Source organism: Cupressus sempervirens, chromosome 10, assembly GCF_028749045.1.
Source record: "Cupressus sempervirens isolate cs-2001-9-10 chromosome 10, ASM2874904v1, whole genome shotgun sequence".
Taxonomy (NCBI): Eukaryota; Viridiplantae; Streptophyta; class Pinopsida; order Cupressales; family Cupressaceae; genus Cupressus; species Cupressus sempervirens.
Window position 1 is genome coordinate 716,020,491 of NC_143127.1, and position 72,089 is coordinate 716,092,579.

At 34.1% G+C, this 72,089-nt stretch overlaps 2 protein-coding genes across 3 annotated transcripts; one reads left to right on the forward strand and one right to left on the reverse strand.

Moving 5' to 3' along the window:
- Positions 1-5,431: 5,431 nt before the first annotated feature.
- LOC149535834 (nuclear pore complex protein NUP58-like) lies at positions 5,432-30,685 on the forward strand. 2 transcript variants are annotated; one of them, XM_089803405.1, is made up of 7 exons: positions 5,432-5,935; positions 13,272-13,386; positions 16,524-16,991; positions 20,565-21,087; positions 23,102-23,194; positions 23,466-23,506; positions 29,986-30,685. In XM_089803405.1, exons 1-7 carry the CDS (start codon positions 5,724-5,726, stop codon positions 30,022-30,024), a joined length of 1,491 nt encoding a protein of 496 aa, XP_089659531.1. In that variant the 5' UTR covers positions 5,432-5,723; the 3' UTR covers positions 30,025-30,685. The 2 variants fall into 2 exon arrangements, with proteins under 2 accessions (XP_089659531.1, XP_089659532.1); XM_089803406.1 differs by lacking the exon at positions 23,102-23,194.
- LOC149535835 (uncharacterized) lies at positions 25,437-31,711 on the reverse strand. The gene is made up of 2 exons (XM_089803407.1): positions 31,563-31,711; positions 25,437-25,786 (listed from the first exon to the last, which is right to left on the reverse strand). The coding sequence occupies exons 1-2, from the start codon at positions 31,666-31,668 to the stop codon at positions 25,566-25,568; spliced, it is 327 nt and encodes a 108-aa protein (XP_089659533.1). The 5' UTR covers positions 31,669-31,711; the 3' UTR covers positions 25,437-25,565.
- Positions 31,712-72,089: the final 40,378 nt, after the last annotated feature.

Here is a 72,089-nt window from a genome sequence, read left to right on the forward strand (position 1 = left end):
CCTTGAGAAATAATATGCTCCAATGTATGACATAAATCCTCTATATGAATGTGTGCCTTAATGGTCTCATCCCAGGGTACTTGTGCCTCATCATTCTATCAAGTCAATATGGACATTTGAGATCTCAACCAACAAATATTTTACTATTATTGTGCCAATTGGGCCTACAAGGTCGCTATCTAAGAAAGAAGGCATCAACTTGTGACTATGACTTTGGAGGACCAACTAATTACCATGCACTCTATTATTGAAATAATTATGATTGTGTAACTTGTAATCTCCTTGCTTGAGGAATATTTTATTGTGATAATTCTCGTGCAATTCTATCTTGTGTAACCTGTACATCTCTACCTTGTATGGCTTGTGCACCTCTTCCATATGTAACCTGGCCAACTCTACCTCATGGATTTATAGGAGCTATAATTACTAGATCTTCCTCTCCTTGGTGTAGGATGAGAACCCCTACCAACCTCCATCTATACCTTCATCACCACTGTCATCCCTACCACCACCATCTCCTCGTTGCATTTGACATGTCTACTTCTCATCTAAGGGAGGATGAGGTTCATCAAGATCTATTGATAGAGGAAAGGGATGCTCTATAAACCACTATAGATATTACAAAGTCATCCCCACATCGATAATATCCTCTAGTAAAATCCATGGCTAGTGCTCATCATATGTGTTCTCAACAATGATCATTGAGTCCTAATGAAGTCTCTCCTTATCCACACACACATAAGTAGTTGCCCCTTGGGGTATACCCTACACTCTCTCATATGGTATAAGGACCCATGTAGAAATGTACCACTCTATGATGTATGTAGTCCTCCCTTTCAGATGTCTAGATATGAACACGAATGACATCTCTACCAAATCCTCTAGTCATGGCTCATAATCTAGGTATGTTTGCCATATTACTACATTCATATAATCAAGCGATCTCCTCTAATACTCAAGCTTACCCAACTTACATTGGATAGGCCTGATAAAATACATATGAACATGGGGAAAAGCCACTAGATGATGTCTCTTAATAATAGGAGGAAGGGTGATAGATATGTGCTCCCATGCCCAAATTTGTTGTAAATTAACTATTGACAACAAACTAGCTATGGTACGATTGTGTCAACATATAGGAACCCCAAACATAAACAATCTGATGTTTTAGCACGGTCTATAATACTCTGCCCCAACCCATCAAAAAACCTCATAGCCTACTATTTAGATTTAAGAAGTATCACAAGTCGATTATCACTAAAGGAAAAGGTTCATAAACATGTAATGTATCTACCTAAGCTACATTAGAAATAGTAATGATATCATCGTAAAAAACTTACCTCAAGGCATGGATCCCTGAATCTTGCTCAACCTCATACTACATAAACTCTCTCATCACAAGATTGTAATGATGCAATACACGTGCTCTGGTGTCACTATGCTCTCTCCAACCAAAAGATGAAAGGTGTCATACTCATTGTGCCATCGCTTAGCTAGAGGGGTGAGCAATCTTCAGGGGACCATATAGACTAGAAAATCAATTGGTGAAGATATCACAATCAACTTGGAATAATCTAGAAATCATAACAAATGCACTTGGGTACTCACCCCTCATTTGTAGCACATCTAAATCCTCTTATCAAAAGCATCAAAAGCCATTACATCAAACACAAGATTGCAACACACATCAAAGGTACATCAAACCAAGAACCAACCATTTGAAACAAATTGGTCTCATCATCTAATCAACTATGATTCTCATCTATCACGAGATCATGCATCTATGACATCAATCAAGAAGCATACATCTAACTATCAATCATTAGAATGTTTCAAACATCAGACCCACATCAATCAATACATCCAACATAACATTGAGTGAGCATCGCAAATAGACCTATCAACTAGCATCAAAAAATCAAAACACCATCATCAAAATGGGGCTTGATCAAGCTAACATAAAAAAACTAAAATAATCAAAGACAATGTTGATACCTTTATCCTAAGCGTTAATTTGTATTCGACACTAACAAAATTTACATAGGTGCTAAAAATAAATGAGCCCACACACTATTTGAGACTAAAGAATATCACTAAGTGCCACAAGTGGGTGTTAGCAGCACAAACACGAGCATTAGCCACCCTTGTTGGGCACTAAGCACCACCAAGCAAGCACAAGCCACCCTAATGTGGGTGCTAGCCATCTAAGCATGGGTGCTAGCCATCCATAACTAAGTGCTAACCACCTTATTGGAGGTGCTAAGAAAACTAAATGAACACTATAACACTAAAAAATTAAAAAATGCTAAAAACATGAAATGCTAAAGTCAAAGAATATGATTCATACCGAGGGAGTGTGTTCACAAGGTTGTTAGAATTGTTGGATGTACTCAATTTGATATGTGGTCACTAGATTAGACATTTTTAACACAAGAGCTAGAGATGACAATGATTTTATTGGAGTGAAGAATTAAAATGAGAGTTAAAAAAAAAACTTTTACCTATTTAAACACCCCATTTTTACCTATTTTACCTCTTTTAAACCTCTTCGAGGGGTAATTAATTTTCTGTCATGAATTATTTTTCCCATTATTTTTTCAAACTATTTAATCTAGAGACAAATCAATATTTTTTCGCAAGAAACCAATTTTTTCTTAAAAAACAATTCTATTGAAATATTATGGAAAAAAAAACTTAATTCATAAGAATCATCTAAATTTTCCATCGATTCATGTATAGAGGGGCAAACATCACATTCAATCTCACGTCATGCATCATAACACAAAATCATCAAAATCAAACATTTTTCAATGTCAAAGACATGAAACATTGAAAATCTATACTCATTGTCCATGCATCGAATTTAGTTAGAAATAAAAAATTAGGGTCTTAAATCAAAGTTTTTCACCAGTAGGGGCAACATACACATCAACATTCTTGATTACATGTAAATTCAAATATGGACAAAACGTACTAACGTACAATTTGACATATCAAATAAACATATTAAATATCCCTTTGAAGACATTCTTCTATTATATAGTCTTATTTAATTATCTGACTATATAGTTCACCCCTCCTAAATTATTCCTACATTGTAAATCATTCATGCATCTTTACTTTCCAAAATCAAATTTATTTCTTTTCACCCCATTCAACTCACTAACATCACAAGATATTTTGGGGCCTATGTGATCAACGACCACCAAGAATTTACTATTCTCCTTTTGGAAAAATATATAAATGGAAAGGCTTTTGGAGAAGAAAGAACCCGTCTTCTCACCATCAAGTTCATAATCTTGACTTTTTCATCCATTTTGACCTTCTTCTATGCATTATGGTTTACTATCTTTTGTCCATCTTTACGAAATTTTGTTGTTCTTGTATCCATGTTTGATGTTCCACTATATTTGGTCCATTGGTAAGCATTTTGGCTCCATATCTTTAGAATATGTTCTCATTCCTTGCTTTTTATGCATAATGAGCCCTTATTAATTGTATTTAGTTTTTATTTCATTATCATCTAGATCCTAACTTTCATTACCAACATCATCAACACATATTCTTCTTTATTAGTATATTTGTTAAGTGCATTGTATCATCCTCATCATCGTCATTTTATTCATTTCATGTGTGTTGCATCATCATCATTGTCATCATCATCATTTTACTCATTTCATGTATTTTAGCATAAAACACATCTCATTTTCAAGGTTGTCATCTTTGGTTTGATCTCATGTGCCAAAGTGAGAGCCTCCAATACATCAAAAGAAGATCCTTGGAGATAAAGATCACATGACACTCTTATTCAAATTAATTGTGTTTGATTGTATTTGATAAACTACAATCCTATGAATATGTGTAGAATTGTTTTTGTTTGTTTGTTTAGAATGACCCTATTTGTATTCAAACTAATTGATTTTGATTGATGAATTAGTATTTTACAAATGTGTAGATTTTGTTATTTCTCATTTAGAACACATATAATTACATTCTACTACATCAATTTGATTTGGTGAAATTTATGATATTGCTTTCATGTTTTAACTATGTAGTTTTTGAGTCAAATTCATTGACCCATGTTCACAAGTAGTGATTCACATGAATTCATCTTCCGTGAGAATAAATGGAATACTTAGCATTCATTGGATATAGGTGATGCTCACAAAGGTGAAGCATCGAGACTTCTTGAAATATCACCCATCCCAATACTACTTCAGCTTGAGTGTGCTTAACTGCAAAGTTTCCTCTATGGTCGAACCCAACCCCATTCTTAAAACCTTCACCAACTATTGTGCCTTATGAGCAATTCATTAGAAAGCCCCTGAAGCTCATCAATTGATAATTAGGAGATATTAAAATTCCTTCAATTTAATTCTTTACAGTTCAATTCAATTCAGTTCATAAATGTATTAGTTCCTTCCAAAAGACAGGATACTATTGCATCTGAGTTGATTTTAGTTGTTTATTAATTGTAGCCAATATGAGAGCTTTATTTTGTTCTAATGTTCTTTTCCCCCATGTTTCAAATTTATTCATATTTTCTTTTCTAGATAATAATTATTTATTCTCTAATTCTTATTGGTTCTTAACATCTATAGTAGGGATCCCAACCTATTTTCCCATATCAACAATAATGAGTTGTTATTTTCTTAGAACTTTACATGAGATTGCAAATTATTTGTTCTTAATTGTCACTTTACAACTCTTGTCAACAAAACACACTATTATTTAATTGTATCCACTTCAAGTTAAATAAGTATTAATTGTTAAAGTGTTTGAATAGTTGGCACAGTGTAAAACCATACAATTATTGCAAACCATACAATTATTGCTGGCTTCTTTGCTAAATACTTTCGAATCTTGGAAATAATGCTTACCATTTGTCTTTTCATTGAATGACTCTAACATTGTTGGTGACAAAATCTAAGCAAAATTATTTGAATACTATGAAGTGTTATGGTGGCAAATGACAAACAACTAACTACCTTCAATGCTCATCTTGAATTCCACTCATCAATAAAATACTGTGAAGTGTTATGGTGGACAATGAAAGACAACTATTTGTCGTAATACTCATCTTGAATTCTACTAATAAATAATTTTGCTTGTCATTTACAAAAAAAAAATACAAATACTAAATTTACACTTTTTCTTTCATTTACATTTCATATTTAGTGACTAAAACTTGCAAAAGTAAAGTAATTATTACAATTAAAAAAGAAAAGTAAATTTCATTAATTTATAATTCAAATGATTATAAAAATTGACCTCTAATGCATTTGAAAGACAAGAAGAAAATTCTATTGATATTATTACTTATAATATGTTAAAATTAATAAATAATAGAGACCAACTTATTGAATTTTCTCATTCAAAAATATATCTATGCTAAAATGATATATAAGAAAGTAGACTATAAGCCAAACTCAAATACAAATTCAATATCGAACTAGACGTCCTTGTTTATACCATGTGATACTCTTTAAAACACTATTTTTAATTTGTACAAGCAAAACAGGGGAAGTTAATAGAGTTGACGTGGAAAGACTGAGCTACGCCCTCAATCCTGAACTCATGTCCATCTGCTCTTATTCACGATCCAGGGAAGGAAAAATTGGACAGAGTTGAATGAATGATCAAATGACGACATAACATCCTCAAGGAAAAAGGTGGGGAATATCCAGATAAAGAAATAGTAAGAGGAAGAGGGCAAGAAAAGAATGGCGTTCGGGGCCTTGAAAGCCCCCGGCCCGACTTCCTCTGCATTTGGTGGCTTCGGTTCGAGTCCTGCGCCTTCTTTTCAGCAGCAACAGCCGAGCGTGCAAAGCCAGCAACATATTCATTTCTTCACCAATGAAAAAACACCTGTTACATATCAAACCAAGTGGGCCGACATTCATCCCGATTCGCAGAAACTTCTATTGCAAATCGAGTACCTTTTCATTTTCCCGCCTTTCTCTTTAATGTTTCATACTTTCAATTTCAGTGCTTTTGAATGTTTGTTGCGTATGCTGCTCTTGTTTTATGAACCTTTTAATTGATTGTGCCGCAGCAGATCACGAATTTTCCTGATTAAAAACCCAAATGTACTAGGGGGTTTTTGATTTTGGGAAGCTAAGTGATGGATGTAGTTTTTCAATGCTTCATCACAAAATGGAAGCGTCTATGTTATTCGTTACTCTTGAGATTTAAATGCAGGGGGATCTACGCCGAATGGCGGCAACTTATCAATAAATTTTGATAAGCTCGCGTTAATTCCTTTCATTTATGTTAATTTTATCCATAGTTACACCTCGTTCAGTCGTGACTAATATTTGAAACAACGAGGAGCTCAATGTAAATCAGTATAAATCAATTTTAACCTCAAATTCAATGCAAAATTAAAACCGCTATCGGATCTCACATTATCATTAAAACAACTATAGTAGTGGTAAGACATTCACACATGAACGCAACATGAAATAAAACAACTTTAAAACGTCACTTAGAATTCTCAACAGTGGAAAGATAGCCAGTAATATTCAGGAAACACAATTCAAACAACTTTAAAACGTCACTTATAATTCTCAACAGTAGAAAGATAGACAGTAATATTCAGGAAACAAAATTGAAGAACTCAAATTCAATTCTTCAGGTTCAACATTGTGCGTCTATTTTGCTCAGTTCGTAGTCTCTGAGAACCTTGATAAACAATATATAAATAACTATTTGATTGAGCACTTTCACATAAACGTGGCTACATACCAGCGACTGATAAATATAGAGATCTGATTTACAAATAGCTTGAATAATCATGCAATTTTAAAGATACGCAAGTTCATACTGGTGTTTACTGCCTGGCATTTGATACTGTTGGACTCGGTAAGCTGAAACCCGCATTGTCATTGTCAGTGATTAGCTCTAGAGTTGCAGACTCAACATTGACACCTTGAAAGGGCTGCTGGACCTCCGCCCAGCTCCTGCACTAATGGTCTACTTCTGATCGAACATGCAACTTATTGCTCTTGTATCTGCTATCTCTCAATGGCCACAGATTCTCGCTGGTGATGATGTATTCACACAGCAAGGTTGATGATCCTGTAAATGGACAGATTTCCCCAGTCTGTTGTTCAGACCTGTGAAGATTCAGCATAAATTCAATAGAGGGTATGGCGATAGGACTGAGTACAATGGTAGGGAGTTTTCCTACCCATGAATAGTCTCAGGATGGTGTCTGAGATCCTCCATGGGTTCATTTAATGCAAACAATGATAGACTTCTTCTGTATCTCTCTTCACCCAACATTCACTTATTTATAATGCTGTTTCCAAAACGCCACAGTGCTAACACCAGGTCAGCCCAATGGCGCCAACTCAAATATATAATAATATTTCCCTATATAATACAAGTTGGCCTAGAAAGCAAATTATTAATAATATTGTACATTTATTTATACTTTTCATTTATTATTTATTTACTATTTGCTAGCCGATCCAGCCACATGAATCAGGGATATTGCACAGGAACAGCACATTTACATGAAAACATTGAATGAAAAAACTACAATGAGAAAATCTGCTTGGATCTACTACCCAAATCCAGCCTCACAAAGATAATAAAGATCTTACAATGTTTTGCAGGCACCAATCTACAAGGGACACCAATGCCCTAATCCAAAGAGCTGAGCTCCAACCCAGATTTGAGGCATCAACCTCAATTCAATTAAGATATGGAAAATAAGAAAGATATCATTCCAAACTCAATTTTCATCATCTATCTGATCTGTTCTGCTTCAGAATTTCACTCTGTGTATGATATATGCATTGTAATTCGTACACATCACAACATGTACTTGTTGCTATTGACTACAACTTGTGCAACTTTTGCCACTTCCACTTCCACAGCAACCTGAACCACCACATATTGGAACAAAACAGATTGGTATTATACATGCATTTCAATGTTAATTACATCTTTATGTCGGCTTAGAGCATATTTACAATATCCACAAGTACATTTGTCAAACCAGATGTGTAGTCAGCTCCATCCTAAAGCCAATCCATTACACCAAGAGTAATATAAACCTATGCATCATTCAACATTAGCTGAACTGGTTACAAACTACCTTCACACACTTCCTCCAGTTGGTGCACACTATTTCCTTCTGGCCCACCCAACAGAAACATCTGCAAAGTCAACAAGCCAACATAGTGTCTGACAAATCTAACTTTCTTCCACTTAATCTTCTGAAACTTGTATATAACATGCTTCATGTGTAACTTTACTTAGCTTCCAAACAGCAAGTCATAAATACCAACTCTGGTAGAATGTGGTTCTAAAAACCATGACAATGCAGCCTAGTGCACATGCTATCACGGAGCAACATACCTCAAAAACCTACTGCAAACGCTTCCAAAATGTAACAGACAAACTAGATCAATTGAGACAAACTAGATCAATTGATACTGGAACATAATGACAACATTAAGATTTGGCAAGAGAGGTAACTGATAGTACTAGACTTTGACACGCATTGTTATCAAATACTCTGACAATCGCAATCACCTTGATATCAATGATAATGCCTTTTGACATCATTGGCAACACTGTTCAACTTTTGTCACCTTGTAAATGCATTTCATAGGCCACTTGATCCATTCTATATTCGTTTTCTATTTCAATGCCACATATAGGGAGCAAGTCTAGAGTATTATGATTAATCATTAAGGGAGGATATTACAATAATAGATAGTTTCTATTATTGTAATAGGCCAAATAGACTAAAATTTTATAATACTTTATAAATATAAAAATGTTAATATTAATAACAATTTGTTAACTATTAATAATATTAATAATATTTATAAATATCAAATCTATTAAAAAAAGTGGATTTGTTATTACTAGCCATAGATATCTGGTTTTGATTGTTTGAAAGGTGACATTCCCTGTGTACAAGATTTGGTTTGTTGCATTCATAATGGAATGTTCCAAAGTGGTGGCCAATAGCCTCTATAGTGTAGTGCCTCTCGTGTCTGCAGTCTGTACCTTGTTTATTTTGGTTCGAGAGATACTTGTACTCTTGTTTTGGTTCGGCATTTGAGATGACCTAAGGGTTGAATGTTATACTTTGATTTCAGTATCATAGATGCTATACTACTATGCTGTTCAGTTTATCATATTTGCATGTTGATGCCATTTTGAGATGACAGTATGTTTTAATGATGATATCTAGTTATCTGGTATTTGGACATGTCTTTGATTATGTTATATATGTGGATTTATGGTTATGGTTATTTATTTCATTCTTGCTTCATTAGGTTTTATGCGAACATGAGTGATGTAAATGGATTGTTTCAGTATAATTGAATAAATGGTTAAATTAGGTGATTTAATGCATTTATTGCTTCGACTATGTTATTATATGCAATTGCACTTGATCATGTGTTTTAGTGTGTAGGATTTATATCCCTGGCAGTGGCACCTGGAGTTAGTGATTTAGCTGTTCATTATTACCAATGTCGTTCCTGTATGGTCAAGATATCTCATTTAATTGTTTAATTAAACCTTCCGTTGATTTGATTAAATCCGGAATCATTTGCATTATGTGACTAGACCCGTGAGTGTGTTTTTGCATTTAGAGATTCACATTGTCGCGAAAGTTAAGGAAATTTCTGTGATTTTGGCCTTTAAATTTTATTGAATTTAATTTCTGGTAGCTTTGCCATAGATGAATTCCTATTACTAGGAATAACTTGTTTTTGTTTGGGTTGATTCGGGGTTTAACTAGGTTGGCTAGTTATTTACCCTAATCAATTATTCACTCGAAAAGTGAATAAGTATTGAAAGAGGAAATTAATTCCTCACTTCTCACTTTTGGAAATTGAGAATTTGAGAGCTTTTTCCAAAATCCTCTTCTAGAGGATTACGTTTTTGTTCGTTGTGAGAGTTGCGAGCATGAGATCTTCGCAAGGTCAGTCTTGTTGGATCCAGCTCGGGGAGACCTTGCTGTGCCGTGATTTCCGACAGCTTCTGTGGGTTATTTATTTTATTGTGCTATTTTCTGTTTCAACCCCTTTTGCTATCAGGTAGAGCTCTTCCGTTTTCATGTTTTAGCTCAGTTTCTGGGTATGTTTTTGGTAGTTGTTTGTTAGGAGGCTCAGAACTAGTGTTCCCCTTCGTTTCTGTTTGTTGGTTCTGCCCGGTTGGTCGGGTATGAACATTTTCCCTATTTTCAGGATGAGGGTTTGGGATTTTGCGTCGTTATGTTGGCTGTTTTCACATACAGTGTCCAAACCTTGATTTTATTGGATTTTCGTGGCTTTTGTGCCCAAATACCTTGGGGTTTATTTTTGATGTTTTCGAGTTTAGGGGTTTTTACCTCAATTTGTGTGCCACCTAGTTTTCTCGAATTTTCTTGGCATGTTATTGATCGTGGACTTGGATCATCTGTAGGATGTCAGTTAGATCATTGTTGCACTTTATGTTGCATTGGGATGCATGCTGCATCCGTCCTCCCGAGCTTGTTTTCGGTTGAGTGTTATTTCAGCCCTTGTGTTTGATCTTTGTGATGGTGTTGCGCCACACACGAGTACGTGTGTGTGCATTTGTCGAGTGACTTGCGAGGCCCAATCTCCCGATTGTATTTTGATGGAGTTATGCTCATTTGGGGTTAGGTTGGGAATATGCATTGCTTATGGGCGCTCATCATGTGATGAGTATGGGTATGCAGGGTAAGGTCGGTGGGCGGGCTTCTCCTGCAACTGTGGTGTCTTAGAACAGGTTGGCGTTAAGGGGTTTCTAATAAGTGATAACTTAATTAATTGATAGAAAATTAGATAAGAAATGTAAAGTCAGCCTCTCAAGGGCAGTGCCGAGGGGAATGATCAATGATTTTTAGTCCTTGTGGTTTAGCTAGGGACACAACATGTCAGCTTCCTAAGGGAGTACCGAGGGAAAAGGTTTGTTAGCATGGTCACCAACTCTCCACTAGAGTCCCTACATAGTTACCCATAGAGTGTTTGACCAAGACCTGTTGTACTTCCATTGTTGCATGATCTTGGTTTTAGTCTTCATTATTGTCTGGCGTGAGTGATAGCCATGGATGTTTGCTTTATGCGTGTTTGTGGTTGGATCATTATCTCCATCAACACGGCAGGAGTGGACTTGTGGGTTCCACGTGGTTGGGAGGCGTAGCTACATTCACCATTGCTGGGGACCAATGTACAAAGACAGTTTATTGTTCCAGTGCGATTGTTGCTTGATGTTTTCACTTGTTACTTCGGGTTCCAGAGTATGCTTTCTTGTGATTTATGCTTTCATTAGAATGCTTGGATATCATGTTTAGATAATGTTAGTTTATTTGACGCATTCCCTTATTATGATGTTTAGGATATGATTAGATGATGAGTTTGATTAGTTGGAATATCTAATGCTTTACTTTTTAGCATGTTAGATTTCGTTATTTTTATGATATAGTACATTTTAGTAGTGATGTCCTCATAAGACAACTCCAACGATTTGGTTAGTAGTTTTGGGATGTTACGCGTGAGGGATGGCTAGGACCTTCGAGGTCTCATGATGCTATTATGTTGGGAGGAACCATGCATGAGTTTTGTTATTCTTGTACATTGCGATGTTGCTTCTGTACACTACGATGTTTCTTTCAGTACATTCTTTTACTGCTATTTTTCAAATGGTTAGATGTAGTTTTTGTCTTGCAGTTATAGTGTTCGAGTGTCTATGCATCAATTTGTGGATCCGGTACTCCCCGATGTGGAGGAAATTCATTTCCTAGCTTTTTACCTTAATGTTTTCTAGCTTGCTGATTTGTTTCCTCTTTCGAAATTGTACTTTCTTGGGCGAGAGTGCAAATGTTCACGTGGTGTGCTGAGTTTCTTTGTGTGGCTAATAGTGTTTCCTTGCACGAAACTCCACACCAGTTTTGGGTGTTTTGGCTGCTGGCCAAGCATTTCCTCGCGCCGTATGGTGCAATTGCTTGTGTGAAAGGCAGATCCTAGCGTGGTGTGTTGTACTTCCTCGCGTGAAACTGTCATTTGTGTTTCCTCGCATGGAAAACATGGGGTATCTCCACTGGTTTTCCGAGAATGCAATTTGGTGCTTTAAGTACCCCTTGGGTTGGCTTAATTTTCCATGCTTCGACAGATTTGAGATTCTTCGCTTTGTTGTTGTCTTTGGTCTTCGTTTCTTTGTTTGAGTGTGTCAGTTTGGTAGTGGCATTTGGAGATTCGTTGGTTGCCGGGATTGTGGTTAAGTCTTCCATTGCGATCTTTGTGATCCTCGTATGTTGACTGTCGTGTACATTCATACTTGTTAAATTTTTTTTTTTTTATCTTGGCTTGTATTAAATCCTTGTTCCAAGGATCTCCGAGCGGGGCATTACATAGTCTATATCATGATTTTGACTTAAGCACTTTATGCAAATTAGACTGATTCTATTACTGCTGAAGCTCAATGTGGAAACCAAAAACTTTGAACCTGTGCTGATTTAGTCAAAAAATTATTATTTTACAAGGTTTTAAACAAGCTTTTTGTTGGGATAAGGTCTAAAGCCAAATTTAAGTGCATTGTTTTCTGTTGGCAACTGGTTGTTGTTTCTGTATGACTAGTTTTGACTAGTTTTTTTACCTATTGAAGATAAAATTGATTAAAAATGGTAAAAATAACATTTTCTTAATGATTTTTGGATGAAAAAATGCAGTTTTTTCAAGGGTAAAAATCATGAAATCTGACTATTCACAATTTTATGATTAAAAGTGACTTCTGCGACCATGGTCAAACATTCGTAGATTGGCATTGCAAACACATGATATTACATCCATGCCACTACTTAATAGAAAAGGGTCGTAAAGTAGTAGCCAAAACTTTAACATATGAAAACATAGCAAATAAAAGGATGAACTTAGTAGATGCTATCTTAAACTCTTCATTTTATTTATATTCCCTAAAGTGTGTTATCATAGTATTTACATGAGTAATATATGCATAAATATATATTAGACCTCACTCCACTCAATCTTTCCCCTTGCATAAACAATTTGCTTTTACTTATGGCTGAAACTGATGCATTTATGCTTGGACTGAATCTATGTTATTGAAGATTGCAATAATTAGCCTTTTATCGCATATCTTGTTAATTACAGCTTGCTTTGGTGTATATGCACGATAGTACAATTGCTTCAAGGGAAGAATAAATTGATGTTCCAAGCAGATTTGACATTCTTAGGTTCTTAAGTTGCTTTTGACTTGAACAATATTGCTGAATGCAGGGAAAGAATTTTGGAGTATAGGCATGAGAGTCAGATGCTTGATCAATGTGGCCGGTTGTATGACGTTTCAGCATTGAATGAGGATTTTGAGCATGATGCTGCTCATATATTGCAGGTTTTGCACACTAATCTGAGAGGCTTTACATTGATTCACCAAAATTTTCTAGGCATCATTAATTTGTATGTGAGAAGTGCACTATTTGTGAAGTATAGATCAATACATTGACAATTGACAAAATTCATCTACCTAGAAGTTAGACACATAGGGCTAGTGTGCGTGGGTGAGAAGAGGGGGTTTGTTGCATTGCGGGCTTGCTTTTTGGGCCAATTTCCTTCATGTTTTGCTTGCTGAGTGTTCTGCTTAGTGGGCTGGTGAATCTGTCTGTCGTGCTTATCCTTTTTCTCTCTTGTTCTAGATTTTTGATCCTATTATTTCGTCCTTTTGTTACAATTTTTTATTATTCATAAATGAGTAATTACAAATGGAGGTGTAGTCTCTAAACGAAACTATCGGTAACTAAGACCGAAAATTGAAATGAAGTAATAAATTAAAGAGTAATGAAGATGACTATTAAAGAAACATTACAATATTCTAATACCCCCCTTAATGATCATCATCTAACTATTCTGCAGAAGATTATACATGTCTTGTGGTCATTATTTTTTCAGAACATTGTGCTGCTGCTAAGATACTTCGAGGATCTGCAAAATGTTAATGACCAAGACTAGCCAAAATTTGTTTAGAAAAAAATAGAGAAGGCTGTCCCTTTCTTTAGAATGCTCAAGAGCCTGCTACTGACTCTGTCACTAAGTTGAGTCTGTTACTAACCCTCCTAGAATCTACAAAACTTTTGACTAGAAATCATCACAAAAATTCCAACCTAATGTTGGATAATGGTGCTATTTCTCCTTGTAGTTAGAGAAGCAACGAGAATACTTGCTTTGATTTTGAGGAAGAAATCGGCAAACCCTATAAACTTCTGTAGATGAGCATGATAACCTAGAACAAACTGCTGAAGGCCACCTTTTTTTAAGGAAAACATCACCAAACCCAAAATCACAAATCATCTTTTTGGGAAAAGAGTAAAAACCCTAAAGCATGAAGACCAGACAAATCCCATTCAAAGAAGCAACTTAAGGTATTACAGAATCCAAAAACGATTTTTTAGGACAAAATCAAAAAACCTAGAATAATTTTTTAGTAGACACAAAATTATAAAACCCCCAGATTTTTTTGAGGGAAAAAATTATGGGAACCCAACAATTTTTTGTAAGGAGAAAAAATTATTAAAAACTGGAGCACTAATTATTTTTGGACAAAAATTAGAAACCCCATCAATAATTTAAGAGACAAAACTATAACCCAACCAAATAATTTTTATAAGGGAAACAAAAATTATAAAACCCCTTGTAGAAATTCTTACACAGCAAAATTCCATACTTCCAATAGTAAAACTGCTTATGCAAGCAACACATAACTCACAAAATGCATATGTAAGCAATATGCAACTCACTAAATGCACATGCAAGCAACATGCATGTACATGCAAGCAACATGCATGTACATGCAACTCACCAAGTTTGTAGACTTATGCTCAAACTAGGAAATTGTAGGACCAAAACCCTCAACAAGACTCACGATTTTCAGCAAAAAATCTGCTAATCCACCAATGACTTTGCATAGTTGTTTTTTCTTAAAAAATGATTGAAAATTTTCTGGAATAAATTCCAACAAAAGGGGCTGCAAATTTTTCTTTTTAAAAATTTCACAAAATCTTAAAGAAGCCCATTGATCCTCTCTGCAACTATGTTACAATATTTCATTGTTCATAACAAGTAATTACAAATGGAGATGCAGTGTCCTTGTATAGATTTACAAAGATGAACTTTCTCAATGAAACAATGGATAACTAAGACAGAAAATGGAAATTAACTAATAAACTAAAGACTAACTAAGCTGACCATTAAAGAAACATTACAATATTCTAATACCTCTAGCACAAGGTGACGATATGGCAACTGATATTTCTAGAGGACTAGGATAGAGTGAGCTGTTGAGCAAGAGCACAAGAATAGTCATAGAGGCTCACTGGAGGGTAAGGATCTTGTTTTTTAATTGAAGGTCCATTGTAACTTTGGTTTTTGCAACACGATTCATGCTTTTTATTGTGTAATCTTAATGATCTTCGCTTCATCTACTTTTCTGGATTAGCCTATTTCTGTTATTTTTTGTCAATTTTTCTTTCATTATGTGGAGTTTGGGGACTCAATGCATTCTGGTTGAGCTTACTTTGGTTTTTGCAACACAATTCATGCTTTGTATCCTGCAATCTTAATGATCTTCGCATTATCTGCTTTTCCGGATTAGATTATTTCTGTTATCTGTCGTCAATTTTTCTTTCATTATGTGGGGTTTGGGGCCTCAATGCACTTTGGATGAGCTTACATTGATAGATACTACACGTTGGTTAATGATAGGCCAGTCCATTGAGTGTCGGAGATGGCAATGTAGTCAAAAATATTTATAAAGTAAAATAAAATATGTACACTACAAATTAATAAAAATATTAAAAATAATGAACTTTATTTGGAATCATTTTTCGTAGCTGGAAACAGTTGGCTAGTTTTTCTAGCCTACCAGAGATGTTTTCAGCATGTTGGAAATATTGAAAGCAGAGAACACTGTTTCCGGTAGCATTTCCTGGCCATTTTGTCATTATGCTACTGATTTATTTCCTCATTACCTGCCTTGTCAAATTGAAACTGACATATTTCTTTTTGACTGAGATATGTGTTCTGTGTAGTTCTATGCCATTTGATTATTTGAAAGAAAATTTCAGTATCAAAGCTGAGTAAGCTGCAGAAAATGTTTCTAGTTGTTTTGCTTTCTAAACCCATATTAATAACCTTGTTAAAAAGTTTGAAATGTGCTGGTTCTTGATGAGTTTTAAAATGATAATTTGCCAGTAAGTTGGAGAGACATTTCGTGAATTGTTGTTTTAGATTAGCATTTTCATTTTTTATATATCCTGTGGAACAATCGCACAATATATTTTGGTTGAATGTTTATTTAATGTTATATTACTGCACCTACTGGCAATCCTGATTTATACATGATCTGCGAGAGTAATTAGGCTAGAATGAATATTGGTTATGGCCATAGGTTAGCTCATGCCTTGTTCAGATTGTCAATAGTTTTTGTTTATGTTATATCACCTTTCTTGTGTACTGAAATGCATTCTGTTTTAATAGGAACTTCGAGGAAATAGCACTGTTGTAGAAAGAGAGAAGGTGCTACTCCAGGAGCTAATGAATGTTGTGAATGGTATGGTGAGGAATGCTGAGGTTGCAGTTCGATCTTTTATGATTATACGGCCCAGGTTCATTCGTCCAGAGGCTTCACATAGTACTCAGCCTGCAATAACCGCAGCATTATCGACCAATTTTCCAAATTCTACAGCCTCGCACATGTCTACTACTACATCTATGATGGATTTTTATAGTGGATTACCAAAAAAACCCTCTCCATTTTTACAACAGACAGTTGCCAGGTTTGAGAGGCAACTTGCAGAGTGCAAACAGTGGATTGAAGAGTTAGAGCGCTTGCTTCTTCCCACAAATGATGAAACTGGGAGCTCAAGTTCTGATCTGACACTCTTGCAGTCTTTGCCATCAGTAATATCTAACATACATGATTTCTTCATATATGTTGCTGCTGAGGTAATTACATGACTAGGATCTTGATGTTTTTTTTCTTATATTGTAACCCACTGCTAGTAGCTATCAATAGTAATGTAACTCATGTTTGTTAGTGCCAAGATATTCACAAAAGTTGCACCTATATGGAAAGTTTATCTTTGTAAACCTCTATCCTCGATATGTCTACTAACTGAACTGCCCCAAAGTGAAGTAATTTCATTGTTGAATTATACTCTTAGATAAAAATAGTCTCAAGGCCTTGACATTTAGAGCAGACAAGCTTCCACCTAGGTTTGAGACAATTCTTTATCAAATTCAATGAGCTATCGGCCTCTGTTATAGTTAAAGAGCTTTCCTGTATTATCTTGCTTTTAAAATAAAATTTGTGCTGGAGGGATATGGATGAGAAAAAGTACAAGTAGATGAGCATTCAGAACACAAATTTCAATTTTTTTGTGTCTTAATACTATATATTTATTGTCAATTATGGGATATATTTGTGCGATCAATTTGTTGAGTATGAATGAAAAGAAATATACTCAGATATTGAAGATTTGTTAGTGTGACTAAAGGAATTAATTGTGGCTTTAATACCTGTAATTCTTGATACTAAGATAAAATAGCCAGATGCTTGGTATGAGGCAGTCAGTTTGGAATCTTTTGATACTTAAGAGAAACATGCCTTTATAGTATAAGAGGGTCCACTTTCAATGTTGCGGGCAAATAATATCTTTTCTTTACCATAGAAGATGATTGGTTGACAACTGCATTAAGAGGTAAATGTAAGAGGGCCTATCATTACCATGGATATTTTACATGCCTCATAATTTTTATTGGTATGATGGGTATGTCACAATACATATGGTAATGAGGATACTCTAGTCCTCTTCTGCAAGCTGACAGAATTATCTAGAGTTCTCTGCTGTCCTGAGGAGAGCTAGATATCCCAACAGAATTCCCAGACTTCTTGATGTTCTAGAAATGGCTGTGGGGATGATGATGGAGGTTCAGTGGGGAGATGTGTCCCTGTACAACATACTGTTTTCCTCTGCATGCCTTTAAGTTGAAATGCATTATTTGTGGTGATTATAGAAAATCCCTGGATGAGGTGTACCGTACATGGGGGACAACTAAACATTCTGTTACTTGAAGTTTCTAGCATTTGTCATATTTATTGGCGGATAGGCTTTTACTAAGTGGGCACTGCTATTGGGATTGTCTCACGCATCCGGCCTGGAAGTGGAATCGGAATTGGAACATTGGTTTCAGCTGCTTGCCTCAGCTACTGAAAACTGCTCATTTAACATTGAGAAAGGGAAAAATCGCTAGATTTAGAGGTTTTGTGAGTCATCTTCGCACCACTTGTGAAGCTTTGGAAATGAAATATCTATAGTAATATGGGGATGTGTCCCCCCACCCACCCCCCCCTTGCTCCATGCACGGGGTGCTTGGGAACTCCGTTCCCCTGTCCCCAGTGGTGCCACCAGATCTGACCACCTCCGCCGAGGATGGGAGGACGTCCCGGCTTTAACTATTTGTTGATTTGACTATTTATGTTCAATGTTTGATGATCCAATTCAATACAATGTTCAAGTATTTACTCTTTTACATCTTTATATCTTATATTGCCATAAATCTTTTCATAACTAGCATTTTAAGTACCATATGTATAATATATACAACACCTTCGGTCCCCCTGCCGCTGTCCCCAAATTTAGGCCCCTTTGTCCCTCTGTCCCAGAAACTTGTCCACCTATTCCCCCTGCTCTGCCCCCACACCATCCCCTAGGGTGGTGTAACTATAGAAATGTCCCTATTTGTAAGAAGGCCACACCTGATTTTGAAAGGATTGTGGATCTGGAGCTGTTGGATTACTTTGGAGCAGGACACCCTAATCTCCTTGTTTGTTCATCTCCTCATTTGTGTCAGTATCATAGTTTTCCAATGTTCTGCATACAAATGTGAAATTTTACCCTCATATGTATCTCTTTTGGGCTCTAAAGATTCCTCATCTAAGTCTGTTATTGTACTGGTTGAATCTCCAAACAATAATTACCACCAAGAATGCTAATATTCAACCATTAATGCCTAGAGTTCTGCTGCAATGCCAGAAATTTAAGAAGTTAGATGTGAAATGCCCGAGGTTGATGAAACAGACACCTCTGTAAAGTTTTGATAGTTTTTAAAAGAGTAGTCAGAAGAGATGTTGACTGGTAAAATCAAAGCTGCCAAATCCCTTTAGAAAACAAACTGCAAAACACAGCAATAGTAAAACTGGGAGCTTGTTTTGCATCCAATTATTAGGAGACCTGTAGTCAAAATATGTGAATTTATATGAGCGAATTGTTTGAATAATATAGTCTACCTTTTCCTGATAATCTTTGTGCCTTCCATTCATGCACAAATACAGACAGCTCCATAAAGAAAATAGGGTATAGAAAACTGCTAGAGAAATGCAAAAAGTAAGAATGTCCTTGAAGCTAAAGCCCAGCTGAGTCTTACCTTGGGTCTTCTTCTGAAGGGATAAATGGCATTCCTTGTTATCAAGCCAAACTATCTAGTTCCTTAGACAAATGGCAATAAGCAAAATGAAGTGAAACAAAATGACAATTCCATGACAGAAGGGCATGGTCCATTAGATCTCCCAAAAGCAGGACTCTGGATGAACACATTCACAAGCTCCTTACATCTCCCAAATGCAGGAATCTGGATTGATTAAGGATACTCTCATGGCACTATGCAGAACGTAGGACACCTATATTGGCTGACTGCTACAATGGGGAAAAGGTTGATCAGGTCATGGTGGATTCATGACACCACTGTACTGCAAAAATTTTTACTTTTGTAAACACATACAAAGGGTAATTCAGGCTGCATAAATGTGGCATACAATAGAGGATTGGTGACATAATAAATAAAGCATTGAAGGCACGTATAGAGGATTCTGTCCTAACAATTTACCATAATTATATTGGAAAGTGTTGATATGAAACTACATGTGTACTGCTACCCATCAATTACAAGAGATAACCTTTAAAATTATAGAAACAGATTATGATTAAGAACAAATTAATGTCTACTTTTACAAATTCAGTATGATAAGAGAGAATAATCTAATACCCTTCGTGAGTTCACCTCTATTGTCCTCAAGTTTTTCATTCAATTGCATGTTGGCAATGAGTTTGTCAATGGCAAAACAATCATGCTTTTGCCCATGCTAATGCAAGAAACATCTTTGTTTTCAATTGATGGTAAGTTGATTTTCCATATATATAAACATGATCACGCTTGATGTGATTGTGTATTTGTTAATTGTATTATGTATGTAATATAGAGTTGGACAATGGATAACAAATAATTTATGTATGTAAAATAGTTCAATGAATGTGTCTATCCACTTTCGTTGCACTTAAAATACAAATAGTCGAATTATACATCATTCTCGGCATTTCCATTGCACCTCATCTGTTGAAGTGCTAGTCATACAAATTGTTTCTCATTTTCTATTGTACTCATGGGGTATGGGTTTTGGGAAGTACTTGTGATCACAAATGTACTTATTTTCTGATGCCAAATTTTTTATGCAATTTGCAGGTTGAGACTATCCACCAGCAAATAGAATCAATGCGTGCTGCTTATCTTGCTGATCAACGTCGCAGGGGAGATGTGAGTGATCCTTTCCTTGAGGCTGATAGACGGGAACTAGCAATGCAAGAAGCAGCAGCGAAGAGAGTTCATCCAGCATTGCATGTTTCATCTTTTTCACGGTCTTCTACCCAGGTTACTCGATTATTCACAAGTTCAGTTGCACCTGCAACTGAACTTGCTGGCCCATCTCCTTCCACACAATCAAGTCAGGGGGCCCTTTCATCTTCTGGAGGGGGGTTTTCTATGTTTAACACTCCGGCATCCTCCTCCTCAAGCCCATCCTTTCTTTTATCTGCGCCAACACCCTCTTCAACTGGTGCTTTTGGTTCTGCCATCTTACAGACACAAACAATGTTTGGGTCTTCACAAACATCCTCATTAATCGGGGCAAATACTTCTTCCTCTTTTCCATCAGCCACAGCAACTGCAAACACTTCATCAGTGTTTTCTACACCAGCTTTTGGCACAGGTATGCATTCTTTGGAGAAAATTCCAGGCAGGTTAGCTGCAAGTAAAGAAAATAAACAGGCCACCTTCTAAAAAAAAATGTTTTAAGATGTTCAATTCTGAACTATCAATTTGTTGACAAACAAATGTTCATAGAATATCAAAGATAAAACTATTATAAATTATAATAATCTGAAGCATGGGTTTTTAAGGAATTAATCCTAAAACAGCTACAATATCTTGAGTCTTGACTTGATTGAACGTTATACGTTTTTCATGAGTTTGCAATATCTTTCAGATAAAATCACGACTCTCTGACTGTTGTTTCTTTGTTAGACACCTAAATATTTTTGTTGAATTGTGAGGTTGTTCACTGGCATAGGCTAGTTCAATGTTTACAAGTGATATGAAGTAAATAAGCAATGTTTTAACAAAAATGCTCTTCCCAGATTGCATAGAATTATGTGATGATTTTCCACATTTCAGCTTTAAGTTTTTAAGAGTCAATCTGTATCAATCACATTTCATGTGTAGTGGTTCACAAAATCCTTTCTTTCATGAGCATGAATGATAAGTCCACTTGCACTCATTGCGCTAATGTTCCACTCAGCATTTCAGTTCTGTGAAATTCCCTAGATGCAACAAGTGCTAAATGGATTGACCATCCAATTACGTAAGCTACTACTCATGAAATATGGTAAAATATATATAATAGATTAACTCAAAACAATGCATCTGAATCTTGAAAAATCAGTTAATCATCAGATCATAAGATGAATGTTAAAAAATCATTTTGCTGCCTCATCCTGGGCTATCCCTTGGAATTCATTTGGCGGCTTCTTATTCTTCTATGCCTTTACTGAATATTTATAAATGCAACAGCTTTCTAAAGTGCGTTAGGTTTGTATAAGAAGCCTTTTTATGCAACACAGTTATGAAGTATGCCTGTTATTTCAAATTTCAGAAAGACCTCAAGTTTTAAAGAGTCAGAATCAAACTTGGTAGTATCATAGAAACTTACCTGCCACACTTTACAACAAGAAGGAATACTAATAGGTTAGGAGGGATGCTTTATTGGCAAAGATAAATACTGGCATAAGTGAGCACCAGAATGAAATAGTAAACAAGGAAAAGTGCAGCTATGTTTTGGCATGTGCTGAGAGTATGGGAAAAGATGGAACCACTTAATAATGCCAAAACACAAATTCATCAAAACAAAGAAATATGGATCTACTATTATATGGAAAATGGCCCCACGAGGAAGATACAGATTAAACTTTGACTGGGCTGCACATCTATCTCCCAAATACTCAGGATGTGGATTCATTATTAGAGTCCATTTGGGTTATGCAACAATCAAAATCCCTGATGGGACAAACAACGAAGCGGAGTTCAATGCACTATATGCAGAACTTAATTGTTGTCTGGACAATCACATTACCACTATATATATATATATATTGAGGGGGATTCAAAAATTATCTTCAATGCAGCTTTGAGTAATCAGGCTCCAAGCTGGTATTCCTAGTGCGGATTTGTCTAATCAGGAATCTCCTGGCAAATTTTAGACATTACTTGATTATGCATTTTAATCATAAGGCCAACGTGGTGGCAGATTTCTTGTTAAAGTCAACTCTCAATGCAGAGGTTAGTATGCTAGGCTTGCTGAAAGCCCATCAGCTTGGGACGGATTGATAGATTATATTCAGAATGATATCCTCTGGGGGCAGTAGTCATGGCAATCTAACGAGGCATTGATTGATCAATCAGATTGATGAGATGGAATATTGGTACTGTCTGGTGCACATTATGTAAAAAATCATGTATTCTCTGTTTTTTTATTAATATAATGGGTGGTATCCCCTACAATAGCAATTACCCCTTAACCCCCCCGCCCCAAAAAAAGTAATACTAATAAGGTTATCAGAAGAAAGATCATGTCTTTTTAAAAGAATATGTGTCAGACAATTACTTTCTCAATTTAGTAAATTTTAGCTCAGAAATCTCTCACAATGGTGATGTTAACATGTGTTCAGTGTCCACTTCTGGAAATTTGTTTGGTACGTCTTCGGGGAACACAACAAATTTGTTTGGAGCATTGCCGTCAACTTCTACAAGCCTTTTTGGTGGTAAAAAAATATTTGGGATGGTTTTTTAATTACAGTTGGCACTTTTGATAATCTTGCCTTGTAATCATGCCATGTCTGAAAGTGACAGTTTAACTTTTAAATATTACGTTGGTATAGGTTTTTTGCTTGGATGTGGGAATGTTAATATATTTTCAGAGGATCCATTAATAAATTTGTTCTTTTTTCGAATCTCTAAATGCTCAAAATGGGAGGTTTTTATCTGTCACACATTAATACCTGTGCATAATTAAAACTGTCTGTTTGAATGCAGGTGCTGGAAATGCTTCAAGTTCAAGTTTTGGAACAAATACTGTAAGTTACTTTTCTTATAAAGCTCTATTAAGTACATCATGCATTGTGAAATTTCAATTGGAAAATCTTTTTATTATTGGGTGCAAACATCCAATTTTCCTATGGAAAATTACCCTCCCCCATCTTTGGTGGGGTATTTGGAGAGAAAGAAATAATAGAATCTTTCGAAATAAAGAAATGCCAGATTGGGTGCTTGGACAAAACATTGTCAGGGCAATAAAGGAAAATTTTAAGGCTCAGAGGAACTGTAATAAAGACTTTCAAATTGATAACCCGATGCTTTCCACAACTTCAAATATGAAGAAGAAGACCTTAGACTAAAGACTAGATGGAAGGCTCCACCTATGGGATGGCTTAAAGGGAACTTTGATGGTGCTGCTAAGGGAAATCCATGTAAAGCGGGTTGTGGTGGAGTTTTGAGAGATCATATAGGAAATATAATAGATGCTATTGCTATACCTATTGGTATATCTAATAGCCATAAAGCTGAGGCCACTGCAGCTCTATATACTATGAGGATTGCTGTGGAAACTGGTTTCCGGAATCTCTGGTTGGAAGGAGATTCCTTAAACATTGTTAATATGCTAAATGGTAAAAGTTTGGTCATGTGGTCAATCAAAGATTGGTAAAGGAAATTAAATCATTAATGAAAAATTTGAGAAAATATTTATTTCCCATTCTTTCCGTGAAGGTAATGCAATGGCTGATTGGATCGCTAACAAAGCTGTCCAACGAGAGTGTAAGATGACATGGCATGATGATTTAAGCAGGGATATGGATTTGAAATCTCTCATTAATTATTATAGAGTTTGTTGGTTTCCAAAATTGCAGGTTGGAATCCTACGAGCCTTACTTGCTCGATGTTGGGATATCCAACTGGTTAAGGCCAACTTGACGGTATTGATCGATGCGATCTAAATCCCCTGGGCTTTCGGCTCTGCAAGATCGAGGCGGGTGTACCTGATCCTGGACGAAACACTTAAATCCAAGACACTTAAAACAGATCGATTAAAACACGAATACAATAAAAGTTTTCCAAATGGCAAGAAATATAGGAAAACTTTAAACTTGCGATTTATGAATTGAGAACAAAAGTAAATGATTGAAATAATGTTTTAAATAAAGAATAAGTACAGATTAACGCAACAGATGAATATATTAATTCCTCAAAGGCAAGAAGTGAGACATTTGCTAGCATATGGATTATGAATTAAGAGCAAAAGACCAGTGCCTAATTAAACGGGCAATCAGAGTCAACATTATAAGTTGAGACGTACAACTTTATAAAGATTATTATATTTAACTATAAACAATTTAATAATTCAGATGCGATGGATCAGTTATATGATTGTAATTTTAAATTAGTCTAAAATGCACTTTAACTCCTGCGGAGACAAATTAGACATAAATACGGAAACAATAAAATATTTCACAATATCTATGTTTATCAAATTTAAAATGCGATAATGATCCAATCCACTTATCCGAATACTAAAATATTTATAGAAAATAAATAAAAGACATTTATAAAGGACACAATTTAATAATAAGTTAAACTCCAATGCAAATAAAAATAAATGTGCTTACAGATTATGCCGGAAATAAAAATTACAAGTAGAGACACTCCTTACGGATGATCCATCCACTGCAAATTTATCCGGACCGAATGAAATTTATTAAAAAATCCACCATCCACAGGCTTAGTTCAACAGGTCATTCTTTTGCTGATGAGAAAATATAATAATCATAAGATGTAGGCTAGACAAATTTTTTAAAATATGAATGTGTATCTTTTGATTTTCTCACTATACATATTTATAGAGAAGCTAAGGGTGTCGGTTGTCTTATGAAACATCGCACCCCCTCATAAATAAAAACTAACCAAATTAATTTTATTTGGGTAAACTAACCAATATATAATTCTATTTGAACCCAAATATAATCGGCACTTTGATGACTAATGTTTATATAATTTTTATCACACCAAATGTAACCGGCAATTTAGATTATTCCTCCTTTATATCATCTGGGCGCTGCTTATTTCATTTTCTCTTAACTATTATCTGCACAATCTTTCATCCATCAAATGGCTTCCTTCTTCCAATTGCAATCTCCAGTTACAACTGTGAGGAAATCGTGCAGACATCAGGATCAGATTAGAGTATGCTACAAGGTTGCTGCCGTCTGATGGTCGGGCTGGTGTGCTTGCGAGTTGGGAATGTGCAGGTTCATCTAGAGTTCCACGCGATCTACAATATCCTTCCCATCTACGCTCAAAACCTGCAACAAAACACACGTAAATCAAATTCACAGTAATAAAACTTCATACGCCATTCTCAGATGGATGAACAATAATCTTCAAAGAAACTCTTCATTTCTTAGAAAACGTGAGGAAAACTCTCAATCCTTTGGAAAGATTTCAAGCACTTCAATCCCGGATCAAGATTATAATAAACTTCTCAGCATTGGCCACCAAACGCAGGGAAAAATCCTTTGTGATCTGCAGCTACTCCACAGCACAAAACCTTCACATGAATGGAAATGATAGATTGCTGTTGCTGTATCTCTTCTTCTGCGGGTTCCAGATGTGGGCCTTTTGCTGATGAGCACCAATCTTAATGTCAACTTACATTGCCTCACTGGATTGCTCAAATTTTTGATTGAGACGTGCATGATTTACCAATTTAGTGAGCACATATCTGAGCTGCATGTGATGCAAAGGATCCTCACTTCTAAATTCGAAACTCTTAGAGTAATTCATTTAATCACAGTTCCGTTTAGTTGCTCTGCCATACGTCTACCATCAGGGCTATGTATATATTCTGTATAGCTTTAACATTTCTGCACCTCATAAAACCTGTCATGAGCTCTATTTATCTGATGACTGCCAAACATATATCAGTGTTTTGAGTATACTTTATAATCTTCAATCTGAACACACACTTTCATGCTCCACAAATTATCTGATCCGTATTGTTGTCAGTCTTCATATATTTCTCAAAACATGAAGGTTTATTTTACACAATTTCTGATAATATACTTGGTCCTAACACGGCTCTGTATCACCACGTGGAGGTATGCTGAACCAGTACGATTTTACTTGGAGGTATTGACCAGTCTTCAACTCTAATCACTGTGAGAACATTATCATTCATGCGTTCCATACCTGCACAGGTTCATTCCTGGACTCTTTTGGGACTACTTTAGACAATACAGAATATACTAAGCATTTTTGCTTAATCATCTTGATGCTGGTAGAATCGAAGGTGATTACTCAATATCAGATATGATAGGATGGTGCCGTATGATACTTTGGCATACTCGTAGCTAAAATGTAATATTTTCTATTGTGACCAATCTGGAAATCAGAATCCTCTAAATCCTCATGAATACGAATTTGAAGAATATATATGCTGCTCAAATGTTTGCCACCGGTGATATCACTGAATGTTATATTTCAATCTTTATCAATCAATCCCTATCATAAAAGGATGCGGCAGAGATATTTGGTGTTCTTTATATGCTTTGCCCATTACCCCTGTTGCTGATACACATATACTCCATAAGGTTGACATCAAATAAAGGACTTCTTGAATAAAATAGACTCAACAATTGCGGTCAACAGGTCAGCATGTCTACATGTTGTCATAGGCAGCCCGCCCTTTCATGTAACAGATCGCAAATTGAATGACATATATGTACTGGTCCATAATGAAAATGTGTACAATTGGAAGCACAAAATCAGGCTCCATCAAAGTTCACATGACGGAGGGAAAGATTTGCCAAGATTAGAAATATAATGAAATTTGGAGGTACAAATACAGAAGTCAGAGTGATGTTCCCAAGAAAGTACATTAATGTGACTTCAATCTTGGCTTCGCACGTATTTGTATTTATGAGTGCCTTAGCTGTTATGATGAATATCTTGGTTCTAGTTTTTTTTTATTTCTTCTTCTTCACCCGACTCTGGATTTCTTGAGCATAACAAAGTGTTCTGAAATGGGCGGAGAACCACGTAAACAGGAGCCTAATAACTGTAAGGCTTGGAAAGCCAAAAATTCTGTTTGGCAGATTCTGTAGAAGGGGAAGGTCACGAATTATTTGGAGCGACTTCATGGATGTAAACCTCATGTCACTATGGCTTTCTTCAAAAATTGGGTGGAGAATAGGGTTTCTTTGCATGGAGTGACGGTGCATTTGACAAAAGACTTTATTGCCGAGGTGACAGGATTGCCAAAGGATGGCATAAAATTTAGTAAGGAAACGAGTATTTCAAACGCAACGTTTAAGAGGTTCCTGAAAATAGATGAGGAGGAAAAGAACCTGGAGAAGAATGGTGATTTTTACAAACTCGGCCAAATCAAGGTTATCTAGTAAGATGTGCTTTCATGCATTCGCGAGTACTTTATCTTATATGGTAGAGCTAAACGTGTTCATAAATTTCATTATGTGTTTTTGAACCACTTTAGACACAAAGATAGAATCTCATTTCCTTTTTATTTGAGATTTTCTTTACTTCATAGTCTCCAAGCTCATAGGAAAAAAGAATCCTGTCCGATTCTTCATGAAGAATTAATTTTATTGATTGAGAATTATTGTAAGAACAAGGCTCTTGTGTCTTCCCCTCCTTCTGAGAAAAAGAAGGGCTTTGTGATTGAAACCTACTCTAGGAAGAGTAAAGGTGAGAAAGGGATTAGTGGGAAAAGATGGAATCTGAAGCAGGAAACCCCTCAGAAAAATGTGGAAGAGATTACTGAGTCTGATAACTTAGATAATAATGAAGGAAAAAATGTGGATGAGGAGGAGAACACGGATGTGGGAGATTTCAGCTCTAAGTTGGAAGGTTACCTTGGTGGCAAGGGTGAATTTGGTAAGGAGGAGATGGATGAAAGCAATGATAAAAATATTGGGTCGGGTAATTTTGTTGGAGAGGATACCAATCAGAGTGAACAATCCCTGGGAGTGAGGGATGAAGAAGAAATAATGAAGAAGGGAAAGGAGGAACTCTTTAATAAGGATGCTGAAAATGTGAAGGAAGACATATGGAAAGAGAAGAATGAGTCTATGGGTACGGAAGTTATGGGGGAGGATAAGGATGATTATTTTGGTAGAGATACTAGGCTTTCATTTCTGCATACTGCAAAGCTCAAGGCGGACTCTTCCCTTCAAACTGACTCCTGGATGTATAACGAATTAATGAACTTGAAAAGAAAAGTCACAACAATGGAGCAGAACCAAGAAATTGATTGCGCAAAGACCACCCAGATGGAAATTCAGATTGGTAATATACCGGACAAACTAAAGGAATATGAAAACAAGCTCCAGTTACTGATCAAAGAAAGCAGTAATAAGATGGAGCAGGTAACTTCCAGCATTTGTGCTGCTGCTGCCAGCTCAGGGAAGAGAACTAATGAAGAAATCATATCTCCAGGTGGTCTAAGTAAACGAACCAGACAGAGCTCCAGGAAAAAAGCTACTGAGGGCACTGTGGGATCTGCAGTTAATACCATCCAAAGTACCGCGGAGGCTGGAAAAGAGGTGGTCCAAATGATCAAAGAATTGCAATAGCAGTTTTTCTATGTTTCCGGTTTCTGGTCTCTGTCTTTGTAGTTGTCTTGGTTTTTGGTCGATTGTTTAGGGTTTTTTATCTGGTTTTGTTGTTTTAATGCTAGGTTCCAAGTCCTTGTAAAACCTGGTCTCTTTTTTTGGTTTTATCTTGTGGTTCCAGGTCCCGTAAAACCAAACTTTGAATCTTTTAAAACTGCATTCAAAACCTGTTTTTACCCTAATCTAAAACATCAAATATCGAGAAAAAATAGAAAAAGAACCAGATCAGAAGTCCGTAGAAGTAGGTTTCTTTTGCTATCACCAGCTTTTTAGAACAGACAAACCAATTGATTAATCCATTTTCTTTCAATCTCAGCCAACCAAAAGAAGAACAGCAATGAATTGTGGCTGTAGATGCTAGGGCTATTACATTGGGAGAAAATTTTACCATTTTAGAGATCTGTTATATTCCAGGGAAATTTCTTGCAAATACCTCACCTGGAAAAAAGAACTGAATATCTGGCATGTTACATTGTTTAACCTTATAGTACCTCAGGAAAATTTGATATGGTTGGTGCTCCTAGCTGATGATTTTCGGCAAATTTTAAACCTTACAAAAACCAGAAATTGTGTTGAATATTTAATTAGGTGTTAAGTGGAGATTAAACTAGCATATTTATTCTTTTCCATGAGCAATGTTATTAGAGAAATGTTCAAAACTCATGCAACAAAACCTACCACAGTTCCATACGATTTTGAATTTGTCAAATTTCTTTAAACATCTGGTTAAATCTTTATAATAATTGTAGAAAACATTCTCTTCATGTATTAAATTTCATTTCTACCAGTATGCCCATTTTGTGTGGTCTGATGCTTTCAGGTGAGTATTTGGTTTCTGTAAAAAGAAGTAACTGCTGGGTTTGTCTTTGCAGAAATCTACAAAGTCCAAGCCTCGAACATCCCGGCGCTAAGTTGTAGAGAACTTTTATATTCGATTGATTGCTTTGAGGTTGCTGAGTGCAAATGTTAATCGGCATCGTATGTGATAGAAAAAATCAGATTGAGATATGATTGGTTTCTTAGTCTATACTGTAAAATTATTGAAGTGGTATGTTAGAGGAACTAGGCTAATGATACCCTTCATTGCTCGCTGTTCTCTTTGTTAGTGCATAGATTGTGAATTTGAAACAAAGGGGTAGTAAAGCTCCAATGAAGGCACCCCCAGCATTGCCCATAGCTTCAGCAATTTTTGTTAACTTAATTCTGACAAAAGAAAACATTTCCACATATTACAAGAAACAACATAATTAGCCTATTTTGGACAGTTGGTGGAGTTTTCTAACAGACAGGTTACAGAAGCAAGCTTAATTGGGATCTTCCGCAAAATTCATTATATGAGCTTACCATAAGTTTCTTTGTCAATAATTGGAGCAATGTGAGATTGTTGCTGGTTCTTGGCAAATGGTGACAGTTATTGGCAAAAGAGAAGTATGCGAGAGAGCTCTTTATGCTAAAGACTTCTTATTGATGAGGTCAAAGCAGTTTGTTCAGAGTTATGTAGATTAGTTGGTCTGAAATATCTGTACCATCATGTTTTCTGGTAAATATTATTCAGAATTCCACTTTAGTTCATCTATTTGTTAGCCAGTGGTACTATAGATCAGATTGTTTGATGAGGCTATGTTCTTTTTATATACGTATCAAAATTGACTTCCACGTTTAAATTGTTATGTTGGGTCAGGTGAAAATTGTTAAAACGGGGAGAATTGGAACTAGGAAGCCTATTCTGGTGGTTAAATTTGATAACAGAAAAAATGATGATGATGAGTACAAATCATAAACCATTGCTTGCTATAGCAACAAATCTAAAACTAAAATTAAGAATTATAAAACCGCCAAAGTTTTAATCTCGTTAAAGTAGATCTATTAGCCTGGGAAAAGAAATGTGAGAAATATTTTTAAGATTTAAAATAGAAGCCTGCAATTGAAGTTACATTAACAAATTAAAAATTAATAAGAAAGGGTTCCTTGATTTATGGGTTTATTGCCCAATAATATTTTTGTAAATTTTCATTTGAGCCCATCCTAAGTTCAAATTTGACGTTTAAGTTAAGAATGTTGGTTTGGTCATGTCATGTTACAAAGCAATACACCATTGGGGGTTAAACTAATTATATATTAAAAGTTTGTAGCTTTTCACAATCTACGAGATTATTGTAAGATGTTTCTGGGTTAGATTAATTATTTTTACATCAACATTTCAGATCACACCTAATTCATCATCAAGATGAGTGATAGAGAGCCAGAGAAAAGTACATATTTCTCAGTTGACCTCTGAATCTTTTGATATGTAATAATCTAAATGAATTTTATGAAAAAGTGTTTCCAAATTAAAACTCGGTGTAGTAATTTAAATGAAATATTATGAAAAAGTGTTTCTAAATTAAAACTTGGTGTGTTATTCTAGAAGAGGTCACCTTTATAAAAAAAGACTGAAATATCAGCTTACTAGTTTTCCGTGCAAATAACCATTGCAAGCTTATTTCGGGTGTGCCTTTACTCCGTGGGTAGGATAAGCTGATACTGATATGGTAGGACATCAGTATATGTTGCATGCCTTAACCACATGCTTAAAAAGCCAAACCTTGTAGCTCTAATCGTGACATAAGTTGTGTGATATGAAATTTTCTTCATAAATGAATCTCACTAAATTCCTCGCAAATTTTTTTTTCATTTTGTATAAACAAGATCTACATCAAATGAAGAAGACAAATGAAATGTTTTTCTATTTCAAGGGGTCATTTTTTTTTATTATCTTCTAACGCAATTTTATACATTGCATATTGTAAATTGTTAATCAAATTATTGTTATTCATGTAGTACTTATGTATCTTTATAGTAAGAAAAATCTTCACATACAAATCAAACATCATATCTCAACTCAAAAAGCATTGTCCAGTCATTTTAAGTCATTTTAGTGTGGCACCAACATTCTAGGGCACACTACAAGATTGCATTTTAATTTTGTGTAGAGTTGATCATTCTACATTATTGTTGGGTTTAACACAAATATATTACTATCCTTGTCATGCATAGATGAGTGCATAAATCTAGTTTTTAAAGTGAAGACAAAATGAGGACATAGAGGCAAGTTGAAAATAAACATCAATAATCAATAACTTAACAAAGATTAGATATGTGGGTTTGGCTTAGATTTTATTGCTCAAGATTTGTTTATATGATTGTAAACATAACCTTGTTAGAATTTTTGAAGTTTCAAATTTTTTGATTCATTCATCTATAACTTGATCAAGTTATTTGCAATGATAATGAATTAATTTCAGACTTTTTGTTACATTCCAATTTTTGATCTAATTTAAAATATAGTCGTTGTGGTTCACATGAAGTCAGTTGACAATTTAATTTGTTCTAATCTTGCGAAATGGTAAGATGGTTAGTCGTTATAATTATTTATCACGAATTCATGGAATTGAATAGGTGGTTAATCGTTATGATTATTAATGATTAAATAAGTTGTTATGATAATATGATTTAACTGCAAATAATTTCTTTGTAGTAAGCACGTTGAAGAGGTGGAAGCATTGTCAGAAAAGAATTAGGCATAGGATCATCACCATCATTGGGCAAATGGGTTGAGGATCTGACGACTTGAACATCAGGATACAATCGATGAAACCGCATGGGTTATGAAATAAATAATTTAAAACATAAAATAATGTAATTAAAATAATTTAATATAATGCGTACCTCAAAGGATGTTAAATGATCTTTTACCTTATTATTATAATAAATATATGTATGTACGTACACAGATATAAAAATGAAGTGACACCATCGTATTATTTTACTATAATAAAATGATGCCACTTCATCAATATATTTATATGTACGTATATAAATATAAATCATAATAATTTTTGAATTATAACTTTCAATCTTCTTCCATCTTTTTTATTTTTTTCTTGTTTGAAAATTGATTTAACACTTGGCATTTTATTTGGCATTCAAGAGCCAATACATTTCCTTATGTTACGGTTTCTTGGAAGCCAAAGAGTCTTTTAATTCCTTTTATATTTATCATGAGTTGGGAGAGACGGGGGACTGATTATCATTCTCGACTTCCTTATTTCTGCTCTTCCTTGCTCACTTTTTGGCTTTCATTTACCATTTGAATCCTTGCAAATTACATTCGAAATCTTTGCAGTTTATAGCAGTGCCCTTCTTGATTACAAGTTTTTTGTGTGTTCTTCTTTGCTGAGGATTGAAGTGATATTTATATATTGTGGTTACGCCTGAAGGAAAACGAAAGAAGAGAAAATACAAGATCGTTTACCAAGATCCAAACGCTCGACTTTTATATCTTTTCAAGCATCCGATATATATTTTTCATGCACCCGACTTCCATATGTTTCAAGTTCTCAACTTCTTCATGTTATCAACCACAGATCGTGAGCACTCTTATGTTGGGATTGCATTTGATATTTTGCAAGTAAAGGTGTGGCAAGACGCTGAGTGTCCAACAAGACATCATTTTCAAAATAATCCAGATTATGTGGAATACACAAATTTAATATTTCAATTCAATTTTTCTTGAATCAAATGGTGCAATGGCATCGAATTACATAATAGTAAGTTACAGTATTTATTATGATAATATCTTGTTTGATATTACAGAATTGATCCTCTTTAAAGTAGATTTGATCATGGCAAGTGAAAGCCAAGTAACCATAATATGAACCCATGAATCATTATGATAATGGAGATAGAGTTAAACAATAATTTTTACAATCTTTAAGAATATTTTTCTCAAATCACAGACTGGGATAAGCTGGAATATATGTATATATCAATCATGAATTAGTTGAGAATCAACAAACAGAGTCGATTACTTTGAGATCCGAGCACCTAGGATTCATCGATTGTATAGCCATGGATAAGATGAAGAGATGAAATGGAGTCTGCAATGACATAGAAATAAAAGTTAGATACGATACATTAAAATTGGAATAATATCATTTAATAGCTTATGCATGATTCATGTTTATTGTATTCTTCTACTATCAAGTCGAGTGGTGTGAACAGATACCAAGATGCTTAGTGGATGATAAGATGTACCATGTCTATTCCGGGTAAGGAGAACCTTTCTCGTTAGAGATTGTGTGAGGATAAGTTATGGTCTGAGGTTGGGTGGTTAAGCCACTAACAATGTTTCACCTCTCCACAAGTTGGCAGACGTGCAACAGACAAAGATAAGCTATGCATTCATACGTTTGTCGGAAATATGTGACTTTACTTTTATGAGGTATAATCGAGTAGAAGGTAAGATTAATTTAATAGTATCATCGTTACAGTTATTTCTTTAAAAGAAAGCAACTCTTATCGTCAATTTAATTGACAACCAGTCAGATCGATTGATTATCTAACTGAAAGTGAAATATATTTACGAGAGATAGATTTATCTGATGGATTTGAGTCTTTCATTTATAAAATAATGATTATAAACATATCTTCTAATCTTATGTTATTGCCATAGTTAAGCAATCAGAAGGAAAAGAATGATACAGTGTGATGCAGAGATAATGCAACGGAAGCAAAAACAAAAGAAACCAACACCAAAAAGAGATAGATAACAATATTCTTCTAATTGATTCATCAAATGAACAATATATACACTTGCTCTCCTAAAGATTTCTCCTCCCCATAACTTCGTATCCAAAAATTTGACTAAACCTAAACCTAAAAACTCTATTTATACTTGTTAGGACGGTCTACAAAACATTCTAGATTATTACAAAATAGGAAAACTGATTCAAAGAGATCTCTTGCCAAAACGGCTTACAAAATATTCTAGATCAATATAGAATAGGGAAGAATGACCCCACAATGGTCTGAACAAATCCCAAGGAAAGATCTTATCCTAATGACATAGAGTTTGAAATGTGGCAACATGTACAATCTTTATGTGGGCACTTCTGCACCACGGTGGTATCTGATGACCTAAATGATCCAATGGTAAATTGCTGCCCTAATTGATACAGTGGTATCTGATGCCCTAAATGTTATAGTGGTATTTAATGGTAATCATCATTTGATTTTGATCCTAAGTGGTATTGGTGGACTAACCCGGGTGTTTGTAGAAGCATCTCTAAATTGATTGCAATTTTGAATTCCATGGTATGTAGATTTTAATTTCTAAAGTAAATTCATTGATGGTGTTTTCAATTGTTAGTAATGAAATTTCCGTTTAACTGATTGTAATTGTTAATTCATTGATGGTGTTTTCAATTGTTAGTAATGAAATTTCCGTTTAACTGATTGTAATTGTTAATTCATTGATGGTGTTTTCAATTGTTAGTAATGAAATTTCCGTTTAACTGATTGTAATTGTTAATCTCATTCACTTGAATGTAACTGTTATAAATGTCTTCCTTTGAAAATGAAGTAAAGTTGTATTTCTTTAATATGTTAGTTGTTAGTTAACATCTAGGAAAAATTGGTTGTTACACTTTTGGTATTCATATTCTATAGCAAGCCAAGAGTCTAAGTATGTTCATTTATTACCTAAACTTTTAAGCATTGATTTCAACATGTTTATCATTTTCAAGTCTTGTTAGGATACACACACACCTTGTATGATCAAACCATAAGCATCTACAACATGTCAAGCAAATACAAAACTACATGTGTTTCAATAGTGAGAACTAACGTGTCATAACAGGAGATCAAATCTACACATTAATGAGGAGGTGTCTGCCTTGAAGACCCCTCTTATCTCACTCCTAGCTCTATTTAGAGGTTTAGTTCTTAATTACACCTAGACTATTACATTATCATCAATGTACCTAGTGTAGTGCCTACCCTTAATTAACTTTTCATGTTATATTGCCGAATTCTTTCAGGCCAGCTTTATGGTTATGTTTTATGATTTAGTGGTACTTGGTTCCCTGATTTGAGGCAGACCCCTCTTATCTCACTCCTAGCTCTATTTAGAGGTTTAGTTCTTAATTACACATAGACTATTACATTATCATCAATGTACCTAGTGTAGTGCCCACCCTTAGTTAACTTTTCATATTATATTGCCGAATTCTTTTAGGCCAGCTTTATGGTTATGTTTTATGATTTAGTAGTACTTGGTTCCCTGATTTGAGGTAGACCCCTCTTATCTCACTCCTAGCTCTATTTAGAGGTTTAGTTCTTAACTACACCTAGACTATTGCATTATCATCAATGTACCTAGTGTAGTGCCTACCCTTAGTTAACTTTTCATTTTATATTGCCGAATTCTTTTAGGCCAGCTTTATGGTTATGTTTTATGATTTAGTGGTACTTGGTTCCCCGATTTGATTGGATGTTATTTCATGCTCAATTTATATATTTTATGAGCTACTTGATACTCAGTTATTTCATGTGTTCATTTTTATTCTCTCAATGATGATGCTTCATATGTTCATATAGTGATTTCGATGATTTCATGATGATAGTTAGATGGATGATTTATATGCAGTTTATAATACTTGCATGTGTATGGTGTACATGTATGTTTTACTTTATGTTTGACATTTCTGATGTGGTTGAGGGAGGGCATCGTAGTCACCTGCTAGCCGAGATCTACAAGATGTATCACTCTCTGTCATTGCCTGTTTAGTTTAGATATATATGTATATGTATATGTTTGACTTCTATGTAGATTGCTACTGAGCATCGACTTCCTTGAATTGCCAAGATGAGTGTGCCCTATTGCAGTATTTCAATGGTAAAGAGGGGAGATAGTTCTCGATTCCAAATCCTAATCCTAAGCCAATTGTCCTAAAAAATAGGACAAAAGTATCTGAGTTATTTGCCTTCCGAATTCGTCAAGTGACGTGAATTCAAGATTTTGACCCTTGAGGTTGATTTAGTACTTTGTCTTTAAAATGAGTTTTCTTATTTAGTTTTGTGGGTCTATTGTGATTTTTGGTTATAATTAAATCAAATTAAGAGAATATTAAATGATTTCATTCAACAAAAATTTTATAAAGAAAAATCAATTTTTAATTATATTTAATTAATTGAGAAATTAATTAAATAAAAATTTCAGATTTAATTAAAGTTCCCATTTTGGCGTAATTATATTTATTTAATTTAATAATAATTAATTTAGGAGTTTCATTTTAATAATGAATTCTAAATATTATTATTAGTTAAATTAATAAATATAGTTTTAAAATACGTCTTATTAATTAATAAAAGCAAAAGAGAATAAGTTAAATAAAGTTTATTTTAATTAAAATGCAAAAAGTTTGCGAATGAAATTAAAATAATAAAGAAAAAGGGTTTGTGTGTTAGTAAAATCGAAACCCTAAAGGAGAAAGCTCTTTATTAAGAAATTAGAGCTCATTTCTCTACACACAGGTTTGTTGAAAAGGGTTTCGAGAAGATGGAGATTCTCACGATCTTCGAGCGTTCCTCTGGTTAGAATCAGATTGAGGTAGGAATTTTGCTTGAGATTTTTATAGTAGATTGTTTCGAATCTTTCCTCTATCTTCTTCGTGTTTGTTTGTGAATCTTGATTTAGAAATGGCTTTATTTGAAACCCTTGTTTAAGAAATTGTTCTTCTTCTATTGAAATGTTTGTGAATAGAAATCTAATTGAAAACCCTCGTGTTGTGAAATTACATTTGGATTGTCAACATAGCTAGGGTTTGTTTTTGAAAATTGGATATGTATTAAATTGATAATTGACTTGAGAAAACTATTGTAATCTTTTTTTTTTTATCAATAAAAGGTCGAAGCCATTTGATTATATATATAACAAAAAGGGCAATACATTGTATCTTACTTCGTTCAAACGGGCATTGGTAAGAAAGAATGAAGGAGAAAACCTCCAGTCTTGCCTAGGACTTTCGTCCTATACAAACTTAGATATTAAAAGGGGCATACCCCAGTTTAAATAGAGTTAAGATGACAAAAAATTATATGTTTTTTATTAAGTAAAATAGGTTTTAATGGGTTCTTGAAACCCAATTGTTTACAAAAGATATATACATTAAGTCCTGAACCAAAACAAACAAACAAGGATACCACAGGCCAAAGAAGGCCAGGAGAGCCTAACAAAAAGAAATAGCCTCTAAAAGAGCAGGTGATCCACGGGTAAAGAAAGGACCTAAGACCTCGTTCACAACTAACCATCAAGATTTACATTTTGGTCCCGTCTTTTGAGAACGTAGAGACATATCAAACAAAGGATTGGAGGATTTAACTTTTTTTTTCTTTTATTGATGTCCATCCATCCTCCACCTTCCCAATAGCCTTCTGCCAAACAGGACAAACAACCCCACAACCACTCCCTAACACCCTCGCATCAGGAGATAAAACTGTTGAAGCAGCACCAACAACAGTGTTCACAACAAAAAAAGGGACAACAACACTAATTTGAATTTGAGCCGCTAAAGGGACAACATTCGAATCAACTGTATCAACAACGAAAGTAGGAACATTAGTAACATTTTGAGTCAACGCCGAAGGGACAATGATAGAATCATCAGGGCCAGCAACAAAAATTCCATCATCTAATATTGCAATAGAGATGGATATTGCCTATCCTCCTTCAGCTTTTTGTTGTAAACTTCAAACTCATTGAAATTGTTAGCAAGGTTCAAAATCCCAAAAATCTTATCTTTCTTTGCAACATTAATATGTTTATGTAGTGGGCTTCTTTTTCTCAAATAGTTGTTTCTTTGCCACATGAATATGTTTATGTCAAGGGTTAATTGATTTAATGGTATGGTATAGATTATTATCTTAACTAATTATAGTTCATTATAATCTGATCCTATTGAGAACCCTAGGTTGTTTATAGGTTTCTAATACAAGTGGGACTATGAGTAATACATGAACTATCTAAATAGGGGATGTTTTAAATATAGTTTTCAGGTTAGTGTTGATACATAAGTGGAAAGAAGTAGTGTGGATGTAGTCTAATGAAACTTACACAAAGTCTGATTAAAGATAAAGGTTTAAGATAATGACCAAGAATGAGACATGAAAGATAGGTGGGAATGTTACTAACAGGGAGAAGGAATGATGCTGATATGTTAGTTTCAAGGATTCGAGAGGAGTTAATGAAGTTATGGTCCTCTTTTAAGGAAATGTATAATAGGACAAGATTGATCTAAAATTCATGAAGTGAATAATCTTGGCCAATGGAATTGCATCAATTAGACAAAACTCTTAATATATAGTATAGTAATGCACAATTATAACTTAAATCCAAAATATTAATCTTTTGATGCAAATTCAGAATGGGTATATTTATGATACCAAAGATTACTAGTGTTTAAAGAAAACATAGTGGAAAACAATAAATATCATTTGAACTAGAGATATTTCTATTTCATATAATATTTTAGTAATGTACAATATGTATGGATTGGAGAATCAGAGTACTAAGTTCATTGAGAGGGACAAAATTGATGAGCAGGCTAGATCCTAACAAGATGGGCTAAACCCTACATATTATAATGGAGAAAGGAGAAAAAGCCATAAAGTACTATAACCTGCATCGAATAGAACCTAGATCCCTAAAATATACTAGAACCATAACATAACAGAACAAGAAGAAAAGAATGAGGCTTCGACAACCATATGTAATCCCATATGTATCATAGACCAAAAGGAAAAAATAGCATAGTATAGATGCTTTGATCTTGCTTCAAGAAGAAAAATCCTCTATTTTCTGAAACACCATGACATGGTCATCAAGTTCATCATCTTCCAAATGCTGACTACTACGGGAGAGAACAAAGGTCCTTTTCTCTTGATTGGATCTGTTGAATTTGGTGCTAAAATGTCTAGCTTGTTAAGTCAAAAAAATTCACACCAAGCTCAATGTATTCATTGAAAAGGGAGAGATAGCTCAACAACCAAGTTGAATTGCACTCCTCAATGATGCCACTCCATTTGAGGAGGAAATCTATACTAGCTTTTATCTCAGGCCAAACCTCGTTAAAAAGACCTAGGTCTCTGATGCGAAAATAGGTCGCGAGGGGCCAATAGCATAAACCAAACTACTAGGGGATATGAAAAATACTCTTCTAGGAAGGGAATCAAGGTTCCAATCAATGTCCATAGAAACTTATTCTAAACCTTCGAGCCAAATTGGATCAAAGAGGTTATGGAAAAGGTGGATGATATCCCATTGGTCAATATGGGCATGAGCTAAGCAAGAGACAAAAGAGCCTATAATGTCACTATTTGTACACTAGGTAAAGTCGAAGTTTAAAAAACTCTCACCAAGGGCCCTAATGATGGCAATCCTAGTCATCTCAATGACAGGGTTGAGTATCTGATTCCATCACTCTGATTTCATAGAGCCTTTGAATGCCATAGTTCACACTTCACATGTAATTGTAATTTCCATTATGACAGTATTTATTTGATGCTGAGGGGGAGGGAGGAGCTTACATTCTTAAATTATGACTAGAATGCTCTAGAATACTCCAGAATGCTGACATCAGCAAAATCAATGTCATCATTAATCGTCATGAGGGACATGATGCCTAGTTAAAATAAGAATAGATAGCCTTTAAATCATATCTGTAATAATCATTAAGGGAAAGCTCGACATGACCAAAATAAAGGGATTAGGAAGAATTAGAAAGATAGACAACTATAGGAGAATTAAGAGGGAAAGACAAGAGAGGAGAAAAATAACGCCTAAGTGTCAATAAAGATCATAAATGAAGAATATAGGGGAAAGTGGAGGGCTGAAAAATATATAATTTGAATAGGAAGGGGAAGATATTATGGAATAATAGTGGAGTCTAAACCCATCACTCCATTATTAGCTAATAAATCTACTTCAAAGTCACCTTCTTAGAAAATGTGTTGGAATTTGATTTCATCGAATAAGTCCAATAAGGGAGTGTTGTTTTTAGTTTAGAATTGATTTGCCAGTGTGGGGTAGACCTTTTCCTTAATGCATTGATAATGATTTGTGAGTCTCCTTCTACAATGAGCTTTCTGATGTTTTAGTCTTTGCTAATCTTCAATCCTTCTTTGAGAGCTTCTAGCTCTACTATATTATTAGTTGCTTTACTAATGGGTTTTGATCTTTTTATTACCTAGTTTCTATTATTTGCATATAGGATGCATCCTATTCCTACTATTCCTGGATTTCCTTTTGATGCTCTGCAAAAATTTAGATTTGTCTATCCTATTGGTGGGGGTTCCCATTTACAATCCTTGTGTGCTTGGTTTTTTTTTCTTAGAATATATTAGTGGGGAGTTGATTAAGTTAGTCCATTTTTTCTTCAATTTCACATTGCAATCTGAAAAAGATCCTTCTTCTTGTGCTACTTTCCGCATATAATTATTCATAACTTCTTGTATACTTGCTTCCACTTTGTTGAGGAAGGAGGATATATCCAATTCTAAGTTGTTAAAGATTCTTTTGTTTCTTTCCTTCCATATTTCCCATAACAGGATGGACAAAGTAATATTCTACAACTTACTATAAATTTTGCATTTATTGAAGGTGAGCCAACTTCTTAGATGGAGATCAAGGTTTTTGTGCAGTGGAGAAGACCAGTTAAGTTTGTGTTTCAACCAGTCCCAACATTATAAAGAATATGGACATTGATAGAGTAAATGTGGGGCATCTTCTACATTGGATTTTTTGAGGTAACATCTGGATGGCCCTTCGAAACCTAATCTAGTAAATATATCAACAGTGAGGATCTTGTTTTGTATGGCTGCCCATAAAAAAATTCCTGCTTTTGGAAGACAAGCTGGGTCCCAACATAGATTGAGGGGAATATAGGTATCTGCTTCAAAGCAGGAAAGACTTAAAGTCTCGTAACCTAGCTTAACTTTGTAGCACCCATTCTAGGAAGGACAACAAATTAATTTATAATGTTTGATGTTACAACATGCTGATCTATAATTTATAAAGTTTGAGAACTCTTCTATTTCAAAAGGAGATAAGCCAGTGTGCGCTAAGGATCTCCATTCTGAGATTGTTTCTCCACTAGAGATCGTAATAGTTTTATAATTGGCTACTTTTATCCCCCAAAGTTGAGATAAGGATGCAAGCTTTTTGTATGTCTAGTTTCATAAGGATGCAAGCTTCTTTATCGTTAATAGTCGAGTACATGGTTTCTTGAAGGGTAATAATACCATCTAGGATTGATCTACAGGGAACAAAGCATGTTTTCTCTTCTGATATAAGTTTAGATAATACTATTTTCAGCCTTAGGGCTAGGCCTTTGGATAAGATTTTATATATAGTATTGCAAAGTTCTATGGGTCTAAATTTCCCTAGCTCCTTAACATCTGCTTTTTTGAGGATAAGAGTAAGAAAAGTGTGATTGATTTCGGTTAATAAAGTACTCGCATTTCTCGAGGCTTCTAATACTTTCCACACGTCTTCGCCTATTATGTCCCAACATTTTTGAAATAAGAATGCCTTGAATTCGTCCAGGCCTTGAGATTTGTCTAGGTTCATTTTAAATAGGGCTAATTTTACTTCCTCTTTAGTTAGTGATTTGTTTAACATTTTGTTATCTTCTGCTGCGATATGTTTGGTTATGCTACTAAGCATATTATTTTGTGTTGTCCATTTGGAGCTTTCATAGTTATTTAGGATGTTTTTATGGAAGTCTACCAGGATTTCTACAACTTTTCTGGGGTCCTTTTCAATGCTTCCTTGGGGATTTTTTATTTTAAGGATTTTGTTAATATTATGATTCTTTAATGTTCTATTGTGAAAAAAATTGGTATTGTGATCTCCTTCTGATAGCCAAGTTTCACGAAACTTTTTTTGTTTCTAGTAAATGTCTTCCTTAGTATATTCTCTTGTATTCCTAAGATTTCCTTTTCTTTTATATATTTTTCATTATCCATTCCATTCCTAATAACTTCCTCGTTGAGATTTTTAAGTTCTTTTTCTTTATCTATTTTCTCTTTGAATATATTATGGAAATGTTTGTTGTTCCATTTCAATATATTTTCTTTTAATCTTTTTAATTTTTATACAAAGAAAAATATTTTGGATCCTTTGAATGTAGATTCATTCCACCAAATGTTTACATTTTCTATAAAATTATTATCTAAAAACCATATTTTTCACATTTAAATGGGTTTCTATAAGGATTTTCGGGGGATTAAAATTCAAGCCTAATTGGATAGTGATATGATCCAACAAAAGGAAGGATTAACACTTGGAAGGTCAGGTCTAATGTAACAAGGTCCCCTTTAAATAAGAATCTATCTAGTCTTTCGACTATGTTGCAAAAGCCTGCTCTTCTATTGTTCCATGTAAACACTACATTGTTGGTTTGGATATCCATAAGATTATTATTCTCCATCCATTGTTAGAATTCTAAAGTTGCTTGGGAGATATATTTGGAGCCTCCGAATTTTTCTTTTGGGCTGATGATAGTATTAAAATCTCCTCCTAAAATGAAGTTCCCTTCCTGGAAATCGTCCATGAATCTGCTGATATCTGTCCATACTTCTTTTTTGTCTGTTGTGTTTGTTGGACCATAGACATTGATGATTATTGCTTGAATATTATGTCTGAAGCTTTTGATTTCACCCCCATTCAGTTTCTATTTGAGATAATTTTACTGAATTCTATTTTCCTAGGATTTCATAGAATCCCCAGACCTCTTGATGCTCCAACTAATTCTGAAAACTCCGCTTTCCAATTTCTTAGCTTTTTTCTAGTTTTGTGCCTTCTTCTTTATTAATTTTTATTTCTTGGACAAGGATTAATTATGATTCAAAGAGGGCAAGGTTGCACTTAATTAGGCACTTCTTGCCAGGGGCGTTGAGGCCCCTAGCATTCTAGGATGTAATTCTTATTTCTCTGTGGGAAGGCACCTCACCTCCCCTTCCCATTGTTCGGAATTTTGTTTATCATTTTTTGGTTTTTATGTTCCTGTGTTGCATTTCTTAGTTCTATTAGTGACTTTATGCCTCTCTTCAATTTCTTTTTACCACAGATTGGTGTTATGAGTCCCTACTGATCCATCAACAGATCTCGATTGTTTATATTATCATTAATGTTTTCCTTTATTGGATGAGATAGTTCTTCTCTTACTTCTTCTGCTAGTTCTTGAAGGATATGGTTTTCCAATTTGGTTTCAAAGTCCTCTATTGAAGTAATTGTAGGTTGGTTGTTCATATCTTCTTCATCATTTGGTTCTTGCTCTATATCATTTAGAACCCCAAATTCTTCCTAGATAAATTCATTGTCTTGTTTATTTTCTTCTGACGAGCTTGTAGTTTTACTTCCTTGGGTTTTTAACTCGATTGAGTTGATTTTGTGTAGTAGAGATTTTACCTGTATTATAATTTGAATATTGTCTTTATTCTCTTTGTGGGTCTTTCCCTATGACTTTCTCATATCCATGTCTTCGAAGAGATTTCTACCATTCTCTGGAGTTTTCCAAAACTTTAATGATATTTTCTTGGCTTTTTCCTTATGGAAATATTGCTCCATTGCTCTGCTGATGTTGGTGGAATATTTAGTGGAGGATTTTTTTTTCATGATTTGGAGAGAAACTGGGTGTTTGGATTTGTTCAGTTGATTGCTTGTTCTCACTAATCTACTTTAGAACTTCAGTCTCACTCATCCTGGTTTCAAGATTCATTCTCCTGCTATCTATTGAAGACTCTTCTTTTGGAGGACTATGCTATTTAGTGTTGGTGACAATTGTATCTAAGTTGTCCTATGATGCTCTTTTTGGTACAAAGGGATAACTGATTTGCTGAATTTTTCATAATTGGATAAGTTCATGGGCTTGTTGTTTAGGGGTTGCTTCAATCATCTCATTGAGCCAATGTGTACCATGTATCGAATGTTCTTCAAATCTGAGAGTAAGTTGATCTTGTATGTCATTTTGAAGGAGAAGAAGCTCATGTGATGTTCTATGATAGCTTTTTAAGTTGAAATCTAGCTTTGATGTAAAATTCTTGTTAGTCTGATAGAGAACACATTGTTTGAGAGTGTTTGTTGAATTGGTACAATTCTTATATTGTTTATCTAACTCACTATCTATCCCCAATTCTGTTTATCCTTGTGTTGGTGAGCTGGTCAAATTTCCTACTATCATTTTCTTGTTGCCAATGGGTTATGTTGCCTTTGCTTATGTAGTCCTATTTTGTATCGTGTTTTCTTTAAATGACCTACGATAACTCTAAAATGTAATCTTTATATCTGTTGTCCTTTTTACGTGTCCCAAGGTCATGTTAGAATGAAAAGTCTTAATCTTCCTAATTTTATGTTCATTTCTAATAAAAGAAAGCATATATATTGATCTGTTAGTAATGATTTTTTTGGTTATAGATTCTTGGGTTTCTAATTCTAAGTTGATGAGAAAGCCTACTTGGCTAGATATAGTAGGTTCGAATTTTGTACCTATGAGATCACCCAATGCTATTATGATTTTATGTAATATTTGGCTGTGACAATGTTTAGGGGGAATATTTTTGCATTCAAACCATGATGGCATTATCTATTTATCTAAATTTTTCTTGCCAGAATTAGGTATGCAAGCTAGGAATTTAACAAAATGCCCTTTAAACAATAAGTGTGGTATTGCTATAATTTCGTTTCTAATTTCAAAACTTTGACAATGTAAGTACAAAATAGAATTTGAGTAGATAGAAATACTTACCTATTTATGCCAATGATCCTTGTACCATCTTATCAGATCTTGGAGTTTGTCTTTGGATCCCTTCCAAATTGCAAAGACGCCTAGTTCTTGACAATCCCTCCATCTATCTTCAGAATATTTATTATTGATAATCAAGGCATCTTTGATATCAATTTGTGTTGGTTTAGGTGGATATTTCAAACAATTTGTCCCAATAGTTGTATACTCATCTCTATCTAGTTTTTCATAATTGGGGGTTTCTTGTGGGGTGAATGTACGGCTAAGGGTTTTTGGATAACTTGATAGGAAAGGCTACAATGGATGAATTATTTGGAATAAGGGATGGTTTCTTAGTTCCTAAGGGGATATTGTTTGGTTCAAAAATCAATATTGGTTTGGAGAGAGAGTTATGATCCTTTGGAATGAAGAAATTTTGAAGGCATGACTATTGTAGGAAATGGGATTGAGGCGCATGGGTGGTTGATAGGGATTCAACACTTGTTGGTGAATCAGTTTAGGGCAAGGGTTTGTTCAGTTTTTCTTTCCCTATTTTTGCGATTACAAAACTGAATCTAGCCCTGGTTCAGAGATTTAGAGTGGAGTATGGGAAGGATTGGATTTCGAATGAGATCTCGATTTTTTCACTCTATGGGCTTGAACTAGAAAATCAATGGAGGATGAAGTTTTACCTTGCTTAATATCATGTAACTAATTGCCAATTCTAGTGTGGGGTGGCTAAGGGGTAGGTTTCTTGGATGAGGTTTTTTCTTTGTTGCATATCCAACTAATGTGGATGAAATTTTAAAACCCTTCCCTGGTTCTTTGTTGAAATTCTTAAGGGCGTCAAATCTGTTTGTTGTTGGAATGGAGAAGGATTGGGCATATTTTGTTTTTGCAAAGTATTGCACCTACTGTTTTGGTATTTTCAATTTTTTTCGCTTCCGAATAATTTTTTTTTAAGTAAAAACCATTGTCATCTTTATTTAAAAAAAAAACTCACTAGAAAAAGTTGTATTCCAAGTTTGTATTGGGGATTATATATATAATTTATTTTGTATTTTTTGAATAAAATTCAATTATAAAAAATATATATAATTAAAAAAAATCGAGTTTGGGTGGGCGGGGCCACCACCTCCCCACCCCACCTTTTTATCACCCCATCAACATGCAAGTCGAGGCTGCCAAAGGCAGCAGCAACTGCCCTGGCATTGCTACAACTGCCTTGAGTAGTGTAGCGGTTGCCTTAGCAACTATGACTGCCTTGGCATGTCATCGACCCTTTTTAAAAGGGTTTAGATTTTTATTTAAAATATATATATATTAATTATTGATTTTAGTATTTTATATTTTTAATTTTTTTAATAAAAAAAGAGAGTTAAAGTTATGTTATATTAAATTTAGTGTTATTTAAATTAAACAATATTTATTATTTAATTATTTAATTAAAATTTTAATTAAATTAAAATTAATTGTTCTTTTTATTATTATTTGGACATTAAAATATGCTTTAAATATGATATCCCTTTTTAGTCTTATTATGAAATTATAATATCATTCAAATACAAATTGTTTTGGTACTAAAGAAATGAAGTAATTATTCATATGAATTCTATTATTATACTCAAATAAATACCTAGTTATAAGGAAATATGGACGTTTAACTAGGAGATAGAATTTGTCTTTGTAATCGATCTTATCTTAAAACCTCTGTTGTTAGGAAAACTTATAGAAAATGAAAATTTGAAACTTTATTACAAATCAACTTTTATGAAATTTCATCGAAAACTGAAATGATTAAATAACTATAATTGTTTTTAACTACTTGATGAGATGTTATATTCTATTTTGTATTGGGGTTTGGGTTTAAACCTAGTACTTGACCAGTTTAGGCATGTATACCAGAGGCTTGGGAGATGTTTGATCTATGATGATGTTAGGTTTATTATTTGGTCATCATCTTTTTATTCCCAACCATTTTGGTGCATTCACGTAATTTTGTGATGAGTTTTTTATCAGTTATTTGCTAGTGCTTTCCAATTGCTTGTATACAATTGAGGTGAATATTGTGATTTTCTTGGTGTAACCTATGAGTTTCGATCAGTTATCTTTTGGTGCTTTCTAGTTTCTTGTATAAGGACTCAAGTGAATATTAAATTTTTATGAGATATACTTTTTATGAGTTTAGGGTAGGTTATCTATTTGTGTGTTGAGGAAGTGGCTTGCAATGGAGGCCAAAGCCCTAAAGAGGCTGCCTAGGTAACCCATTGTAATTTGTATAAACAAGTGATAACATTTTATTAAATGGGTTTAAATGAATTAATAAGAGTTAATGTTTTACCTCACCCATGCCTCAAGTGCTACTACAGGTTAGGATGGGAGTAGAGAGGATGCTTGGTTGCGACCTTGCCTCATTAGTATGCCTTGTCTGTAAGAGAGGATACTGATGCTGCATAGGGTCACTAGGGGGCCAAAGTCTAGAGAGGTTGCCAAGATAACCTTAGAGTTGACTCATGTGATGAAACTTTCCCACATGCATATTAGGTTTTGTATGTGTCTTTGTTGCCTCTGGGATTAGATGTTACTTGTGTACTTGGTACCTTGAGATAGATTGCTATAAGGATTTTCTTGACCTAGATAATGGTTATGACTGTGGGATTATTATTTATATGGACTTGAGATTATCTCCTTAACATAGTGGGAGTGGGCCATTTAGGTTTCATGAGGTTGGGTGGTAGTGTTTATTATACCATTGAGATCTGACAGCTAGATGTCGTTATTGGATGTACTTGTGTAGTTGTTCCTTTCATTCTGAGCTTGTGTTTATATTTGGTGGTCATATTCTGTTGTAGTGTACTTGACTATTAGAGGTCTTATGAGATATTGTATTCATTCATGATGTATATTACTTTAGCTTTTCAGACCATGTGACTTGTATAGAGGATGATTATGCATTTGGGTTATGCCATGTGGCAACTTATGTAATTGTATATATTTCATTTGATTTTGTACTTTGGTTATCCTATGATGTGGACTTTGTTAAGTATTAGATTTAATCTTAATAAAACTTATGCATGTGATTCGATGTTATGGAACCCTTAAGAGATGTAGTTGTGAATGTATTACTTTGTAGTATGTGAGTTAATGCTTCTACTATGTTATCTCTTGTTGTTTTAATTTTTCAAAAAAACCCAAATTTTTTAGCAAACTTAGTGACATAATAGGTTAATTTCTTTTGGGTTCCCTGGTGGGGCATTACATCTAGTATCAGAGCCCAAGTTTCTACATCGGGAGCTCTGGGTATATTCGAATGTGACTAGATGACAACTAGTTAACTTAAACGGAACTCAAACAACTATACTTATCTATTACAACTTGAACACTTTGAATTTTAGACTCAAATACTTAAACATAGAAATATGCAAAAATGAATTAACTCTTGAGTTGGATTTCAAAACATGTTTCTTATGATTATGCTTTATAGTGGTATGCCTTGTTGACTTGAGGGCATTTTTGTTGTTCTTTCTTGGGTGTTGTAAGAGGATGGTGCTAGAGACTAGATCAGTTATTAGAGGTCATAGTATAGGCCGAGGTAGAGGTCATGGGACAAGTGGACATGATAGCCCTCCTTTGACTCATAGAGAGAGTCCTATTCAGAAGAAAATAGGGAGGAGAGCCATAGAGAAGAGCATCCCGACTCAAAGGAGGCTAATATAAGGTAGATGATAAAAATTATTCTTAAGTTCCTACCTCCTCTAAAGGGTGCTGATAAAGAGGAATCACATTAGTCTAGAAACAAGGAGAGGTGGAGGTCTAGGAGTCCTTAGGGAGATCCTCATGGTGATAGGCAGAGATCAACCAAGGTCGCGCAAATGAGAGACCTACAACGGGCCAAGATCAAACTCTTCACTAGGAAAGGTATTAGTTACAATGTAGAGCAGTGGTTGATTGCCTTGGACATATGTTTTACACTACAAGACTTTGACTCCAATGTCAAATGAAGGTATGCCATCACACATTTGGAAGTCTTTGTAGCTACATGGTGGAACATTGAAGAAAAGAAACCAGGTGTGATATGAACACTATTACCTAGGATTTATTCCTTGAAAACTTTTGTGATCGCTTCCTATTAGAGGAGCGGTACCACTAAAGAGAAGATGAGTTCCATAATCTGAGACAGTATACCATAACCATGGTGGAGTATGAGTGGAAGTTCTGTGAGATCATGCCTCATGCAAGGATCACTGACAGTTCACCACTAATGGTTCAACACTTCATTTAGGGTCTAAACAACTGTTTCATTGGGGGTGTGAAGGTTTTCCAACCTAAGACCCTTAAAGATGCAGTTTATCAAGATATTCTTGTGGAACAGAACATCACTTTGGGACATGGTGGTTTTGTAGGTGCACCTGCTAGTGGACATGCCCATATGGGTCCAAGGGCACACAAAACCAGGGAGCATGTAGTAAAAGGAAGCCTCCTTCTTTCGGAGGTAATCAACAACATCAATAGCAAGGAGGATCTTATCCTTTAGCATGAAGTAGTGATGATGGTTCACACTCTGGGGATTTTCATTACTCTTAGAGCAATAGGCGCAATCAATACGATCAACCAACACATAATACTCATTCTTTTTCTAGTGGGGGTAGCTTTCAATAGTTCAACGCACCTAGAGTGCATGGGAGTTTTGATGGAGAATGGTTTTCATGTGAACAATGTGGGCATAAGTTGTTCCATTGTCCTCAACGGAAACCACAGTTCTCGGATTAGAGACCTATAGTTTCAGAACCCATGGTTGGACATATGGGTAGATTGTAGAGGGTGTTTTTAGTGGAGTTTTATCCTCCTATAGGGGAAAGGGTCCAATGGGACCTGCACATTGAGTGCTTGAGTTTTATCTTGTTTGTAGGCTTCCAGGAGTAAGCCTAAGTCTAGGGGGTGGATGTAGTGCCTACGCCTAGTTTACTTTTTATGATATTGCCAAATTCTTTTAGGCTAGCTTTATGGTTATGTTTTATGGTTTAGTGGTACTCAGTTACCCGATTTGATTGGATGTTATTTCATACTCAGTTTGATGAGCTAGTTGATACTCAGTTATTTCATGTGTTCATGTTTATTCTCTCTCAATGATGTTTCATATGTTCATATAGTGATTTCAATTATTTCATGATGATAGTTAGATGGATGATTTATATGCAGTTTCTATGGTTACTTATCCCATACTTGCATGTGTATGGTGTACATGTATGCTTTACTTTATGTTGACATTTTTTATGTGTTTGAGGGAGGGAGTCCCAGTCACCTACTAGTCGAGATCTACACGATGTACCACTCCTCGCCCTTGCCTGTTTAGTTTAGAGATATATATATGTATATGTACATGCTCGACTTTTATGCAGATTGTAGGTATTGGTCATTGACTTCCCTGAATTGCCAGGATGAGTGTGCCCTATCGCAGTATCTCAATGGTAAAGAGGGGAGATAGTTCTTGACTCCAAATCCTAACCTTAAGCCAATTGTCCTAGAAAATAGGACAAGCATGAGTTATTTACCTTCTGAATTCGTCAAGTAGTCAATGGTAAAGAGGGGAGATAGTTCTCGAGTCCAAATCCTAACCATAAGCCAATTGTCTTAGAAAATAGGACAAGTATCTGAGTTATTTACTTTCCAAATTCGTCAAGTGACGTGAATTCAAGATTTTGACCCTTTAGGTTGATTTAGTACTTTGTCTTTAAAATGAGTTTTCTTATTTAGTTTTGTGGGTTGGCTGTGATTTTTTATTATAATTAAATCAAATTAAGAGAATATTAAATGATTTAATTTAACAAAACTTTAATAAAGAAAATTCAAATTTTAATTATATTTAATTAATATATTTAATTAATTGAGAAATTAATTAAATAAAAGAATTAAATTTAAAAGATTTAATTAAAGTTCCAATTTTGGCGTAATTATATTTATTTAATTTAATAATAATTAATTTAGGAATTTCATTTTAATAATGAACTCTAAATATTATTAGTTAAAAATTAATAAATATACTTTTAAAATACATCTTGTTATTTAATAAAAGTAAGAGAGAATAATAAAATAAAGTTTATTTAAATTAAAATGCAAAAAAATTGCACATGAAATTAAAATAATAAAGAAAAAGGGTTTGCATGTTTGTAAAACCGAAACCCTATAGGAGAAAACTCTTTATTAAGAAATTAGAGCTCATTTCTCCACACACAAGTTTCGAGGAGCAAATTTTTGGAAAGGGTTTCAAGAAGACGAGAATTCTTGCAATCTTCGATTGTTGATTTGGTTAGCATTAGATCGAGGTACAAATTTTGCTTGAGATTTTCACAGTAGATTGTTTTGAATTTTTCCTATGTCTTCTTTGTGCTTGTTTGCAAATCTTGATTTAGAAATGGCTTTGTTTGAAACCCTTGTTTAAGAAATTGTTGTTCTTCATTTTTGAAATGTCTGTGAATGAAAATTTAATTGAAAACCCTCATGTTGTGAAATTACGTTTGGATTGTCAACATAGGTAAGGTTTGTTTTCAAAATTTTGATATTTATTAAATTGGTAATTGATTTGAGAAAACTATTGTTATCTTTATTTATTAAAAAAAAAAGAACTCACAAGAAAAAGTTGTATTCCAGGTTTGTATTAGAAAATAAATTTAAAAAAAAAAAAATATATATATATATATATATATATATTATTTTTTATTTTTTATAAAATGAAATTATAAATAAATATTAAAAAATCAAATTTGGGTGTGCGGGGGTCACCAACTCCCCACCCCACCTTTTTATTTCCCCATTGGTACACTGCTGAGGCTGCCAAAGGAAACAACAGTTGCCTTGGCATGTCGTTGGCCCTTTTTAAAAGGGTTTAAATATTAAAAAAAAAAAGAAATTTCTTTAAAAAAATGAGTTAAAGTTATGTTATATTAAATTTAGTATTATTTAAATTAAACTTTATTTATTATTTAATTAGTTAATTACAATTTTAATTATAAAATTAATTAAATTAAAATTAGTTGTTCTTTTTATTATTGTTTGGACATTAAAATATGTTATCTTTTTTCAGTCTCTTAAAAACTCTATCATTTGGAAAACTTATAGAAAATGAAAACTTGAAACTTTATTACAAATCAACTTTTATGAAATTTCATAGAAAACTGAAACATTTAAATAACTACAATTGTTTTTAACTACTTCACGAGATGTCATTTTTTATTTTGTAGTGGGGTTTGGGCTTAAACCTAGTACTTGACCAGTTTAGGTATGTATACCAAAGGTTTGGGAGGTGTTTGATCTATGATGATGTTATGTTTATTATTTGGTCACGATCTTTTTATTCCCAACCATTGTGGTGCATTCATGTAATTTTGTGATGAGTTTTGATCAATTATTTGCTAGTGCTTTCCAGTTGCTTGTATAGGAATGAGGTGAATATTGTGATTTTCTTATTGTAACGTATGAGTTTCAATCAATTATCTTTTGGTGCTTTCTTGTTGCTTGTATAAGGATTGAGGTGAATATTGTATTTTTATGAGATAATTTTTTTATGATCTTAGGATATGTTATCTATGTGTGTGTTGGGAAGTGGCCTACAATAGAGGATGGAGCCCTAAAGAGGCTACTTGGGTAACCCATTGTAAGTTGCATTAATAAGTGATAACATTTCATTAAATGGGTTAAAATGAATTAACAAGAGTCAGTGTTTTACCTCGCCCATGCCTCAAGTGCTAGTATAGGCTAGGAAGGGAGTAGAGAGGATGCTTGGTTGTGACCTTTTCTTGTTAGTATGTCTTGTCTGTAAGAGAGGATATTGATGCCGCATAGAGTCACTAGGGGGACGAAGTCTAGAGAGGTTGCTAGGGTAACCTTAGAGTTAACCGGCCATGTAATGACACTTTCCCACATGCATATTAGGTTTTGTACATGTCTTTGTTGCCTCTGGGATTAGATGTTACTTGTGTACTTGGTACCTTGAGATAGATTGCTATCATAATTTCCTTGACCTAGATGATGGTTATGGCTGTGGGATTGTTATTCTATCTCCTCAGTATAGTGGGAGTGGGCCATTTAGGTTCCACGAGGTTGGGTGGTAATGTTTCTTATACCATTGAGATCCAATAGCTAGATGTTGTTGCTGAATGTACTCGTGCAGTTGTTCCTTGCATTATGATCTTGTGTTTATGTTTGATGGTCATATTCTGTTTTACTGTATTTGATTATTGAAGATCTTATGAGATGTTGTATTCATTCATGATGTACATTATTTTAGCTTTTCATACCCTGTGACTTGTACAAAGGATGATTAGGCATTTGGGTATATTTCTTTTTATGTATGTGAAGTATTGCTTCCACTATGTTTTCTCTTGTTGTTTTAATCTTTCAAAAAAAAAAAGTTTAGAAAACTTAGTGACATAATAGGTTAATTTCTTTTGGGTTCCTTGGCAGGGTGTTACACCTAGACTCACCAACCTCATCTTGGAGATCAAAGTATCTAGGTTGTTTCCTCTCACTCCTTATAAGATGCAATGCTTACATGAGTGGTTGGGATTCCTTAGGCCTGACTTATCCAAGTCACCTTGTTGTCTATCTCTTAAAGGCCTATGATTAGAGCATTGTAGCAGTCCTTTGCCCCTTTTTGGACATTAATAGACCTCCCTCCCCCCCCCCCCCCCCCCCCCCCTCTCTCTCTCTCTCTCTCTCTCTAATATCAATCCTATGTATGTTATTCAAGCCCCAACCATTTCATCACAAAATAATGAAAACTAGCCTGTACAATGGTATTCTTTCTATGTGCTCTATTAATGTTGTGCATCAATCCCAACTTTGTTACTATGCATATGAAAACTAAAGGAAATGCATTATTTTTATGTCCAAAAATTAACTTTTGAAAGAACCCTGGAACCTTATACAAAATAGGTTTGAGAAGAACATGAAACCCCACAATAAAAGACATGCAAGACTATTCACGAGAAGATAGACGACAAAGTGAAATAAGGGATAACTTGGAAAAGTGGGGGGACAAACCACTAACCTTCCTCCATCAATACAATATACTGCATGAAAAGGAAAATTACACAAGTGAAACCAACACGCAATCCAAACTGTTCAAACACATCTAAGATTTCCCTTTTGTCTCACATTTATGTGAATGAAGGGTCATATCAAAAGAGGATTGAGGAGATTTATATTTCTTACTTTTGATGATAATTTGTCCCTCTTCCACCTTAGCAACAACTTCCTACAAGGAAATTGAATCTAAAACTAAAGCATCCCCACCCTGGGAGGGTAGACAAGGTCCCAACAAAGGGCCAATAGAAGTAGTAAGAACAACAAAAATAGGAGAAGGCAAGACAAGTCCCACAACTCTAACAAATTCAACATAAGTAGTAGAGCCAACAAGAATATGAGAAGAACTGGAGCAGAAGACAACCAAATAGGGATTATCCATTACCGTTTGATCAAGAATAAGAGGACTGACAATAATAGCACCAACTGAATTACCACCTCCCTAATACCCACCTAAGGCAGATGTACCAAAACTGCTTTGAACCACATCAACATCCATAGGAAGACTAGAACTAGAAGTTAGAGAATCCTTTGTAACTACCTTAGAAAAGCTCTTCTTTCAAATAGTGTAACGCTATGAAGAAACACCCTTCCACCAAGAAGTAGATTTTTTCTTTTTCTATAATCTGAAATCGGTAGATAGATGATCGCTCTTGAAACATCTTTGACATCCTCAAAGGGATACCCTCCTGATCAAGTGTCTGAATCCACGAACCCATGGAAGAATCAATCTTGAACTTAGTAGGGAGACCCTTTAAAATATCCAAATCAGCCAAAATGTGAGCAAAAGTAGAATGATAGATTTCAAAAGAATCATCATCCAAGATTTAAAAAAAAATCCCACAACGTCTCACCCACTTCCTCCAATAGGGAATTTATCCAAGGATGATGGAGAAGGTTGAGGAATATAACCCAAATAGGAAATTTGTTGAGTCATTCTAAGGAAGGATTAAACACAGGGTATCATTGCTCAATATCAACATATATTTATCCTCCCAATTGAAAAAATGATCACACAAAATCGCATATCTATCTTCTCAAACTTAACAATTAAGTATCATGGCTTAATATCAACATATATTCATCCTCCCAATTGAAAAAATGATCACACAAAATCATAGATCTATCTTCTCAAACTTTGCAATTAAATAACCCTTTGTCGTAGGGAAAATATAAACAATACCCATTAATATTGATTCCCAATTTTGGGACATCGAATCATGAAGTTGAAGGAGACTCGACCATAACACCCAAAAATGAAAAATCACTCCATTACGAGAAAGAACTTGGTGTTATAAGTAACTTCCTTCTCAGTCTCTATAGAAAGCTTGAAGGTAATAGATTTGTAGATTGGAAATGGATCACTATGTTGTTTTAGATTGAAAATGAATCAATATGTTGTTGTAGAGAAAATTTTTCTTTACTCGCACAAACAATAAGATCCTAACACTTCCCAACACCTGTAGAAGGGTCGAACAAAGTCCCCTCATAGAAGCCTCAATAGATCCATTGTGGGAACTAGAAGACTTCATAGGGGTAAAAGCCCTATATGCTACCACATAAAAAGACATGGTCAAGTCATCATGGGAACGACTACCCCACATCAACCACAACACCCTCACTTGAAATACCAATAGGAGCACACTAAATGAACCAAGCCAAGTTAGAACAATTGATAGAGACACCAATCTAGAAGCACTAGCTACAAAAGGTACGAAGGACGTCAATGAATCATGAGCATTTACCCTTGCAAAAAGAACATTCATAGGTGCTAAAGACACCCAAGACACAAAGGCGATGGAAGGAGAGATGGCGACAATGATTTCTTAAAATGCATTGTTACCTTTGTCTATCACATCTATATCTTTCATTTGGAACCACTTTATTTTCAAAACATTTCATAAAGATATAAAGATTGAATATTGAATTACATTATATACCTAGATCTACATCCTACTAGTCATTGCTCGTAATGCCTTGCTATGATGAAAAAAAAATTGATCTTTGGAAAGAAAAAGGGAGTCCTATAGAGTGAGAACTATGTACAAATGATTTATTTTTAGGTTATATTGATGAAAAACAAAACAAAAGGGAATTTGGGTGCAATTTGGATATTCCCCATATCAATTGGTAGCAGATCTTGTGTTTGCACATTTTAAGGATCATACCTTTTATCTAGACAAAGCCCTGAAGGCGGTAAGCTATGTTATGGTCATTATTCATTTGGTTTGAATGGTTACCCATTGTTTTGACTATAGTAGTAGGGGGTTGAAACTTGAGGGTGATTAAACTTATGATGGGCTAGTGGAATTAACCTTGTAGGACGTGTTAAATGAAAGATCACTTTTTGAGCCATTGTCTCTATTATTATAATGAGGAAGGGGAATCATTTTGTTCTTTGTTTACGATTAGAAGGAAAAATAAGCTAGATCACATACTTATTGTCATTTTTCTCTTTATTAACAAAATCTCTAAGACACACTCCATATCGTGTTGCAAAAGTTTTTTTTTAAGAAGTAAAGTCCACACACAATTAAGAGGGGGGGGGTGTGAATCAGTTGTGACCGATTGGACTTAAATCCAAACTTATATATTGGAACTCTAATAATTAAAACAAGGATGCACAATAATATAAAATCATACACCATAACACAATGACTTTTTGACTAGGGAAGCCCTTGATAAGAGAGAAAATACTAATGGGGATGATACCTAGAAAATAGTGTATAAATATATAAGTTTGTTGTAAGAGGATGTGACCATGTTAAGAGTCATATACAATTCATTTAGTACAATAGTCCCTGTTAGAGGATAGATCCTTGCTAGGAGACCTTGAGCCCTTGTTAGAAGGTTCCAACCTTTTTAAAGGCTAATAAGGAAACAAATAGAACCACTGCTTAAAGGCTTCAACAGAGTAAAGAATAAATCCTCAGGATGACATATCCAAAATAGTGAACTAACTGATCTATAATTTACTTGCCAAAATAGTTCCTTTGAAGCTAAAATCAAAAGTCTAAATCAATCACTGATTTTCTCTGATCATCCAGTGTGAAAGCTCACATCCAGTGACCATATACTTTACATACACGATGACTTCTAAACAAGGAAAACATCCTTTGTACCCTTACAATTAATTATTTAGGTCGGCTTGTTAAGGCTTCCTTGATAATTAATTACATAGGTCCACGCTAAAACATACATGCCTTCACAAGCATCATTAAAAATATTATGTTATGGTTCCCACACATTGCAATATAGTTATTACATTTTATAATGATAAACTACCCTTTCTTCAATGTAGTCATCTGCCAATAAAATATATTGCACGTTACACAACAACCGCCTTTCCAAAATAATCCAAATGCCTTACTATCGTAAGCATAGTTGCACGAATAAGTCGTCTGCCTCAATCCAAGCTTGTTGACATTAATTCCACTTCACCAATAAGATACAACAAATATATTCTCAATTGTCTTTGTTATTATTTATGTACACTGGTCTTCTACTATTCTTCACTAAACATAATGTAACTAATCCAAAACTAAACATATGATCCAACAAACAGAGATATGATATCTACACTCATTCTTCTACACATATATAAGCTCGCATAACTTATCATGTTATATGCCAACTTCGTTGTGCCAACAATCATCCTTCAATATACAAAATCTTTGTCTATGATGATCACATAAGCATATGTTGTAATCAATGACAAAACCTATCATCATTACAATACATAAATTATACATCAAAGTGTGAACCTTTAACCTCTATTTCTAACAATCTCCCCCTTTGGCATTGATGAAAACATATGGTGAAAAACCACCAATCCAAAAGTAACCTATTGAACACTTAATATAATTTTCTGAATATCCTCAGAATATATGACCTTTATAACTCTAATATAATTGTATGAATACCTTCAACATATATAGGCTCCAGAATCTTCTCCCCATAGTTTCTTTATTTGTTCTCTCACTGAACTTTTCCCCTTTTGGTCCTTTTTGTTTTTTTCACTTAACTTCACTTCCTTTGACATCAATGGAATAGGTGCCAATATGCCAAATATCAACTGCTCTTTTGCAATACTCCCCTTTTGATGAACATCTACATCAAAGTACCTATATTGGATCCAACTAATCTACAACCAAAAACATGTCAAGTGCCAACAAACAATATTATGCCAAAAATATTACACAAGAGCTCTAAGAGTAACTCTTCTCAATGTGACCACTCCCCTTAAGGAGCAATGCCAAGCATCATGTCTAGATGAATAAATAATATTCTAAATATATTGGATGATGTAAACCTGCATCATTTATTCTACAAAAGGTGGGGCCATCACCCCAAGCATACCTCTAAGATACTCAAAAGTGTCTTTAGCCAATGGTTTAGTGAATATATCTACTATCTATTTTTTAATACTTACATACTCCAATATAATTTATTTCTTAGTGACCTCTCTCAAAAAATGGTATTTGACTACAATATGCTTAGTATTAGAATGCAAAATAGGATTCTTAGACATACTAATTGTACTAGTATTACCACATGTATAACAATAGGCTCAAAAAAATTAATATTGATATCCTTCAACATTTGTTTCATCCATATTATTTGATTACAATTATTTGCCACTTCTAGATATTCTACTTTTGATGTAGATTAAGATATACAATCTCGCTTCTTAGTCAACCAAAATACTAAACTTTCTCCAAGGAAAATGTTCTACCAACTGTGCTCTTTTTGTCATCTATATTTTCTACCCAATTAGCATCAATATATGCATATAATGTGAAATCATTAGATTTGACATACCATAAGAAAAATTCCAAGGTTCCCTTCAATTATTTGAAAATTCTTATTATTGTTGCAAAACATGTTTCTTTAAGATTTGTTTGATATCTTGCTACAATACTAACTACATTAGCAATATCTTGTCTTGTACAAGTCAAATATTGTAAACCACCAATCATTGATCTATACTTTGTTTGCTTAGAATTAGGTGAATCATCCTTGTTAGAAAATTTACATCCTGTAAGCATATGTGTTCCAACTAGTTTACAATTCTCTATGCCGAATCTAACCAACAATTTCTTAAGATACTTAGTCTGAGATATGAGAATGCCATCTATAGTTTATGTTATTTGCAACCCCAAAAAGTAGTCATCTCACCGATCATAGACATTTCAAAATCATCTTCCATCTCATCAGAAAACTCATTACTAGCCTCATAATTTCCACCAAAAATGATATCATCCACAAACACCCCAATAATCATAAATCATTAGAATTAGTTTTCAATTACATATTATTGTTTGCATTACCTTTCTTAAATCCCAAACTCAATAAGTGTTTATCCAATCTTGCATACATAGCTCTTGGTGCTTACTATAACTCATATAGTGCCTTCTTTAGCTTTCATACTATGTCTTCTCTTTTGTCAATGAAAAGCAATGAGGTTGTTTAATGTAGACTTCTTCCTCAAGTTCGTCATTCAAAGAAGCTAACTTAACATCCATCTAATATAGCTTGAAATTTTTGTTAGATGCATAAGCTAAAAATATTCTTACAACCTCTAATCTTGCTACAAGAGAAAATATTTCCTTAAAGTCTATATCTTCCTATTGTGAATAGCCTTTTCCTACCAATCATGCTTTATTGCTTGCAACTTCTCCATGTTCATTCATTTTGTTCTTGAAAACCCATTTTGTACTGATAACATTCTTATCCTTAGGTCTAGGAACCAACTCCCATGTATTCTTGTTTTTAATTTATTCAAGCTCTTCTTTATTGCATTTATCAAAATTCATCCTTACATGCTTCATTAGTAGTCTTAGGTTCAATCTGTGAAAAAAAAAAAAATCATCTCTTACCTTTCTTCTTGTCATTACTCTTCTGCTTGCATCACCAATGATATGATTATCAAGATGATTTCTTTGTAACATACTAGTTTTTCTTTGTTCTTCTCTAGATTCTTCAATTTTTACATGTATTCTATCATATATTTCAAAGAAAAACTCTTGTTTTATGTTCTAATATAGCACTAGTCTTTGAATTGTACTAGCCTAATTTGAATCATCAACATGATCATATTGAAATGTTCTTTCCTGTGCTTGAAATCTTTCATCAATTCTAACATTCTCACTCTCATTAATCTTCTTTAGTCTCACATTATAACATATATATGACTTACTCTTAGGTGAATAACCAGTGAGTATGCCTCCATCACTTCTAGGATTAAATTTCCCAATCTCATCTTCTCTTTTGATATAAAATTTTCTTCCAAAAATTATGAAATATTTAATAAGAGGTGTATGACTGAAACATAGTTCATAAGATTTTTTACCTATTTTGTCTGATCTAGAATCTATTCATAGTGTATGCTATAGTATTACATATTTCTCTCCAATGTAAATGTGATTCCTTACCTTCAAGTAACATTGCTCTAGCTTAGTTTCAGTGTTCACTTACTATTATGTTTCTTCTCTCTACTAATACCATTTTGATGTAGTGTCTTTTTCACTAAAACATGTATGTAAATACCACTGTCCTCAAAAAAATGCATTGAACTTATTAGAAGTAAACTCTTCTCCTTTGTGAATCCTTGGGCACTTTATCCTAACTCCTGATTCATTCTCAACTTTGACCTTGAATATCTTTTATTTATCAAAAATTATAGAATTTTCTCTTAAGAAAGTAACCCACATCATTCTACTGAATTGTTAATAAAAATAATGATATACCTCTCACTTTAGGATGTTCTTGTCTTTATAGGACCACACAAATTTGTATGAATAGTTTTAAAGTAATCATTAGTAGTAAATATTTTTCTTGAAAATGTACTCCTATTCTATTGAGCCATCACACATTCCTTATACATTATATTACCAGGTTTCACAGTCTTAGGTAGATCTCTAACAACATTATAATTACTCACCTTCACTATATTATAAAAGACCATGTGACAAAATCTTCCCAAATTTCATAAGCTTTTGGAACAAGACAACTAATCTCATTAGGATTCAAGTGAAATACATTACCTCTTGTTCTTGTTTTTGTAGCAATTTTGTTTCCATGCTTATCATTGATAGAACATCTCTTATCAAAGAATTGTAGGTGATATCTTTTGTCAAAAAGCTACTCAACAGTCGAAAAGTTATGATTTAATCCATCAACAAAGTATATATACATCTTTAGTGTTAATCTTACTATTAAGAGTAACATAACCTTTTCCCTGTATAGAACATGGCACATTGTTACCAACTCTAACAACACTTCCATTGTAACTCTTTAGTTCAACACATTTATCTTTGTCACTTGTCATTTGATGTGAACATCCACTATCTATAATGTAGTCTATTTTTTTTTCTCAATATGTGAAATGAGTGTTTTTTCCTCTTAAACAAGATTCTCTTCCTTAATAGCAAAAAATCCACTTTAATTTGCATCACACTATCTATAAAATTGATTTCCTTAATGTCAATCTTATTATCACTAGCATATACACATTCCTTAGGAATCTTTGATTTGTAAGGTTTAGGATTCACCTTAGGTTCTCTTAAAGGACATTTAAAGGAAAAACAACCAATCTTCTTACAATGCCAATAAACAAAAGGAACCTTGTTCTTGAAAATACGCAGAACTTTAGGTTCTCTTTTTGCAATTAGCACAACACAAACTTATTAATATTCTTCTCTTCTTCTTAAATATCTACCCAATTAGTTGCATAATCTCTAAATATTCCAATGGTGCTTTCACTTTTTGTTAGTACTCCCTTATCTTTATGTGCACTAGTTCTAAAAGCAATTTCAACTCTAGGAAAAATATTCTTCAATCTACTAGATTCTGATTGAGCCCTATTTTCACAAGAATATAGGGCCTCTATTTGACAAATAATGTTGGACACACATGATGGGTATAAAATCATTGAAACTACCATTATCACAATTTTAATAAACTAAAGAAGAAAATAGAAGATTTGCAAAGCTTTGCTTTTCTCTTCCAAAACAATCACAAGTACACAAATAGAGAAAAATTTAAAGAAAATGGAGTATGAAATGTCTAATTCCATAGGAACTCACCAAGAAGGATGCAAAAGGACATGACATTTTCACACCTACATACTATATATCTTCATATTTCACCTTTTTCCACAATGGGTTTTGGATATATTTTTGTTATGACAATGTCTGAATCACGATACCAAGAAGGGCTAAATAAGAAAGGAGGTGCAATCAAGTCGGAACCAAAATATGATGAAATAATTGTGAATGGTTATACAAACTAAATAGTATTGAAATTCCATAATTAGTAATAGAGACTTTGGAAAAAGAGGGTAAAAATTTAATAAGATGGAAATGATTACAATAAGGAAACTTCAACAAGGAGCTCTATCCTAAGCAACAAGTTCATCAAATTCTTGTAACAAATCAAGGGGAAATTGCCCCCTATCCATAATATTCCAGCTCGGAGCATGAACAGAAGCCCATTTGGCCAAAAAGTCAGCAACTCTATTCCATTCATGAGGAATGTAAGTAAACCTAATAAACTAAGAGAGGTATAAAAGAGAAGAGTCTGATTAACAATAGTAGCTAGCTGCCAACTAACATCCTTTAGCTCTTGCAAAGTAAGAAAGTTCACCACCACTTGGGAGTTAGATTCACAGATAATCTTGCACCATCCCCGCAAACAACAATGTTCTACAACATATAAAATGGCTCGAGCATCCATTAGATTGTTAATATGGTAACCCTTGTGCAATAAGAAAAAGAGTTTAACTTCACCGGAACTATAACAAACCACTCCCCCAATACCAACAAGTCTTGGATTCCCCCAGGAAGAACCATCAGTGTTAATTTTTAGAACTCCATGAGGAGGAGTAGTCTAATGTCCCTTCCGATTCACTTGTCCTTTCCCCTATTGCCAAGGTTGTTTGGGCACTCTTTGATACCATTAAGCTGCAACCCCATCCTGAAGATGAAAATTGAGGTGATTGCATATAGCAAGATCAACTAGATCCATACCCCCATCTAGAGCACACTTCACTTGAATAGCTTCCTCAAGAGAATGTAAGATCTTACACCAAAGATGCATAACACCAATTCGAACATCTTGGAAGATTCAATGATTCCTCTCCAGCCAGATATGCCAAAGAATGAACGATGGGCCAACAATCCAAGTAGCATGGAGAGGAGAAGACTTGGAGGGAGCACTGCCCAAGTGGGCCCAGAACTTAGGCAAAGAGGAAGCATGCCTACAAGAGCAACCCCAAGCACTCATGAAAGGTGCCATAATTAAGTAGAAAAGGAGCAATGAAAGAATAGATGGGAGACAAACTCCTTTCCATTACAACACAAAACACAATATGAGGGGCCTTGAAATCCATGTTTACAAAGATTATCCCATGTAAGACAATGGTTGTGAGCCACTAGCCACATGAAAATATTGCACTTGGACCAAGAAAATATATTCTAAACTTTCTTCCACCAAGGGAACTCAACATCCTCGAATAATTGTCTAGTTATCTCTTGATACCCAGTAGAGACATAATATATACCAGACAAGGTACCTCCCCAAGTCAAAACATCTAGTCCTAGTAGAGAGAAACACTCCCTAGAGGCCAAAATATGAGAAAGCTCCTAATGATCCACCTATATGCCTCCAGGAGGCCAATTAGAAGAGTGCTTTCATTTTTAACAAACAACAGGTCCCAATTGATAAGGAGTCTTGTAATGAGCCACTTTATCCATCTAAGAGCATGAAAAGAATCACTGAGGGTCTAAAGATGAGGGTACATGGATAATATGGAGGGGAATCCATCCCAAGCATTGGACCAAAACAAAGCCTCAGAGCCTCCCTTACATATTCAAAAAAGACCCCTCTTGACTAAAGAGCACTAGTCTCTAGAGTATGCCACACCATAGAGCCACGACCTTCAAGAGGAAGTGCATAAATAGAGCAAGGATCAACACCTCAAAAATACTTATGAGTGATAATATGAGCCCAAAGTTGATGTTATCTAGAGCACCATTGCCAATAAAGCTTAGCAGCCAACACTTGACTACTCAAGGGAACTGATCGAAGACCAAGACTACCCTCCTTTTTAGGTCTGCAAATAGTCTCCTAGCTAATCAAACTCCATTTAGAGCTATGCAAATTACCACTCCAAAGCAATTGATGAGAAAGAGCATCAAACTCCTTGAGAAAGTAAACAAGAGCACCCTGAAACATGCTTCTATAAATAGAAAGAGCTTGAATAATAGATTGAACAAGGGTAACTTGAACAACAGTAGAAAGCCATCTATGAGTCCAATGATTTACCTTTTCCTAAAGCTTGATAATCAAATTTTGCAAGACGAGTCATAGCTTCCTAGAAACAACAATAGGGATGCCAAGATAAGTCAAAGGAAGCAACCCAATCTAAAACTACAAGATATCAATAATCCTTTGCTGAATAGAATTAGGAGGGTTAAAAAAGTAGATGGAAGATTTGTGTTGATTAACTTTTTGGCCTGAAGCTTCCAAATAAATATCTGAAGTATGTCCAAAGGCTTCAACTTCCTTGATCCTAGCAAGACCTGCAAGAGTAGAATCATCAACAAATTGAAGGTGAGAAAGAATGGGTAAATCATTACCCCACCACCACCCTTGAATAGAGTTTTGGGACACTTGATACTTAATGAATTTTCCCAAGACCTTAGCCATAATGATGAAAAGATAAGGGAGAGAGGATCACCCTGGTGGAGACCTCTAGAGGCATCAAATAGCTAGGAAGGTTGACCAATAAGAAGAATTGAAAAGGAGGCAAAAGTAACACAACTCATAGTCCAACTCACCCAGTCAAAGCTAAATCTAAAGGTAAGAAGAATATTCCTTAGGTTACTCCATTTTTAACTCTATCATAGGCCTTAGCCATATCTAACAAAACAAACATAGATTGCTCCCTTGAACTAGCCATAGAGTGAATAGCCTCAGTAGCAATAATCGCCCCATCCAAAATTTGTTTACTAGCAACAAAACCATCTTGTTCCTCTAAGATAATAATGGGGAGCCACTTGTTAATTCTCTTAGCAATCAACTTAGTAATGACTTTGTAAGTCACATTACATAAGGTAATTGGTCTAAAAAACTCCAATTGATTAGCCCCCTCTCTTTTTGGAATAAGAGTCAAGAAAGTAGAATTCAATGCCCAAAGCATATGCTTGCTAGAATAGGATTCCTTATCCACCTCCAAAAAATCATGATTGATGATGTCCCAAAATTCTTGAAAGAATTCAATTGAAAAGCCATTAGGACCAGAAGCTTTTCCCTTAGACATGCCAAAGACTAGCTCCTCTAACTCTTCCAAAGAGATTAGTCGCATAAGATAATTATTCATTTCCTGGGTAATAAGGGAAGGAATAAAAGACAACATAATATTTTCTTCATTATCAGTAGGAAGAGAGTCCTCAGAGAAGAGGGTAGAAAAGTACTAAGTAGCCTCCTAGAACAAAGCTAGCAAGGAAGTCAATCAAATACCTTGAGAATGAACCAGTGAAGCAATATTTCTCTAATCATGGGGAGACTGCATAGTTTTATGGAAAAAAGTAGTGTTCCTATCTACTTCTTGGAGCCAATCAACTCTAGCCTTTTGCTTCCAAAAAATTTCCTTTTGAAGTTCCCATTCTTTTAGAACTATATAAGCTAGGGATTCAACCCTTCCAAGATCCTTCAAGAAACCTCGATCTCTAATCTACTTGGTTATGACATCGAGATCTTCCTGAACAAGCCTCTTCATAGAGTGAAGGTTCCCAAAACATTGTCTATTCCATATCCTAAGATGCCTTTTAACACATTGAAAATGAAAACATAGCAGTACCATATGCAGGAGCTCCATCTCTCCACCAACATAATACAAGATCACTAAGAGAGGAGTCATGAAGCCACATCAATTGGAACTTAAAAGGTTGATGCTTCATAAAAATAGCCCCAATAACATAAAATTTGATTGGCCAATGATCATAACCCCTCCAGTCCAGAATTTATGATGAGAGAGTAAGAGAGCCATTAACCTATAAACAAGAACCAAGAAATCTGTCTAGATGTTCTGAGATAGCATCAGCTCCAATCCTTAATTATTCCAAGTATAGAGTAGAAGGCTTAACGTTAGAGAGGTGTAAAAGAGCTATGTGTTGATGAAGAAGAGCACAAGAAGGCCCCAATCTAGCCAAACTACCTTGCTTCTCCTCCAACCTTAAAACTGAATTGAAGTCTCCAACTAACAACCAAGGATTGAAAGGGTGATAATTTCTAACATACTGAATATGCTTCCAAAGTTCCTCATTTCCCACAAAATCAATAGGCGCATACATGTAAGAAAACTTGCAAGAAAGAATATAACCATTTTCACATAACCCATAATAGATCTAAAATATATATGCAATTAAAGTCCACATGCAAGAGAATAGACAACATACCCACAACAAATTGTGACAGAAACCCTCATTGAGGGAAAAATCCAGCCTCCAAAAGCATCCATCACCATGTATTATTTAGCAAAAATACCATTGCAATACAACCATGGAAGCCTTCAAAGCCATAGCCACCACCAAGCAATCTATGTGAACAAGCATGAATCCACATGTCCCATGCCATGCTTCCAACCTTCACAAATTCTCCCTTGGCTAACCTATCAAGCCTTGTCCCACTCAAATCTTTCCCTTTTGCCCTTCGTCTTCTCACCCCAACAACTACCCTTGTGGCTTCTTATATAGTAGCAAGTCCCACAAAATGATGTGCTAAAACCATGTGCTACCTAACCCATTGACCCCACATTTAATATTGAAAATTTAATTCTTTTCCCCAATATTAAATAATTACATCAAATATTATCACAATGTTACAATACAACTCATCAAGTATATCCCATGGGAATCTTTACATGTTGCACATCCATCTAGATGCTCCTAGATACAACATTACATAATAAAATAAAAATAATACAAGATAACAATATTATGCAATGTGTGCAACACCCATTATCTCAACAATCTCCCACTTGTTGTATACATTGCATAGGGTCAATCTGTAGCAACATAAATGAATAAGGGAACAATCCCTCCTAGTAAATTCACCATCATGGATCAAAGTAGACTATGTGCTCCATCTTGGTACCCACATCAAAATCAAAGTATCTAGCATCTCAAACATGAATGATCTCACCTCCTATTATGCCACTGCAATTGGACATACATAGAAGCCACCCAAAGAGAAAGCCACCCAACTTGTCACATTAAAAGATCATAAAATCCTATACCAACTAAATTGTCAGGAACAAAAACCTAATTCAAAGATAATCGCATGTATATGTAGTTGTCAAAATATTCATAGTTGAAATAACACCCACAACAAGTGCCAAACCCATCCAACTATTCATACCTCCGAAGATATACCAAGTGAATCTCACATCATCAACATATCCAATCTGTAACCTGTAATCACAAGCCTCAAGAGCAATACCTGCTACATGTATACCAAGAAGCTCCCACTGCAAAAGATAATGTCAAATCTATAACCAATCCACTCACAACATCTCAAAGAAGTGAATCCATGTAGTCGCAAGGACATCCACAACATATAAACCAATAACTTACAAGAACAACTCTCATAAAAAATCTCCAACAATCTCCCAAGCTCTTCACAACCAACATAAGAAAGAGATAAAAGAATAACCATGTCATCTCTCAGTTGACATATGTAAGCACAAACTAGTGATCACAATCTCTAACCAATTTGAAATCCAATGTAAGCAAAACTGAATATCCAGGAAGATAACCAAGACCAAAGAGAAACCATGCAAATGATAACCCATCTCATGTCCTTCTACACACAACTCTAGATGTAAACTGTGCAAGTGTAGATGAGCGAGAATAAGGTTAAATAGTTCTAAATTAACATTGTGAATGCATTAATTTTTGCCTAGAAATGCACTTGTGATATGATAGGATGTCTCATATTTTGTTGTTAAATTCTCGTCCTAGAAATCTAGTTTTGATCTGAAAGGATGACTCATATTTTGTTGTTAAGTTCTTGTGTTATATTATTATATGTTTGGGCATTTAAGCCCAATAATAAGGGGCCAAAGTCCCCAACTATGTATTATTTTCATCTTGATTATCAAATGGAAGTCACACTATTTTTAATCATTAGATAGAGTTAAATAGCAGTATAGAACAATAACAACATAAACACATATGCAAAGGAAAAAATGATAGATAATATATAGGAGGAAGAGGAAGAGAGATAAAATAGTAAGATAGAGCGATACCAACATAAGTTATGAGAGAGAGAGAGATATATATATAAAATTATTTTTCTTAATAAAACAAATAGTCAAAATAAAATCATGGTTATAATGAAAAATTAAAATATATTATATTTTAATTAATGAAACTAAGAATTTAATTTTTATATTCAAACTCACATTTGTATAAGGAAAAATGAAATTTATTGAAATATAAAAATATTTTATAAGTAAAACTAATTTTTTAATTTTACATAGTTAGAGAAGGTTTACGATTTAATGTTTTGTATTTCCAAAGTTTTCATAAAATTAAATAAATTTTAATTACAAGATAATATCTATATAATTTAATATGTACATTTGTAAATAATAAATAAATGTAATACATATAAATTTGATGTTGATGAATAAATATGATGTAACAAATAAAAAATAGAATATAATTATTTAATTTTAATACATAGTTTATAAAAACTTAATAAAAATTTACATATCTTTTAGAATTGAATTATTTATTTTTTGTGGTTATTTCCTTTAGTATATTTGTTATGTAAAATATAACTATTAATTTAATATTAAAATATATATTTAAGTTTTAAATATATTTAAACTAAATGATAAATTGTTTAAATATAAAATATTAATAATAATAAATGATATCATTTACAAATTGCAACACTTATCAATTATACATATTACAAATACTATTATAAAATATATTTTAAAAATAATATTGTTTAATTTATTTTTACAAAAGTAAAATAATAGTAATAATTTAACTACTTTTATTAAAAAATTAAAATTTAAAAAAAATTAGAAATTCAAATACAAAGATATAACATATTGAAATTATATTTGCTATTGAGAACTAATATTGATTAGACATGTTGTGTGAGGTGGAAGATAAAATGATTGAAAAAAAAAATCTTATCAACTTGTCACAAAGATAAAGTTGTAATTAATGCATTAATTAATGCAAGATGAAGTTGTTAGAAATTTTTTGTATTTTTGTTGAAGAAAATTAATTTTCTTCCCCACAAAAAATAGTATGGACCAATAAAATGAATGAAAAATGTGATTTATAAAATAATAAAAAATTAGAAAAATATATAAACATTTAAAGTTTCATATAATCTTTTAAATTCATTGATTTGATTGGTCTGTGTTAATGTGATATTAGCATGACATGAATGCATAAGTATTCTTCCTAATGCATAATGGTTGTAGAGGTGTATATGAGTGAGAAAAAGGTTAAATAGTTCTAAATTAACATTGTGAATGCATTAATTTTTGCTAGAAATGCACTTGTGATCTGACAGGATGGCTCACATTTTGTTGTTAAGTTCTCGTGTTATATTATTATATGTTTGGGCATTTAAGCCCAATAATAAGAGGTCAAAGTCCCCAATATGGCACTAAGTACTTAATATCATACTACGATCAATACATATGCTTTAGACAAATTTGCACCTTCTACATTGACAATTTAAAATATGTGCAATGGGAAAAGATATCCATACCAATATTTGAATTATAGAACTTGAAGAAGTGATGAAGCATTTGGAGTATTACATTATATGTTTAAGCATGTTATGCATGCTACTAGATAACCATAATTAGTTAGAAAAACTCCCCCAACTATGTATTATTCTCATCTTGATTATCAAATGGAAGTCACACTATTTTTAATCATTAGATAGAGATAAATAGCAGTATAGAACAATAAAAACATAAACATATATGCAGAGGAAAAAAGGATAGATAATATAGAGGAGGAAGATGAAGAGAGATAAAATAGTAAGATAGAGTGATACCAACATAAGTTGTGCGTGTGTGAGAGAGATACCAACTATTGACTCCACCTAGCTACACAGGTTTGATCATGCCTCAAAATCCTTGAACTAATTGTTGTTAAAAGGGAGATGGAACCATGATCCATATAGGAACGCTAAGCCAAGAATTCTCGATCAAGGAGTTATATACTATTTGGGGATCTTTTTGGATTCTTGCCTCTAATTTGGTATTGTGACAATTGACTTTTACACTGGTGCTTTTATATTGGATTTTGTTCTTGAGATAGTGCTTTGAAACTTCACTATTTTATGTATGATTTTTAGGCAATCTTCATCTCATAATGTTTTTATAGGTTAATCAAGTATATCTATCCAAGTATATATTGGTGCACACATATATGCGTGAATAAATACACATTAACAATTAGTTATGTGTGGCATTAGTTCAAATAAACTATTTGGCGAGTCTTAGTTTAATTAATGTTGTAAATAGAGATAAAATAAAAGAGGAACACACCATAACCATTTTGGAGACTTGAAAACTTGTCCCCTTAACTACCAAACCCACAATCTACCATCTTACCTATTATACTCTTTAAAGACCATGGTTAAAGGAATAAGTTATAAGTTGTAATTGATTAAGATAAAGGAAAAAATAGGAACAATAAAAGGTCATAAGAATTGAACACATGACCTATGAAATAAGATGGTAGAACTTAACCAATACATCACAAGACATCTTTGGACTTGAACCTCCTTGACCATTTAGATAACTATCAACTATTGAGAAAAATCAAATAATTTTCAAAACATAAACAAATAGGTTGATTTATTAAGTAAAACATTAGTTGGAATGTCGGTTGCAACAAACACAACCATTCTAATGATATTGGCTTCCTGTAAATTAGGAACATTCTCGACAAAGAAAATAGGAAAATGTTGGATAAACACTATAGAAAAATTGAATGCAAAAATTGTAGTCAAACTATTGAAGAAACTTGCAGAAAGAAGTCTCGAGAAATCTAGGAAGAAGGAAGAAACTAAACTAGCATGCAAGCTAAGGAAATTTGAGGCTCACAGACATGGACACCACCTACAACCTTGTATAAGAAACCAAGTAGGCTCAATCCTCTCTTTCATGCTGAAAGCTTTCATGAAATAATTTATAGGAAATATATGGATGAATGTTTACAGCTCGAAGAAATTGTTGATTG

Coding starts and splice junctions, on each gene's coding strand:
- LOC149535835 (XM_089803407.1), bottom strand. CDS start 31,668: ATGCAACATATACTGATGTCCTACCATATCAGTATCAGCTTATCCTAC. Junction 25,787..31,562: donor GTTATTTGCACGGAAAACTA/GTAAGCTGATAT, acceptor GTTTTGTTGCAG/GTTTTGAGCGTAGATGGGAA.
- LOC149535834 (XM_089803405.1), top strand. CDS start 5,724: ATGGCGTTCGGGGCCTTGAAAGCCCCCGGCCCGACTTCCTCTGCATTT. Junction 23,195..23,465: donor TTCTACAAGCCTTTTTGGTG/GTAAAAAAATAT, acceptor GTTTGAATGCAG/GTGCTGGAAATGCTTCAAGT. Junction 23,507..29,985: donor CAAGTTTTGGAACAAATACT/GTAAGTTACTTT, acceptor TTGTCTTTGCAG/AAATCTACAAAGTCCAAGCC.